General features: G+C 34.9%; 1 protein-coding gene across 2 annotated transcripts; it reads right to left on the bottom strand.

Annotated features, from left to right (window-relative positions):
- Positions 1 to 43547: 43547 nt before the first annotated feature.
- On the bottom strand, positions 43548 to 66151 carry LOC131040429 (uncharacterized). Of its 2 annotated transcripts, none has more exons than XM_057973331.2 (3): positions 65582 to 66151; positions 65319 to 65478; positions 43548 to 43951 (listed from the first exon to the last, which is right to left on the bottom strand). In XM_057973331.2, the coding sequence occupies exons 1-3, from the start codon at positions 65928 to 65930 to the stop codon at positions 43681 to 43683; spliced, it is 780 nt and encodes a 259-aa protein (XP_057829314.2). In that variant the 5' UTR covers positions 65931 to 66151; the 3' UTR covers positions 43548 to 43680. The 2 variants fall into 2 exon arrangements, with proteins under 2 accessions (XP_057829314.2, XP_057829313.2); XM_057973330.2 differs by having other exon boundaries at positions 43548 to 44044; positions 65582 to 66149.
- Positions 66152 to 72089: the final 5938 nt, after the last annotated feature.

Here is a 72089-nt window from a genome sequence, read left to right as displayed (position 1 = left end):
AGCATGACAACACAAGAGTATTGCCCAACCAAAGAGATGTTGTTAGAAGGTGAATTGGGTCTACAAATCATGAGCCACATCCCAAACACTATTTGGATATGACTCAAACTAAATTTTATGAAAGATTCCTTCAAAAGTTTCCTCAAATAAGAATTTCTCAAAGATTTTTTGAAATGGCAAAACCTTTTTATATTAAGATTAATCATGTACTCACCACGTGTTGTTGTAGGATGCATATTGAATTTTCCATGCATTAAGATATTTTTCATCATATTTGTTCTACTTTGCACACTAACGATGTTTTGTAGGAATGTAATATACAAGCACCTCCTAAATCGGTAAAAGAATTTATTTCAAGTGTGCTATGTAATAGACATGATGGTTGCATTTATTATAAGATGCCTTGTTTGGAAGGTTCTTGTGCTATATGTGGTGGTTTGCAACATTTACCAAGATGTGTACATTTGGAGAGCACATATGAAATTGGTGCAAAACTAGTTTCTTTCAGAAAATACAAGACAATCACATATGGAGTTAAAGATGGAAAAGATTTGAAGAGATGTGAGCTAGTGAAAAATGATATATGTGTAGCTCAATTTATGAAAATGTTTCAACAGAAATTAGTTTATGAGTACATAATGCATACACATAGAGCTCGATGGTTAGATGAACAATTCAAGTTATGTAAGGACACATTTCCTCTTGGCACCATTGTCTCTATAGTTGATTTCACTGAAAATTATATGCTACAACCTCAAAATGAAGTGCAATCCATGTATTATCACTCTACACAATTTTCTATTTTTGTACACATAGCATTCATGCATGCAGATGATAGCACAAAGGAGGATAGAAAGGTTGTAAGAGAGTATCACCTCTACATAAGTGATGATCGTACTCATTCATTAGAGTTTGTACAAGGATGCTTTAAATTTTTCTATGATAGTTTAAGGGAAAAGAACATACGATACAATCGACACTTAATATGGTCAGATAATTGCACTGCACAATTCAAGAATGCAAGGATGTTTTATTGGTTGAAAAGGATGTATATGACAAGTGGTGTACAACATTTTTGGAATTTCACTGAGCCTGGACATGGTAAGGGAGAGCACGATTGTGTAGGAGCATGTGTGAAAAGAGCCCTAGCTAGGGAAGAATTGAAGTATGAAGGTGGTGCTGAGTTGGTAGATGCAGAAACAATTGTACGATGGTGTAAGTCCACGATGGGTCCAAGTAATCTAGGTACGTCAATGGTTCGTAGATATTTTTGGTTGATCGCTGAATCTAACATTGAAAACTAACTAGATTGTTGTACAGTTGCAGGATCAAGTGACATGCACTCATTATGAGTTCAAATTCAAGTTCACTGGTAATTTATATGAGACAAATGGTATGTTTTTGCTCTTCATGCATGTATTGTTTGTGGGAAGAATGTGAATCACAAGAGTGGGTTAATAAATGGCCTTGTAGACCATTGGTTCCCATTGATTCATATCAAATTCCCAAAGCACTATAATTGAGCCAGATGGAGACATCAGTGGATTTTGACCATGTATCCGACCTAGTGGATTCAGGTGATTTTTTGAGTTAATTTTTTTGCAAGTATTCTTTTTGGTTCATTTTATTGTACATCATACTTTATTTTTGGTATTAATTAACACTTTATAAAATGCAGGTCACGTGTATGCAGTTGTTGCAGAAGAGAACAATGAAGAAGGAACATATTACTATTTGTGTCATTGTGTTGAGCCTAAAATAAAATTGGCAACCACAATCATTGATGGAGAGGGTATTGAGTACCCAATAGGGTCTATTGTCATGACAGGAACATGGCTTCGGAGATACCCTATCAAGAATTCTAATGTTTGGTTGTTCGAGGACTTTGAAACACATAGACATATTCTTCATTTCTCTAACCTTGTCGTTGCAACAAATATTCATTTGATGAAGTATCGTGGTAGACCTCATAACAAGATTTTATGGAAAGTTCGTGAATCTGACCATGAGGCAATACTTGACACAATACAAGTTAGAGTCGATCCTGAAGCCTCACTTGATTGATTCTACGGTTCAAAGTAGAATGATTTTGAGAATTTTGTATAAATCGTCGACGAATTGTTCTATATTCATTTTTTGTATATATAAATGCCCATGAGCTGATTTTTACAAGTTTAGGGGCATAATTTTGTATATTTAAATGGCAATGAGCTGATTTGTACATATGTACATGCCAAATTTTGTATATTAAAATGGTGATGAGTTGAATCGCACATATTGTAATGCCAAATTTTGTATAAAAGCCCATGAGATGATTTGTATTTTAAAATGGCGATGAGTTGAATCACACATATTGTAATGCCAAATTTTGTATAAAAGCCCATGAGATGATTTGTAAGACATTTTTTTGTAAAATCAAATAGCCAAGAGTTGATTTGACCATATTTAAAGGCAAATTTTTTAATAATATGTGACAATGTTTTGTGACTATTTTGTGTGTCAATGTTTTGTGACTATGTTTTGAGTATATGTGATGTGTCCCTGGTCAATCATAAGCATTCTTGATTCTTGTATAATCATGGAGAATTATTTGAGCCATTATCGGGTCATAGGGGTCATAGATTGAGACTAGATACAATTTGAGCAAAAATTGTCATTGTTGTCAAAAAAATTGTCAAAAAAGTTGTCAAGCAACATCTACATTGCCTCGGTAGGGTATGACACTCGACAGTGCTTTGGGACGCACGACAAGGGCATGCCTATTGTAAAAATGCTCCCCTGGACGCGCTCGTGACGTCGGTTTGTGCACACGACTAACCGAATCAATTCTAGCCAATCCTACAACTTTGCATCGCATGCAATTGACGACTTTTGCAACATGCGAAAAAATGCTACCAATCGAAAATGGCTCCAAGTCGTTAAAAACCAAGAGAGAAATTGTAGAGGAGTCTCACGCAACTCCACGGGTTCAAAAGGATCGACCATATGTGTCCTGGATTGGAAGAAACAGTCTGTCAAGTTTTGACATTTTTTTGGACTCAGGGCACTCGAGAGATCGCACCGGTACGGTATGACTCTCAATGTTTCGGTGCTTTGGGATGCATGACAAGGGAATTCCTAGTGTGAACTTGCCCACCCGGACATGCTCCCGATGTCAGTTTGTGCACACGACGAACCGAATCAATTCTAGCCAATCTTGCAACTTTTCATTGCATGCAACTGACGGTTTTTGGAGCAAGCAAAAAAATGCTAATAATTGAAAATGGCTCCAAGTCATCAAAAACCAAGATAGGCCATTGTAGAGGAGCCTCACGCGACCCCATGGGATCAAATGGATTGACCATATGTGTCCTAGATTTGAAGAAATAGTCTGTCAAATTTTGACAATTTTTTGGACTCAAGGCACTTGAGAGATCACATCGATACGGTATGACTCTCGACATTCTGATGCTTTGGGATGCATGACAGGGGCATGCCTAGTGTAAACCTACCCACCCGGACGGTCTCGCGATGTCGGTTTGTGTACACGATAAACCAAATCAATTCTAGCCAATCTTGCAACTTTGCATTGCATGCAACTGACGGTTTTTGCAGCAGGCGAAAAAATTCTACCAATTGAAAATAGCTCCGACTCGTCAAAAACTGAGACAGATCATTGTAGAGGAGCCTCACGTGACCCCATGGGTTCAAACGGACCGACCATATGTGTCCTGGATTTGAAGAAACAGTCCATCAAATTTTGGCAATTTTTTGGGCTCAACACACTTGAGAGATCGCACCGGTACGGTATGACTCTCGACATTCTGGCACTTTGGGATGCACAACAGGGGCATGCCTAGCGTAAAACTGTCCACCCAGATGCACTTGCGATGTTGGTTTGTGCACACGAAGAACCAAATCAATTCTAGCCAATCTTACAACTTTGCATTGCATGCAATTGACGGTTTTTGGAGCAAGCGAAAAAATGCTACCAATTGAAAATGGCTCCAACTCATCAAAAATCAAGACAGACCATTGTAGAGGAGCCTTAGGTGACCCCATGGGATCAAACAGATTGACCATATGTGTCCTGGATTTGAAGAAACAGTCCGTCAAATTTTGACAATTTTTTGGACTCAGGGCACTTGAGAGATCGCACCGGTACTATATGACTCTCGACATTCCGACGATGCATGACAAGGGAATTCCTAGCATAAACCTGCCCACCTAGACACGCTTGTGACATTGATTTGTGCACACAACGAACTGAATCGATTCTAGCCAATCTTGCAACTTTGCATTGCATGCAACTGATGGTTTTTGGAGCAGGCGAAAAAATGCTACCAATTGAAAATGGCTCTGACTCATAAAAAACTGAGATAGGAAATTGTAGAGGAGCCTCACGCAACCCCACAAAATCAAACAGATCGACCATATGTGTCCTGAATTTGAAGAAACAGTCCATCAAATTTTGACAATTTTTTGGACTCGCGGCACTTGAGAGATCGCACCAGTACGGTATGACTCTCGACGTTCCGACACTTTGGGATGAAAGATAGGGGCATGCCTAGTGTAAACCTGCCCACCCAGATGCTCTCGCAATGTTGGTTTGTGCACATGACAAACCGAATCAATTCTAGCTAATCTTGCAACTTTGCATTGCATGCAACTGACGGTTTTTGGGGCAAGCGAAAAAATGCTAATAATTGAAAATGACTTCGAGTTGTCAAAAACCGAGATAGGCCATTGTAGAGGAGCCTCACATAACCCCACGAGATCAAATGGATCGACCATATGTGTCCTAGATTTGAAGAAATAGTCCGTCAAATTTTGACAATTTTTTGGACTCAAGGCAATTGCGAGATCACACCGGTACAGTATGACTCTCGACGTTCTGGTGCTTTGGGATGAACGACAAGGGCATGCCTAGCATAAACCTGCCCACCTGGACACGCTCGCAATGTCAGTTTATGCACACGATGAACAAAATTTGACCATTGCGAGTGTGAGGGTGCTCTAGCACCAAACACATTGTTGTTTATATTCAAATTATTGATTACATATGCAAATATTCATTTAAATTTATAAAAGGGAAGCCACCAAATACAACGAATACACAATAATGAACTGAATACAAGGAGTTTTGTAGCGTTAATTCAACATTTTAGAAATTTTATCAAATCATATTCCACGATTGCAATGTTTTATATCATATATTTTTGTTGTTTATATTCATATTGTTGATTACATATGCAAATATTCATTTAAATTTATAAAAGGACAACCACAGAATACAATGAATACAAAATAATGAACTCATTACACATTTATTGGATCGAATATCGATATATATATATATATATATATATATATATATATATATATATATATATATATATATATATATATATATATATATATAAAGGCATGTCTGCCAAGTCAATACAAGTATTACAAAAATGTGGCATATGCCATGTCCAAATCGATATACAATAAAAATGTAGAATATATCTACATGTATTGGTCATTCTATGACCAAAACTAACACTATATGATCCTAAACTTGTGGTGGATCATCAAAATCAAGCCTCTTCGATGCAGTACACGGCTATGTAGATAGCTGCAAAACCACAATTCAAAAGCCAAGTTAGAATTCTTTTGTAGAAAATAGTTCATAATTAACAACATAACTATGCATTTAACTTTAATTCCTTTGCAATTGAAATGTATATTACCTCTTCGGCTGATCTTGGAGCTAATATCTTCGCTCTCCTCTCCTTGTCAGTCTTAGGAGTTTTCTTGAAGACATACTTAAATGGATCCACGTTATGGACGTACCGCGAAGGGGTCTATTGTAGATTAAATGTACAATTAATACAATGTACTAACATAAATATATCAAAAATACTTAAAAGCTATAATATAGAGAACAATGATGTACCTATGCCTAAGATGCTTCTCCAATGGATTGAGGATGGCTCACCATCGATGTAGAAACTGTCGCTATTACCTATACAAAAAATGTTCAAAGATTAAATACAATTAATATAATGATAAGTATTGAAGGTTAAAAATGATTAATTTTACATATCAAACAAAAGTGTACCGGATCCTGAGATGCTTCTCCAGTGCAAGGAGGAGGGTTTGCCATTGACGAAATAGGTATGGATATTTCCTGTATGAAAAAATTATAAGATTATAATATATCACAAGTTCACATGTACGCATCCATATAATCATGAAATCAAGAAAATAAAGTAGAGATACATACCTCCGCCCTCTCTTGATCTACGAGTGAATCAGGTGCATTCAACAAATCCACAAAGCTCAATGGTTGTTGTACATGTAAAATAGACAAAAAATACTAATCAATCTACAAACCCCAACTAATACTTGATTTCAACATTTTCAAACAATTGTACAACTAAAAATGTGTTCAATTACCTTCTTCCCACGTTTTGGCGTCTTCAAGTAATTCTTTTTCTTAGGATGAGCCCTAGACGCGGAGGGGGTACCCTAAAAAAACAAAATTAACATAAGATATAAGTACAGATAATAAATTAAACTTAATTTTAAAAATCTAAAATGAAATGACTTGCATATTCCATCAAAACAATACATAAAAAGAGTTGTACAAAATATGATACCGTATAGCCTTGTAGGCCAAAATCTATCATTGAGAGCGTGATGTCATCAATCTGGGACATTTCGTCCCCTGCCAACACCTACAAACCAGAAATTGGACCAAGCATTAAAGATAGTTAGTATATCTTGTATTTTTTTGAATTCAAAGTGCACTATTCTATTTTAACATGTTACAAAATTTATACCTCAGGCATCGAAGTTGCAGCTATAGTAACTGGGGGAGGTGTATGGGATACCGCTACTGCATCCTGAAATGCATATTATTTGTCTCAATTTAAATCGATGTATAAATGAAAATTCATTTATGTAATTACAAATTTAAAGTGACTAATAAATAAAATGTTATGAATTCAAATCAACACACCTGTGTCTGTGGCTCATGGGCAAACACCATGTCCATCAACTCATCTGTCAACGCAACATCCTCAACCGTGTGAGCCTGGCATCTACAACTACAAATCATGCACAAATGATATGAGGATCCATCTGCACCAGCTACATCATCTATCCTCGAGCAACTAACACACATATGTTGGATGGGCTCTTTGTCGCCCTCTAATGGCTCATCATCTAATACAATAGGGTGTGCTAATGACGTTCCATGCTAGATGATGGCACCAGTCAATGTTGTGGCCGCCTGAAGAGTTTGTAGCTCCATCGACTCTTTCAGCTCTAATGGGACAGCCTAATGCACCTTGGGTTTGGATGCTAGGGGGCGGCGACTCTCTCCGAGTAATCACCTATGGGCTTTAGGTCTATCTTGGGCAGAGCCACCACCTCTACCATGAAACTCTCTCATGTCAAAATAGTTTGGCTGCACATTGAGCACAAACTCACAATATATTTTTCTCAAAAAATATAATGGCACCTCATAATTATTACAAGGTGGATCATCAAAGACCATCCACCACCTCTGCCAAAAAAGATTCTTCATCTGCACATTGGTACACCAATGTATGGGAAACCTCTTTGCATTAAGAGGTAATGACTGACTAGTTTTGGGATCAACAAAAAGGGCACATATTTGTTGTTTAGTAATATTTTATTTTTTACTCTATCATATGATAGCCCATTGGCATAGAATTGATGACACCTATCCCTAAAGCTTCCCCATTTTGTAATTTCTATGGAAACAACTATGGCACCACTAGCTAATGTTTCTAGGCTAGTGGCGAGGGATTGATGATGGTCCAATTTCAGAAGTTTTCAATTTAACAATCAGTCTATTGATTTTAGACGTATTTTGTCCTAACTGATTAATTAATTCTTCATGTGTTTCAAGTGTGCGGTCAAAAGGAGGATTGGGGGTTGTTCTTGTGTGTTTTCAGGAGGTGCATTTGGTTGTTCTAGTGGGTTTTCAGGAGGTGCATTTGGTTGTTCTTGTTTTGGATTAGAAGAATCTGGTTTTTGAAACAAAAAATGAAAAAACCTAATCAAAATTAATGAAATTAAATTCAAAATGTAAAACAAATTGCATAAACCGGAAAGAAAGACAAAAACAAACAAAAATTAACCTTGATCCATAGCTTGGAGGACAAATCTAGCATCCCGTTTGCGGTTTAGGAGAGGAAATGGGGAAAAATGAAGTTTAAAACGTGCTATTTACGGGTAAATGAGACCTAATTTTTTTTAAAAAAACCTTTTTTACCAGGCACCGCATACACGGTTTTATTTGGATTATTAGCACGTATGTGCTCATTTTCCTATGAGCAGTGCGTACATGCTCATTTTCTTAATCATAGCACGTACGCGCTCATTTTTTTAAAAGCGGTGCGTACGCGCTATCTTCTCTAGGCTCGGGAAGAACAAACCTAAGCGCGTAAGCAGTAATTTCAAATTTTAAAACCACATACACGCTGCTTGTTTTTCCATTTTTTTTTTGGGTGGTGTCCACCTTTCTGACCACCATCTTTGTCCACACGCCCATCTGCAATAGATCTGAAATATGGAGCAAAACCAATCACTGAAACACTGAATCAACATGTTGATATCAATGTGACATCAATGACAACCATATTGAATCATACTAGAAACTTCACATTTGCAAAAATATCCACCTTTGTCATTGATGTCAACATTCCTCAATGACAAACAATTTCTCCAATATCAAACTCTCAAAAAACTCTTAAATCTCTCTCCCTTTGACATTAAAGACAAAGGTGAACAACAACATAGATCAGAAACCACACAGCTCAGAAACCACACAGCTCCCCCTAAGAGGAAGCCCCAAAATATTAGCCTAGACTATAAATATGCATGAAATTCTTGGACTAATGCATTCCCAAACGGACTTGGTTCAAACTAGGAAGGGGTATCACCTCCAACAACTATCAGAGATACTCAAAAGTATCCTTGTACAAAGCTTTCATAAAGATATCTGAAACATGCTCTTTGGTGGGAACATATTCAAGTTTTACTTCACCATCCAATACATTCTCCCTTAAGAAATTATACTGAATAGAGATATGCTTATTTTTGGAATACAAAAATGGATTTTTAAAAATATTGATTGCACTTGTATTATCACACATGATTGAGATACGTTCATCAAATATTACACCAATATCCTTCAATGTATGTTTCATCCAAAGCACTTGAGTATAACATGAAGCAGCTACAATATACTCAACTTTTGTTGTTGAGAAAGATACAAAATCTTGCTTCTTACTCATCCATGCAACTAACCAAGAGCCAAGGAAAAATTCTCCACCACTAGTACTCTTCTTGTCATCAACACTTCCTACCCAATCTGCATCAGTAAAATATTTCAAAGTAAAGTTTGATCCTCTAGGATTCCACAATTCCAAGTCTTATGTTCCTGTCAAATATCTAAATATCCTCTTTACCGTAACAACATGTGACTCTTTCAATTGTTGCTGAAATTTGGTCACAAGACAAACAACATACATGATATCTAGCCTTGTAGTAGTCAAATATAACAATCCTCCAATCAGGCCTGGAATTTGACGGTCACCCCTACCTGTCATATGAATTTTTGATGACGGTTTAGTCATTTCAATGCCTTTCATTTGACATTTTAAGAAAAATATTAACTGTCAAAAAATATAAAAGTAGAAGATTGAAGCAATGAAAATCGATGCACATCTTTCTTGGGAAGAAATGAAAATCATTATCTTAATGAGAAAATAAATGATACTAGTAATATATGCAAAAATCTTAAATTTACTAAATAAGTTTCTAAATTAATATACTAATATATATTATATATTAACATTAAATGATAATCAATTAATAATTACTAATTTAGTAATAATAAACATTTAAATTTTAAAATTATATATATTATGACAAGTTTCTATAACAATCTTATTAAATATATTTAAAAAATTTAAATTGACTAAGTTTCTAAATTCATATATTAAAAAATAGAATACATTATAAAAATTTATATTAAAATATTTTATCAATTATATTCTATCATTTCAATTATGATAAGTTTCTAAATTCATATGAAAAAATAGAACTATTCTAAAAAATCATATTAAAATATTATAAAATTAGAAACAACTACATCCTTCCATATTCTAAATCCTTCCATTTCAAAATATTCTAAATAAATTTGTATTTTTATAATAAACATTCTAAACTAATATATATATTACCTACTATATTTTTTTACGGTTTATTTATAATTTGAAGTGTCATCTATATGGTTTTAGAAAAAAATAGCATGTCAATGCATACGTTCTACTAATTTTTTAAGCTGTCAAATACGGTTCAAAAATGAAAAAACGGCCATTTTGCCTATCAAATTCCAGGCCTGCCTCCAATCATTGATATGTATTTGCTTGCATTAGCCTTAGGTGATTTGTCGTCATTAGTCAACTTTCATCCAGTAGTCATAGGAGTACATATCAGTTTGGAATTCTCCAATCCAAACTACTTTAATATTTCTCTAACACACTTAGACTAAGAAACGAAAATACCTTTACTATTCTAATTTACTTGCAAACCAAGAAAAAGATTCAGCTCACCAATCATAGACATCTTGAATTCCTTTTGCATTTCACTGGCAAACATTTTGCACATATCATTGTTACCTTCAGAAACTATGTCATCCACATACACAACAACAATTAAGATCTTATTTGATTCAACTTTGAATTAAATATTATTGTCAACAGACCCTTTTTGAAAACCTTTATCAAAAGATACTTGTCTAGCCTTCCATACCAATCTCTAGGAGCTTGCTTCAATCTATACAATGCCTTCTTCAATCTACAAACAACATCTGGATCATCTGATAACTTGAATCCTTTTGGTTGTTCTATGTAGACCTCTTCTTTCAATTCTCTATTAAGAAATGTTGACTTAACATTCATTTGATAGAATTTGAAGTTCTTATATGCTCCAAAAGCCAAAAACATTCTAATAGCCTCCATTCTAGCAACCTGATCATAAATTTCTTCAAAACCAATACCTTCAACTTATGTGTAACCTTTGCATACCAATCTTGCTTTGTTTCTTACAACCTAACCATCTTCATCTAGGTTATTCCGGAACACCCACTTTGTTCCAATACCATTCTTATCTGTTGGTCTAGGTACAAATTCCCAAGTCTGATTTTTCTCAATTTGATCCAATTCTTCCCTTATAGCCTTCATCCAATTCCAATCACTACAAGCTTCTTCAATTGTCTTTGGTTCAGTTTCAAAAAGTAAACATAGAAGAACTTTCTCTTCAACAACTTTGCTTCTTGTAATAACTCCTTAGTTTTTATCTTCAATAATTTAATTCTTGAAGTGATTTTTCTGCACATAGCTTGGTGTTTTTGATACAGTTGTCAGAATAACCTGAATTTCTTTCAGCTTGTCTTTGTCTCTGTTCTTTTCTTCTTCCTCATCAGTTTCATATCTTGCTTGAATACCGGTTTCTTTGGAAACGTCCTCTTCAAGCTTCACATTTGCGTTCAATAATTTTGTTCAACCTATTGTTATAACATCTGTAAGCCTTGATTTTTGTAGAGTAATCAAGAAATATACCTTCATCAGCTCTACTATCAAACTTTCCAAGATTCCCTTCATCTCTCCGGATATAGCACTAACTTTCAAAAACTTTAAATTACTTTACTGATGGAATCCTTTCATGCCATAACTCATATGATGTCTTTCCATACTTCTTCCTGAATAGAAATCTATTAAGGGTATACGCAATCATGTGTATAGCTTCTCTCTAGTAAATTCTAGTGGATTTGCTTCCTTGATCATAGATCTTGTTGCCTCTTGAATTGTCATGTTCATTCACTCAACTACGCCATTCTGTTGAGGTGTTCTAGGAGTTGATAAATATTTTCTAATTCCATATTTCTCATAGAAAGTATCAAAATCATCTTTTTTTAAACTCTTCTCCTATGTTAGATCTCAAACACTTAATCATTCTATCAACTTCATTTTCAATTGTAGCTTTGAATATCTTGATTTTTTCTAATGCTTCTAACTTTTCTCTTACAAATGTAACCCGTCATTCTAGAACGATCATCAATTAAGAGCATGAAATACCTTTCACCTTGTAAACTCCTTTCTCTGGTTGAATCAAATAGATTTGTGTGTACCAAATCCAATAATATAATAGAAGATTGTTCCTTCCATTTGAATGTTCCTTTAGCCTACTTTCCCACTTGACATTCTTTGCAAATACTCTTATTTGGTTTAGTTAACATTGGTAAGTCTCTCACAGCCCTTATCTTACTGATCTTCACCAAATTATCAAAATTGATACGACACATCCTCTGATGTTGTAGCCAAATCTCATTGATCTATGATAGTAGGAAATGTCCTATAATAGCCTCCAGTTGATACATGTTTCCACCTGTCTTTTTCCCCGCAGCAATAACAATTCTAGATCTCTTCTAGATCTCACCACCACCATCTTGAAGGATTAAAAGGAGTGCTTCGAGCAATTATAATATTGTCAGCACCATTTATTATAACACTCAATCAATCACTTCCCATGCTTTCTGGGTAAATTTGGTAGCTCCGAGAAACTTTCGGTCTAAAGTTCTCTGCAAGTTTCGACATTTTGCTCTAAATAGAAAAAATATGGGCGGAAACAGACGTCGATTCAAGCCTAGAAGCTGCAAGGAATGGAAGCAAAAGGAGGCGGTCTGGAACATACTGCAGAAGGGTGTTTTTTCTAAATTTATGGAGAGGCTTCATGGACGGGACGCCACAGTCACCAGTTTCTTTTATAAAAACTAGAGAAAGGGCATTTTGAAGATGGGAGACCAGTTTGTTGTCATAGATGAAGACCTTATTGCCCTCTGAAGAGAAGGAAGCAACTACTATAGAGATAGAAAAGTGAGCAAGGGGGCCATTGAAAGATATCTGAAAATTGAAAAGGAGAAAAAATGCCTGGTGAAGCTAAGTAAAACTTACTATCCCCCTAGGGCTTTTGTCAAACCATGGAGGGAGGTCCTTTTTGTTATTATGTGCTATATTACTTTAGATGTTAGATTCACTAAAGTATACAGCTACCATTTTGTTTTGTTGAATCATTTTAGGCATGACGAGAAGGTTAACATTCCATACTTTTTGTTATGTTCTATGAATGCCACCATAAAAGCCTATAAAGAAAACCCTATGGGGGACACTACCATGCATCAAGGTTTAATGGTTCTTATTTATGACCATCTCAAGGCTAACCAAATAGCCTGCTCGCAACCCTCTATTTCTGAGTTTGAGGAAGATGGCTCGGACTCTATTTTTTCCTTGGATGACGGTTCTGATAGTGATCCAACGAGTGAGTCTGAGGAGAGTATGGATGACTCAGAAGTCAAAGTAGGTAGGAAGAGGAAATATCTGAAAACCAGGCCTTCCTCCTCAAAGGGAAAGAAACCCAAAGGCAAAATTCTCTAGACTAGCTCCTCGAAGGAGGAGGAGGTCCCGAAAGATTCAGAGAAGGAGAAACCCCAAGGTTCTCAGAAAAAGAAAACTAAAGTCCATACACAAACCAAAAACAAACAAAATAGAAAGGATGATAATGTGAAGGAGATGGAGGATCATAAGCAGAAAAATATTCTGGAAGCTAACCAGAACTTGGAGGAGGTGACCACTGGAGAAATTCTTAGGGTTGATGACAAAGCTACTGTTGGTGACACCCCAAATAAGGAATAGGATAACTCCTGCAAGATTGATCTCTCCTCAAACCCATCTCCTTAGGGTATGAAAGGTTTTATGGACACCATTGAATGGTTAATCACCAGTTGCAAGAAAGTTGTGGATGACAACAAAAAGCTCAGCTACAAAATCTAGATTCTGGAAACTATTAACACTGGGGAAGGGAAGACTATGGCTAATTATATGGAGGATTTGACAAAAACTGTTGCTAAAGCTGAAAATATAAGAGACTCCTTCAACCCCTGATTCGAGCAAATCAAGAAAGACTTGTTGGAGAGGAAAGAAAAAGCTAATGCTATGGATCAAACTATGTCGAGAACTGTCAGTAAAGTCAGCAAAATTGAGGAATGTCTCAAAAGTATCGCAGAGCAAAGCTTGAACATTCTGAAGGTCTTTGCTGGCAATACTAAAACTCTCATCAGTAAATTGGATGAGGAGAAGGATACCCTAGACATTGACCTTGACACTGAAGGCACAAGAGATGTTCAAGGACCCAGAACCAGAACTAGAGGAAAAAAGAAAGAGAAGAAGCCTAATAAGGACCTAGATGAACTCAAACTGTTGTGGCCTCCTATGACCAGCTGGTGATTAAGGTGGAGGACCTTCTAAAGACTCTTTAATTGTGTAGTGTTTTCCCGGTTTTTGTTGTTTTGTTGTTCCTATGTTTTGTTCTCTTTTCTGTTTACTGTCTTGTTGCCAGTCGTTATGTATCCAATTTCTATGTTTTGGAACTCTATGATGACATTTCTTAATATCCTATGTTAAAGGTTTCGGGTCTTGAAAATCTTCTTTTCTAATTAATCAGAACACTCAGGAGATTATGATGTGATCCTTTCACATAATAAACATTATCAGTGTTATTCTTTCCATCAAAAGTAATAGAACCAATTCCAACTATCTGAGCAGTCTGATCATCACCAAACCTAACAAAACCACCATCATATTTTTCAAGCTTTACAAACTTGCTTTTGTCACTAGTCATATGATTTGAACAACCACTATCAATTAACCATTCATTTCTATCTCTCCGAACATGCAATGTTGAAGCAACGGTCTCAACAATCTTAGGATAACTAGCTTTGGATTCATCTTTTCTACCAGGAATAAACAATCACCATCCTCATAGTCTAACTCACCATTTGAGATACCAACATCATCTCTAACATAGTAGGTTTTCTTATTGAATTTTCCTTTTCTCTCCTTAAATTTATTTTTTGATCCTCTTTTTGGACATCTAGATGCATAATGACCAATCTTTCCACATTTAAAATATTTAAGGGGTAACATACCTTTATACTTGCCAATTCCTCTCTTCAACTTCCTAACAAAGTTTGGCTCCATTTTGTCTAATCTCTCATCATCATTTAAAACTTCATCTACTACTTTTGATGCTTTAAATGATGTTTCTAATGATACTTAACTTTTTCCAAACTTTATCATCTCAAATGCAACCAAGCTGCCAAAGAGTTGTTCTCTAGTGAACTTAGATGGATCATAGGTTTCCTCAATAGCTGATATCTTGTCATTATAGCACTCTGGTAAGGTTCTCATAATCTTTTGAATCACATCCTTCTCATCAATTTCACCACCAAGATCTCTGACTTCATTCACAACATTGTCAACCTTTTGAAAATAGTTTGCTACTCCTTCTCCTTCTTCCATTCTCAAATTCTCATAATTACCTTTTGATATCTACATCTTAGATAGCTTGACTCTTTCATTTCCTTCATGGATATTTCTAAATCTTTCCCAGACATCATGAGCAGTATCTAATGCAACAACCTTTGCCAATTTAGTTTTAGATAGAGCACTAAAGATAGCATACCTTGCTCACTCATTTTCTTCATAGGCTTCAATCTCATCTGGTGTATTAATTCCATTTGTTGATGGTACATACTTGTTTTCCACAGCTTTCCAAGTCTTGTAACTCAGAGAAATCAAATATCCTCACATCTTCACTTTCCATAAATTATAATTAGAACTGTCAAAGATAGGAATAGTCCATTTATGCGCCATCGGATCTCCTCGAGCGATTAGTCTCACTTTCTAGGAACCAAAGCTCCAATACCAATTGTTTGATATTTCAGACAATTGAGGGGGGTGAATCAGTTTTATAATATTTTACTTTAGAATCAAATCTGCTAAATAGAAATTCAGATAACTTATCCACAAACAAATATGAACAATAAAGAGCATACACAAGAGACACCAAATCTAGCATGGAAAACCCAAGAGGGGAAAGACCATAGAAAATGTTAGTTCTCACTATAAAAACACCTATTAGGGTGACACCAATTGAGGTGATTTTTACAAAGATGGCTCACTACAGGTGGGCTCATTGTGCAACTAAAACCGCCAGAAAATGAGGGCTCATTGTCTGGAGGAAGAAAGAAAGAATCCACCACAAAGGCACAAATGCCACACAATTGTAATGCTGAAAGAAACCTTAGGCTCACTACCACCAGTATCAAAACAACATTAGCATACAACCATACTGATCAACCACTTCGCATAGATCTTTCTTCAGCAATCAACTTCCTTCAACTTGTTCTTCTATATTTTATTTCATTACAATCATTCTTTATATATACCAATCTCCAAAAGAAGATTTTTCAAAGTCAGCCAAGGAGATAAAACATAATTAAAAAATAAGTCTTCACTACACATTCCCACAATGGAAAGGAATGAGAAGTGGACCACACCACAAAGCAACAACACGATATCCAAATGTCGCAAACACCAAACTAAAACATAGAGCATCTGGGGTTAACCAGACCAGGAAAGATCATGGCCCAAAACACATTTCTAGAGCAGAACAACACGTGCCAAGATAAATTAACATAGATACATGCATGAATAACAGAAGTCCAAAAATGCAACATAAGAACAGGAAATGTGGAGCAATGCAGACCTTTGCAAACTCTACCAGACAAACATCATTGTTATTGCATAGACTTCCAGAGCACATCTTTTGTAACACCAAAACATGAGAATAGAACCTTAAGGCAATGTCCAACATCATATTAACACATCATGACTATATGTGCAATAGATCTGAAATACAAAGCAAAACTAATCACTGAAACACAAAATCAACATGTTGACATCAATGTGACATCAATGACAACCATATTGAATCATACCGGAAACTTAACATTTGCAACAATATGTCCAAATGGGTGGGTTTATGCTATGGTCCTAATTCATTTCCCAAATTACTCAAACATTGTAAGTCACAATGTACCAACGCATTCTCTAGGCGCCTTCAGTCCAAAAAATTACCAAACCTTGATAAGATGTTTCTTAGAATTGGTGGAACTTAAGAAAGTTTTATCTGAACCTATAGGTTCATATGAGGTCCCTATACAATAACCTCTCTCAATTTTTGAATACTCCAATCCATTTGATCAAAGCAACAAGTTTTCAAATGTTTTTAAAAGTGTCAATTTTGTTTAATAAAAAGTTTTTATATTGCATAACTTTCATTATTTTCACTAGGGCATGAATAGTTAGCACCAACACATCTGAGTGGGTCGGGTTATACTTGACATTCTCCCTTTTTCGCTCAACATCTTGCGAGAACATTTAGAGCCATACCCTACCAACACTTTCTCTTGAGAACCCTAAGTGCAAAAAAATGCTAAACTTTGATGGTTGTTTCTCAAAATCCATGGAACCTAGGAAAGTTTTTTTTGAACCTACAGGGTCCCAAGAGGTCTCCCTACAATAAAATCTCTCGATTTTTGAAAACTCCAATCCAATTGATCACGACGACAATTTTTCAAATATTACCAAAAGTGTCATTTTTGTTTAATGAAAAGTTGCAATATTGCATAACTTTCATTCTTTTTATCATGGAGGCGAACCACCGGTTCCAACTCATTTGATTGGGAAATTTTATGCTAGACATGCTCATGTTTCACTCCCTGGCTCACATGAACATTTCGGGCCATACCCTGCAAGCTCTTTCTCTCAAGAGCCCAAGTGCAAAAAACTGTCAAAATTTGACTAGTTGTTTCTAGGAATCCACGACAAATAAAAATCCACCATCTGAACCTACAAGGTCACATGAGATCCTTCTACGATAACCTCTCATATTCTCAATAATCAAACCCATTTTTTCTGGGTAATATTTTTTTTGTTGATGCAAAAATCGTGAGATGCATGCAATGAAAAGTTGCAAGGTAGCCTGATTTTTGTTTTGTGTGTCATAATGCCAAAACATCAGTGCCAACATTTTCAAGTGGTCAAGTTTATGCTAAGCATGGTCATGTTTCACTCCCTAGATTTCCCAAACATTTCAGGCCAATATCCTACTGACGATTTCTATTAAGTGCCCTAAGTGCAAAAATAATCAAACTTTGATGAGCTATTTTATGAAATTCATGGCATATGAAAATGTATAGTATGAACCTATAGGATCATATGAGGACCATCTACAATAACCTTTCTCAAATTTTCAAGAATTGAACCCATTTTCTCGACACTGCAATTTTTATGTTGATACAAAAATCATTAGATGCATGTAATTAAAAGTAACAAGGTAGCCTAATTTTCATTTTGTGCATCATGGGGTCAAGCCATCAATGCCAAAATATCCAAATGGGCGGGTTTATGCTAGGCATGATCCTATTTAACTCCCCATCTCACCCAAACATGTTGAGCCATACCTTACTAACACTTTCTCATAAGTACCCTACATTCAAAAAATTGTTGAACTTTAATAGGTTGTTTCTCGAAATTTGTAGCTCATATAAATGTACCATTTGAACATATTATAAAAAATGTTTTCAAACATCCCTTTTACACAATACACCTAAAATAAAATATTTTAGGAGGGGCTTCTATACCACATTCTTGAAAAACATCATTAATATGCAAAGTAACACATATATGATGATAAATATTATAATGCATGGAAAATTATATATGCATCCCACAACAACATGTAGTGTATGCATCATTTATTTAAGTTAAAAAAGGTTTTGCCATTTCAAAAAACCTTTGACTAATTCTTATTTGGGCATAAGTTTGAACAAACTTTTCATAAAATTGTGTTTGAGTCATATCCAAAAAGTGTTTAGGATGTGGTTCACAATTTTGAGATCCTATTCTCCTTCTAACATCATCTATTTGATTGGGTGAAATTATTGCATTGTCATGCCAATTTTTTTCAACTAATGCTCTCAGTGCATCAACGACAACCTTGTATTTGTATGGAAGTATACCTAAGAGAAAAGGAGATTGTCCACAAAGGAAGAGGGGTAAGGGGGAGGGAGAGAGAAAACTGGAGAGTGAATAGATATGGAAGTGAGAGACTTAGAGGGGGAGAGAGAGGTGAGAGAGACATAGACATGGAGAGAGAGGTTAGAGAGATAGAGGGAGATAGAGAGAGGTGGGTAATGAAACATGGGTGGAGACTAGAGAGGGAGAGAAGGAGAAACTTAGAGAGGTGTGTGTGTGTGAGAGAGAGAGAGAGGGTGGGAGCTTGGGACAGAGCGAGGGAGAAAGGGGAGGTATAAACGACCATGAAGATTTTGTGCTCTTATAAACTGTCAATATTGCAGGAATGGCTAGATCGATATGCTAAGATCATTGAAATTTATATTTCAAGTTTTAGTAAGAAGCTAAGGCACCTAGAAGTAAGGAATTCATAATTAAAGTGGCTCATTTTTTCATTTTTTACTTTTCAATGGTTATATCAATCTAATCTGGATGCTCACTTTGTGCACTAAATTGTCTATAGTTAGTGATTTGGGATCTATATTAAGTAATTACAAAGCTAAACATGTGCCTACATCCAGAGGCAAGTGGCACAAGCTAATAGGATGTAATTCATATGATGCATAAGTGATTCTTGTACTATTGTTTGCTTACATGAAAGTAAATGCGAGTGGACTAAGAGGGGAAAGGGAAGATGAATTTGAGTTGTTTATGAGAAATGGTCTTGGGGTAGTGGACATTCCCAAGATAGAACCTCCTAATGCTTTATTTCCTATAGTTTCCTCTCCCATCAAAGAAGATCAAGTTGTTCTCCTTTTAAAGAGGATTCATATTTGGTTGTGGTATACAATGAGTCCCTATCCTAAAGATTCCAAGCTAGTGTCATGGAAGAAAAATGGATAAGAATTGACGAACGGTATGAATCTCTAAATTATCATTTTTTGTATAATATTGAATGGTCATTGAGTGATGTAAAGTTAAAGGACCTTCCTTTTATAGATTGTAGTTTCTAGTGTAAGAGGAACATGAATGAATTTGAGAATTTCCTCCAACAGATTGCGATGGTCATTGAATTTGGAAAAGGATGTGAAATAATTTCCAAAATAGTAAAAAAGAACACAAATTTCAAACTTATAACAAGGCTTTAGAAACATCTTCACCATTTCCGTTGGCGGCCTAGCGACTCGAACTCTCTTAATATTTCAATTCCACATGGTAATGAGCTTGCAGGTGAGTGGAAACTGGAAGGATTAAAAAATGTGTGTGGTCCATGATGAGAATGTTCTCTTTTATGGTAGGCTAAAAATCTTAGTATTTTTTTATGAAGAAACACTACTACCCTTTTCTTCTGGCAATCTTGGTGCGTCTCTACATCCGAAGATTGGGACTACTACAATTTGTGACTAGAGTGGATAAGGAGTAATTATGTAGTAGCTGAGAAGAAAAGTTGTACAGTTTGGTGGAAAATTATTAAGAATTGGAGTCAATCCCCTTCAACTATAAACATAAAGTTAGGAAAATAAAGTCTAAAGATCCCAACTTATAGAAGTGTTGGGCATATTCAATTATGTGCACCTAATGAAACCTTTATTCCTAACAACCTTAAATATTAAATGAGTTATTTATAAAATCTTCTATAAAGATCAAATTTGCATAGTATCCTAACCCTTCAAATTTGAAATACCATTGGACTCGTTGTTCTTAATGTACAATTCTCTTGGAGCTCAAAAAATATCTTTAGTAAAGAAAAAGGAGGCTTTTTTTTCAAGAGACATTTCTTTGTGTAGCCTTCAAGAAGGAAAGGGTTTGTTAGGAAAAGGTCTTTATATATCATTGGATCACTCTTAGAGTCATCAACTTATGAAGTCATTAGAACCTTTGCAATTATGTACATAGTGAAAATAATAATTAAAGATGTTAAAACATAGTAGATTAGAGTGGTTGCACACTCTTTAGTGCATTGGGAAAAGGATAACAAGAGGATCTTGATACATAAATTTGATCCACACAATACAAGCAAAAGGTGTCCTTAGCAAATAAATTTACTAAGGTAGTTTTTGTTAGAGCATTTAGCAACTAGTTATGCTTTTTTTTTTCGAGCTCACTTAATTGTGATTCTAGTTGCTTAAGTTCTCTTAGTTGTGCATTTGAAAATAGAAACTTTCCAAAAATGGAGAACAAAATTACACTTATTTTGCTCAAAAAGTTGACAAAAAAATTGCCTAGTTCCAAATCCACACAAGAAGGAAAACTTGGAGACCTTGTAATGCTTCTGATATTTCTGAAAAACGAAGTTTTTTTGCGCAATTTATGGCACCAAAAGTGCAAAAAATAGAGTTGACTTCAAAGGCTTGTTGCAATCACTAGGAAAAAATCAGATCGAACCACCTAGAGATTTGAATAGCTCTTTGAATCAGCTTTCCAATGATATGTGGAAGTCAAAAAATGGATGTTACATGAGCTATTTATGATCAAAAAACCAATTGCATGTCAAAATGGGCTTGGAGGCTTGAAAGGGTTTCCAAAAATAGAAAACTTTCTAAAAATAGAAACTTTCCAAAATAGATATTTTCTTAAAAAATATTTTTTTCAATAATAAAACCTTTCTTGAAATAGAAACTTTTTGAAAATAGAAAGTTGTCAAAAATTAAAAGTTACCAAAAATAGAAAGTTTCCAAAGATAAAAACTTTCCATTTTTAGAAAAAATTTTGACATTTGTTTTTCTCCAAAACCTGATAAAAATTTCCTACTTCCTAATCCACACAAGTAAGCAAACTTGGAGACCTTGTAACACTTCTAAAAATAGACTCTCAAAGGTCCAGAAGGGTTTTGTTGAATCCATGCTCTAATACCGTGTTGAATTAAAGATTGAGCTCAGATACCATGTTGAATTTTCCAACACAAGCCTATAAGATCAAACAACAAACTAAAACACCTTCCACAATTGAGAGTAACAAGAAAAATATGCACCATATTCCTCAAAAGCAAAGATTGTGGAATTAAATTGCAGTGTATAATGATGTGCTTATATAGAGAGCATAAGGATGCCCTAAACTAAATTTAGGAGAACTAAAGTGCAAGCATAAGGAGATAAAAAATATCAACTTTAGCTAAAATAGATGCCCAAAAGCTAAAATAGATCCACAACTAAAGCAACTAGAAGCACAAGTAAGTGAACTAAGCAACAAAACATAACTATTTGTTAAAATGCTATAACATCCCTTCTTAAGTGTAACTTAGGGTGAAGTAGAAAACCTTTAAATGCATGGATGCAAGATGGGTCCTGACAATTAAAGGCCTGATGAGGTACCCATGTACAAACCAATGCAAAGAAATGCAACTCTCACAACTGGAGAAAAGGAGAAAAACCCACTGAGAGAAAACTCCTCTCCAAAAGAGAGAAAAAGAGAATGAAGGACTAAGAAGCCTCCAAAAAAATGTCCCCAAAGAATAGGAACATGTAGAAGATCTTTGAAGCACAAAGAAGTTGAATAAAGAACCTCCTCTAAAACCAAGATGATGATCAAGATCAAGAAGACAAGAATATTTACTTCAACATGGTATTAGAGCTCGATATTTACTTCAACATGGAATCAAAGCATGGATTCAACAAACCCATTCTCAAGCTTTGAGAGTTTCTCAGAAGCATTATAGGGTCTCCAAGTTTGATTTTTTGTGTGGATTTGGAAGTGGACAGTTTTTTTCAGCTTTTGGAGCAAAATGAGCATTCAATTTTTTTTAAGTTTTTCTATTTTTGGAAAGTTTCTATTTTCAAAAAAAAAAAAATTCAAAAACTTTATATTTTCAAAAAGTTTCTATTTTCAAAACATTTTATTTTTGGAAAGTTGCTATTTTGGAAAGTTTCTATTTTCAAAAAATTTCTATTTTCATAGAGTTTCTATTTTCATAAACCCTTTCAAGCCTCCAAGCCCATTTTGACATGCTGTTGGTTTTTTTACCATAACTTGCTCATATTGCATCTATTTTTTTTAATTTTGCATATCGTTGAAAAGTTGTTTCAGAGGGCTATTCGAACCTGTAGGTGGTTTGATCTGATTTTTCTCTTGGTCACTACAACAAGTTGTTAAAGTCATCTTTCCTTTTTTAATTTCCGGAACCATAACTTGGGCAAACAAACTCCATGTTTTAACTTCCACATATCGTTAGCAAGCTCTCAGAGTTATTTATCTAAATATGTTGCTATTGTTTCCCTATTTTGCACCAAGTATTTTTTATTCAGTCTTTTGTTTTTTCACTTTATGGTTGTTTACTTGGTTACTTGGGTTCTTGGAAACTTTTTGTTTGCATTGGATGGTTTCTCTTGGGCTGTTCTACATGTATTTCCAACACATTTCCCTATTTGGGCATTCCGAGGATCCTTTTCATGCTCTTCTTTGTTTGTAGATGCACTAAGATAAAGTGCCACTTTTGTGTATAGTTTTGGGGGATTTAACACATTTTGTTGTGCCATATTTTGTACACGCAATATATTATAAAGTACCATGGGGGGTTTTGTAGTGTCTTTTATTTTTTCATTACACCTTTGTTTGGTGAGTGTCCCTCCATGATAATATTGAATCCTAAAGATTCATGTATCATGTGTGTGTGCATTCGTTGCATACCCTTTCTCAATTACAGGTACTTTCTTGTGCACATTCAGATGTTTATTCTCCTTCATGCACTTCATGGTGACACAGTTTCAGTGAACTTGTCATGCCTCTCCCTTGTCAACATTATCGGGGGGGGTGTTCCTACTATTAGTGTTAATGCTTCTTTGGTTTAGCTTTGGAGTGAGCTATGTATTCAATATTTGTTCATATGGACTAGCCGAATGTAGTGGTTGTATTTCGGTGAGATGGAACATTTAGCACATAAACACTCTTGCATTCCAACTTTATGGAGGTGACTTATCTTTTGTTAATCAGTGTTCTTTAGACTATTGGATCCTGTATTTATGACTAGCAATGTATTCTTGCATGATTGATTAGTTTCATTTGGGTCACTCGTGCAGATTCAGGTGCCATCTATATCTTCGATTGTGAGATATTTTTCCTTTGTTTTCCATTTGATAGTTTGAGTAGTTTCATTAGGGGCACTCATGTGGATTGTTTGTCTTCTCGATCATGATCATTATATTGGTTTTAGAGGAAGTTTTTCATTCAACACTATAGTAGTTATCATTTGGCAGTTGTCTACAGCTTCTTCATGCTTCAAATTATGTTCTTCATTTTCCTATTCATCAGGTACATTTTCTTTGAGGCTTCTTAGTCCTTAAATCTTTTTTTCTTTCTTTTCAAGAGGATTTTTCTCCTTTTCTTTATCTATGAGAGATTGCATTGCATTGGTTTGTACATGGGCACCTCATTAGGCCTTTTGTTGTGGGGACCCATTCTTGCATTCACGCATTTAGAGGTTATTTCCTTCACCCTAATTTTCACTTAAGGGGGGGGGGGGGGCCTCAGGGGTGAGGGGGTTGGGGCCAGGGGAGGTAGTGGCAAGGGCAAGGGCGAGGGAAAGGGGGTGTTAGAGAATTTTAACAACTCATTATGCTTATTTTTTGCTTAAGCTCACTTAGTTGTGCTTCTAGTTGCTTAAATTATCTGAGTTGTGCATCTAGTTTAACTAGAGTTGAGATTTTTTTATCTTCTCAAGATTTTACTTAAATTCTTCTAAATTTATCTTAGGGCATCTTTGTACTTTATTTATAAGCACCTCATTATACATTGTAATTAATTTTGTATTTTTTTCTTTTGAGCAATATGGCATATTTTTCTTGCTACTCTCGTTTGTGGAAGGTGTTCTAGTTTTTTGTTTGATCTTGTAGGCTTGTGTTGCAAACTTGTGTTGAAAAATTAAACATGGTATCAAAGCTTAACCTTTACTTCAACCATTTTGTGTGAGATGTTGAAGTTTGGGTGCATCCTATGATTTAATGATGATGTAGTCAATGATATGCTCCAAATTATAAACCTCAGAATCTTTAAAGAAGACAATAGTTATGTTTCAAATGTTTTTCCAATAGAAGACTCACTTGAGCTATATAATCAACCAATAAGGTATCGAGGATCTTCTAGTAGGGGAAGGAGGAAAACTTCTAGGACATTAGTTGGGCTAGCCAAGTCATAGTGACATCCCTAGTTTTATGAAGAAGCACATATATATATGTACATACTTATATACATAAATACATGCATAAATACACATATACACATATATAAAAACATACATATATAAAACACGTGCCTATTTTGGCTTGTACTGAGGCTTGGATAACAAGCCTTAGGCTTTGGAAGTTCAATTGCCTCCTTTTGATGTGACTTTTTTCCTATTTTCGTTTCTCAGCTTGCTCATCATCAAGCTTACATATCATAAATTAGATCTTTGTAAAATAACCACCATAATTTTACACGTCTTCTAAGTTTTCTAACCATATAATTTTTTTTAGATTTGAATAACGATAACATATTTATTTGTTTAATTTCTTTTACCAATGTTTCCATAGTTATCAGAGACATGTGTGTACTATTTTTTTTCTAACTTTTGACCTACTTATCCAAATTTGAAACAAATTATATAATATTGTTCTACACCGATCTTTACACTTTCAATTTTTTTGTGTTTGCATTTTTTATTATTTTTGACTAAATTATGTGACACACGTGCTCGATGATCCAAATTTAGGATACATCCACTTTGAGAAATCATTAAAAAATAAATATGCAATAAAAAATTACAAAAAAATATACAACTTCTAGTGCTGACTCTTAAATATTTTCAAAATTCTAAATGGAGTCAAGAAAAATTAGGGAGTGCACACGAAACACTTAAGACCTTTTTTATAACCATATTGGTGCACTTACCCATATGGCATATGATACGGACATTGGGAATGTTTTCCTCAATAACAAGTCAGGTTTTTTTATGTAGACATGTCAAATTCTATTAGAGAGATATGAATAAGGTTAATATTCCTACCATAGCCTCTCTCTCTCTCTCTCTCTCTCTCTCTCTCTCTCTCTCTCTCTCTCTCTCTCTCTCTCTCTCTCTCTCACACACACACACACACACACACACACACACACACACACACACCATTTCAGCAATAAAATACTTTTTTTATACTCATTGTAAAGGGGTTATATCGTTTCTCTAGTAGATGCATGCATTTTGCATTCTTTGCAACTATAAATAAGAGCTTCTATATCAATAAAATTACTATTTTTATCTCCTCTCTCCTCTTGCATTTGTGTGAATCTTAGTACCTCTGTGGTTGAATGAAAATTCAACATTTATTTTATATTTTTTTTGAATCTATTTTGTAGGTTTGATTGTGGATTAATTCTTCCCTTTTAGTGCCTATCAAATCCTAACCTCCATAGACTATACCAAGAGCTCTTATAACAAAGAGTTGCATGATATCCCTAGTAATCCTTATTGATTCTTTGTGTTGTTCTAGGTAGGAAGAAATGCATTATGATCTTGGTGCATCACCACACTTTTAATTTCCTATATTTCTCTCTCCCCTTTTCCTTTTTATAAGCTTATAGAATGGAGTTAGTTTTACATTTATTCAATGTTAGGTTAGACCAACATTGTTGCATCTAGATCAGAGAGGAAGTTGACTTTCTTCAAAGTTTTGATCTCATTTAATAGGTCACATACATTGAGATCATTCCCATTATGTCATTGATATCTTGAAACAACTAGTTTCAACACGATGCAATTTCAAGTGACAACAAATACTATGTTGTGAGGACTATTCATTAAGTTGAAAGACCTTGCATTTATATTGTTGTTATGCATAATTACTATCATATTGACTAGGATCCTATGATTGCATGCAAGTACTGAATAGAGCCACTAGAGATGAACGAGAGCATGCTCAATCTGAGTGAAACAAGTATTACAAAGTAATGGACGCTTAGAATGCAAATAATGAGATTAATTAATAACTTTTGAAAGAAGTAAACATATAAAAAATAGATTAGTCATCTAGAATCTCAACTACTATCTAGAATATATGGGTGTACTCCATGCAAGCAAGAAGACATAGGAGAGCCTATCCATAGAAGATTATCCACTAGCAAGCTTATGTAGAAGGAATATTCTAGGTCAAATAGTCTACACTAATATACCCCTTAAGCATAGCTAGATGGATTTAAAGAGATTTTGGTCTTGGAAACAAGGTTTGATTAGGTAGCCAATCACAAACACATGGGATAGTAGAAAAACCATTGAGATTAAAACTCCTAATCAATTACTTCCAAACTCAAAAATCAGAAATTGTAACTGTCAATGAATCTTTTACAGCAACTTGATTAAAATCAAAGACAAAGAAACCACATCACAAGTATCTCTAGGATAATCTTAAATTCTCAAAATTATAGTTTGATACATAGTTTACATTGTTCAACTCGACAGGCTTGAAAATACAGATACCTAATCTTTGGATGTAGAATCTAACCACCTAATTATAAATTTTATTTTATTTTTTTTAAAACAAAAATGTGCTTTGAAGTGAACAACTGTTAAAGATCCATGAGGGCAAATCAAAGAAAAATGTGCTTTGAAGTGAACAAAAGTTTTTTGTTTTTTTTTTTAACAAAAATGGTACGAAGCTCAAAGTCTTATATTTTTTTTCCCTAAGTTTTCTTATTAAAAGAAGACCCCTTAATGGAACTTTATTGAAGTCCATTCATTAGAATACCCCGAAATTGTTCTTGATTTGGAACTTTATCACCCAATGCTCGATTAGCACTAATTTTAAAAAGACCATAAAAAATGTAAATAAAAAAGAAAAAACATTAACAAAATAGTCAATGAGAAAATGCAAACACAAAGCATGCATTAAAAAAATTGCAAAGATGGATATTAACATCTTGCTCCATGGAAACTGCCTGTTATTTGATGCAGTATGAGACCTGCAACAAGAAGATTTGCGGGTACAAAATGTCAAAAAGAAGAAGATTAAAAGACCAATCGCACCCTTAAGATTGCAAAACAGACCTTGTACATGCAAATCACCCTTCACTTGTGCTTATGAAAGATTCAAATCGGTTTGAACAAAGGAAAAAACCTTTGTGCCTTGTCATTGATGGATCTGCAACTTCTCTATTTCGCACAACACCACTTTAAATGCCCTTTCTATGCTCAAAACACCTTATGAAATTAGTAGAAATACTAATCACATATAATCTTGGCATTTTTTTTTCAGCAGATTGCCACAAAAACCTTGCCTAGCACCATTGTTGATGCAAGAGCATCATCCATAATGGAGTGAATATTTGGAATTGACAGTTTGTGGGATATCAGATGGACACTGGTTCAAACCATGGATAGATATTTAACTTGTTTTCAGAGGTGTTTCAATCTATTTTTGGTAAAAAAAGGAGAGGGTTATAGATATAAAAAGACGATGTTGTGAAATTTTTGGAAGAAGATTAGACTCTAGAATCAAAGTTTTGGTGTTCGAGAAGGAGTCTTTGACATTGTAAGAAGATATAGTTTTGTATTAGTTTTAGTTGTCAGTTCCTTGGAAGATAATTTGAGAAGGAGTCTTTGACATTGTAAGAAGATATAGTTTTGTATTAGTTTTAGTTGTCAGTTCCTTGGAAGATATTAAAATTATTAGTAAATCTTGTAACAAATTTTGTTTTGTTTTAAATAAATGAATTTTTCAGGTCATGTATCTGAAATGTATCAAGATTTTAAGGTGTAAATGCATTTTTGTTTAAATCCTATCTTTGGCTATCTTTCATTGGGTACCTGGACCTTGCCTGCATCAATGGCTCATATCAATTACATTGGGTGCCTGGACCTTGCCATTGGGTTTTCAAATAAATCAGCAACCCTTAAATTCACCTTCAAAAGAAACTCATGGCTTGCGCCTCTCATGCAGCCATCACTGATGGCTTTACCAGGAGAATAATTACATCCATGACTTGGAGAAATTCAATGGCTGACTGATTGAGTGATGGCTTCTACAGACACCCACGAGCATTCAAAGATCCCAAAACGTAGAATAATTTCAATTTCTCACAAGATATTTGGACAAACATTTCGACAAACTTGTAGCTTTGATACTATATTAGATTGACTATGAATCTATGAGTGAATATGATTACCGAATAGCACGCTAAATCTCATGAAACACGTATTGCAAAACAATGGACACTTTAAAAATGCAAATAGTGGGAATAATTATTATTTTATGAAAGTAGTACATATATAGCAAGTAGATACTTGATGATGGTGGATTATTAAAAATGTAGCAAGGAGATAAGCCATCTAGAATAGCATCTCTTATCTAGAATATAGACATGCAACTCTATGCAAGCAAGCACACATAAGCAAGTCTATCCTAGAAGATTATTGGCTAGTAAGCTTATTTAGGACGAGTATTTTAGGTAGAATATTATACACTAACAATTACAAGGTATGTATTTAATTGTAATAACTTAACCTTATATGAAACTATTGTCTAAGGTGTGTCATTTAGGGTGGGTGATATTTTAATGCCTAGCTAAGTATAAAATGATAGATAATTGGGATGGTTATAGGTAAAGGTAGTTCAAGAACCTTGTTCTTAGTAATGTTTGATCTTGACATATTGAACTATTTCATTTAGGTAAAATTATATATCTAGTTGAGTTTTGTATTGTCTTTGTGATCTCCCTTGGTTAAGGTAGGTGTATCCTCTTTAGGGAAACTATCTAACATGAATAGGATTCCATGATGCCTTATGTGACAAAAAAGGTTGTCTTGTGTATTTGTATAAATTATCTTAACATAGGCAAGAACAATTCTCATCATAATAGTTTAAATCTTAGGAAAATTGCATAGGATTTTGATCTCATTTGGAAAGGGAATGCAGGTAGTCCTTGGGAAAAACATCCCCTGTGACCAAAGCCCATAAGGGAGGGTTTAGAGGATGTCTCCAAGGGTTGGGGTTGTTCTAAATTTGATTATCTCTCCCTCTCTAGTATACTTCAACTTGAGGTTGAATTTATAAATTAAATCACCATGATTTCGCCTTCTAATTAAGAGTTCCCCAATACAAAAGAATGAGCTACTAAAAGGTAATCCATCATCATTAATCTTACCTTCTTTGAGGTTTGTGATGTTTGGCTTTCCAAAATCTGCATCAATCTTAGAGGAACTTTTAGAGTCTTATGTTATGGTTTGTCTTGATATGATTGTGTGAGAATACCTCTAGACTTTTCAAAATAAAATTGTCAATTTTTGTGTATATATAATTGTGTGTTAGCTTAATGGTAAGTATAGATGGTATGGGTTAGCCTCAAGGATATACTTGGGCCTATTCTTCCAAGAATAAAGACATGATAAAGTTTTTAATGAATTGGCTATAAAGAGTTTTGTAAACCTACTAACTTCTATCTTTTAATGATGTTGAATGAAGCCATTATGATGTGAATGTATAAACAAATCTTATAAGGTATTTATGGTAAAAATATGCACTTAGATATATTTTGTTGAGTTTAGTATTGAGTTCCTTAGGATGGACTTTTCTAGCTATGTGCAATTAATGGTGCTAGTTATAAAAAATATGGTATGGTGTTTAGCCATTAAATATGTTTTGTGGATAATTGTGGGCTAAGATTTATAGTTAGAAATTTATAAAAATGCTATGAACTCAAAAGTATGAGATAGTTCAATATTTTATTGTGGGTTTAATTTATTTCTAACAAATAAGGTGTTTTTGAGAATGAAGTATTGTTTCAATTACTTTATTAGCTTGTATCAATTGGTTTATGTATATGGGTTTAGATAGAGGCCAATTCATGTGGGTTCAATTTGTTGCATGTTGAATTTTGATTAGAAGGCCTATAGGAGCATCATATAGTGTAATAGATCTTTGTAGGGTAATATAACCAAATTAACTAGACTAGGGTGCGAGTCCTTAGGACCACATGTGTTAGATCATTGTTAAATATCACAATGCTAAACCAAGATCGATACAAGAGATGACTTCTTGGCATCACAACTAGGGTTGTGAAAAGGACTCTATGAGAGCATAAGTAGAGGATATTTTTTCTCTTAGCATAGATTTTCCCACTCATCTTATGGCAATCGCCAAAAAATGTAAATCTTAGGACCTACTTACAAATTATCTTATTTTTAATCTAGCATGGTAGAAGTCACAAAGAGTTCTTTTCCAAAATAAATATTTGACTGTATCATAGGGTTAGTTGACTTTCACTAGTAGCATGTCGGTGAAAGATGCCATGAACTAATTGATTTTATACCTTGTTAGATAGGATTTCACTAGAGGATTTAGGGTGATGGATGCTAGGATCTACCCATTTCAAGAGTTCAATATTTGCATTAGTGTATCAAAAGAAATGTGTGTTCTTCAAGTGTGGTGTTTGCATGAGATATGGTTCTCTAGGTTCTAATTTTTAAATTAGTTTGATTCATTGATAGCATAGGCATTAGTCTTAGGTGAAGTAAAATCATATAACATCTTGATTATGTTTATTTAATTATAAGATTGATTTTATGCTTGGTGGTATATGAAAATCCTATTAATGGCCTTATTGATCTATGTTGTTATATTTGTGACCTTTTAAGTGATGACAAATAGTATGGGATTCTTATCATGTTATATTTTGATTTTAGGAAAGGATGGGACCCATGGTACAATATGGGATCCATACACATTCCCTTTCTAGTTATGTTGTACTTAAGGGTTTGTATGTGAATAAACCAAGCAAAGAGGAAAATGCTTGCAATAAGGTTGCAACAACTTCCCTTTTCACTAGTTGGTTGTTATCTATATGTGACGAGTCGTTGAGTTAGTCTCATTGTCCATGTCTAATGTATTCATGAGTTAATTGCATCATGTACATGTGTTTGCATGAGCTAATCACTTTGTGTAAATGTGATGTATGTATGAGCTATTTACCATATGGGTTGGTGTGTGCTTGTACAAAAATTTTAATGTGGAACTAATATTTGACTAGAAAGTATTTGCTACCATACAATTATATGTGGATTAAATTAGGAGCGTGAGCCTAATCAATGAATGGGGCCAAAGATCTCACACCAATGGTGTAGATAAAGTCTCTCAATTTTGACTTGTGGACTACACTATCTCTAATTCCTAGAAAGAGATATTTAGGGAAGGCCATCTTGAATGAACCCTCAAGGATTAGGTCTAGGTGTAGGGATTTTTCTTGATATGCGATTTCATCTTATTTAATATAAAATTGCACATTTGTGGTGTAGAGCTACTACCCTTGTTGTTTGGTAAGGTTTAAAAAATGGAAGTAAAGAAGGGTGGTCATTACACTCCAAATATCTTCTCATACAAGTTTACAAATTTACCATACAATTATTGTTTTTTTTACCTTGGGGTGTTCATGCGACCCATCCACACCATACCTCGAGCTTATTATTAAACCTTAATGTAAATTTAGCTTCCTTCTGACCATAACAAGATTAAAATCATTTGGTAGCTATAGAATGCTATAGATTTTGAATACTTATAACATATAAGTGTGGATTGCATGATATAAATTAATATAAAATTGTATATAATCATTTTTCTCACATTAACCTGAAAAAATGAAATGACCTTATTTATAAGTTATCACAATCTTATAGCTTGGCATACCATGATAATCAAGATTTTAAGTTCTTATAGAACTATTAATATGCTAAGATAGTTCCAAATGATGCATCCACGAGTAATTGGAAAAAAGGACCATGTAGAATCTACATGTTCCCTTGAACCATGTAAATTTCATACTAAAGAGATAGTTTCATACAAGTGTCTTTCCTCCAACCACAAAGTCATGAGATACCCTATTAACCTTCTCAATTGGGAGGTGTCCCTTCTATTCACTAAAGGTTTTAACAAGAAGAATCAAAGAGAGATCAAGGAGATGATGATGATGATGGGATGATTATGTCTTGAATACAAATATCCTATAAAGTTATATGATGCATTGAATAGAACTAAATCACATGAATATGATTTAAAAAAATTGGTCAAAGAATTGCAGTAGCATGCTTTGCATAAAAAAATGTCATGTATTTTTTTTAACAACAGAGAAATAATGGAACAATTATAATTGCATCATATGGTCCATTTTATGAAACTTGAGATGTCTAACAAACTTGAGATCAAACAGTGTACAATGTGTTTTTTACAAATCTAGATAATTGCATTAAAAAAATTAATATTTTGTTCTATGTAATGTTTCATCACATTAGTTGCATTAGAATAAAAAATATTCATTAAAAATAAATTAATTTGACTATTATTTCAAAATGCATAAATATGATGTGCCACTAATGATGATATTAGAGACTGGCTCAATGAAAATTAACTCAAAAACTACATATGTAATTGAATCTTAATAAAACATCACATAACTTAACACACGACAAAAGATGTCACCTTAAACATGATTATAATATAATTAATAAAATATTTGTAAATTTAAAAAATCGATTGAGTAGAAAATTTAATTCTAGATTAATTTAGTTTAAATTAAAAAATCATATTTATAATATATAAAACAAGATTTAAAAATAAATTGAAACTAAAAAATAAAATTCGATCTATTATATTTAATATGACATAAAAAATAATAGTTTGTCTCTAATATATGGATATATTTTGATACTGAAAAATATGGTTTCATATGATCATGACCTAAATAGATGCCTAAATTCACCATAGAAGCCCTTGTTAATTAATTAGTTTCAACACTTGTCTCTTCTCTTTGCCAATGTCTTTGTACAAGATTTTGTTTATTCCAATGTTTTTTCGAATTTTGAAGATGAGGGTACAAGGACATCATTTCAACAACAACAAAAAAAGAATCCTAAATTTTGGGGATGATAAGAGAACAAAAAAGAATAGATATTACAATAGCATTTTCAACTTTAGGTGTAAAGTATGTGTCAATAGGAAATCCTAGGGAATGCCATCATCAACTTCTCCTTGTACCCAACCATTGTTATCCTTATCCTTTATTCTTTTGAATTGACTTGTTAATGTATCAAACACAAGACTTCAAAAAATATTGAATAAATTAGTTAAGTTCTAGCAAAACATTCTATCCAACCTACCGATCAAGATCTACTAAAAAAAAATGAGTTGCATCATATGGTCCCATGGAGAGTACATACAAAAAGTCTATGAAAAGAGCAAGGTCATATAAATTGTATAAAGAGTGTAAATGAAGTTAGTAATATGAAATTCTAGGCATCAAGCAATTTGATGTAATTCTCTCTTCTTGCTACTCTTCCTTACAATGGTTGAAGTTTAAAGATTCATTGTTATGAATATCCCACCATTTCTGAGCCAATAATTTTATATCTTCCTTAGATACATGTTGGACTTCTTCCATGTGTACCTCCATGCCTTAGATCCTTGAATTTATCACAAAACAAAAATAATCAAGAACTTTGATAGCAACAAAAACCCTAATTGTGATGGTGAACTCCTCCAATGATGGCAACTCTTGTGAAGATGGTGTTCGTGCTATGACGGTGGAGGTAACCTAAAGACACAAAAAAGGAGGATGTTTGGGGACATGAATGGGTCAAAGAGGAGGAGTTGCTCCTTAACACTTTGGTGGAGACTTTCTTGGTTGAGCAAGGGTGTGGAGACGAAGGGAAGAGTGTCTGCTAATGCATTGTACAAACAAGTGGAGTGGTATGAGGAGGAATCCCTAATGGCACTATGGCAAGAGGCTTAGTAGGTATTGCTAGAGGAATTGGCCTCTACATTACACATACTAATCCAAATTTATCTGGGTCTAGGTCGAATGGCCTAGCTCTTTCTCTTCAGAAGGGTTGTGTACTCTCTCCTAGGTTCCTTGAGGTGCAAAGTGATGTGACCTTTTTTGCACCTAGTTTGTACATGGCTATTGGGAATGTTGGTGAGGAGGTATGCCCTAGGGTTTTTCCTCATATTAACAAGTGGGAGTCTAGTGCTTTTGTAGTGATGGCACCTCACTCTTCCATTTCAAGTGAGGAGATTCTCATTAATGGGGTTTTAGATACTACTATCTAGGCAAAGGTGGAAAAACTAAAACTTGTTAGATCCTTGATTTTCTTACTAGCAAGTCAACTGCTTGGTTTAAGAAATCACTTGCTGGGAGATTCTATGGCAATCATCCCAACATTGATGCTATTAGAATATAAGTGATTAGAAAATTAAATCTAAGAGGTAAGGTTGAGATTGCTACTATTCTGAATTTTTATTTCTTATTCTCCTTTTCCATTTTGGATGATTGTTCATGGACCCTCTTAGATGGTCCTTGGCTTTTAGGGAAAAATGGCCTTCGCCTTAAAAATTGGGCTTCGAGTTTTAATCCTACGAGTGATGATATCACAAGTTCCTTGTGTGGGTTAGACTACCAGGGTTGCCTTTGGAAGATTGGGATGAGGGAGTCTTTAAGCTTATAGCTAGCATTTTTGGGCAATGTTTTTAGAGTTGATTCAGTAATAAAATTTTAAAAACGTTTAATCTTTTCTTGTTATTGTGCTTGTGGAGAAAAACAAGAAGCTCCCATCTTAGGTTACCCTTTCTTCCAAACATGATGTTTGGGCGGGGTGTTTTGTGGCACTCTCCAACATAGAAGAAAATATACTTAAGTATTTTATCCTCTCTTGAACAATGAAACCTCAAATGTTAAAGATATGATCAAATAAGGCTACCCCAAGGTTCCTACCATCCAGATTTGACGATGTGAGGGATAAACTCAATGAAATGATGTTATTTTCTATTTACACAAAGAGACTTACACTTCTACAAGATGAAACTTTAAACATCTATTACAACGATCTAATTGATGGTTTCCTCCTAAACTAATTCAAACTCTTCAAAAAAAAGGACAAAAGTATAAGGGTTAGATAAACTAAGCTAAGAACCTAAGGATAATGATGATAATGGATAGTGTTTTAGATAGACATGAAATTCCTTATGGATCTACTTTCTACTTAACCAGAGATAGATCACAACGCCATAGAAAAAGTGCAATCTTCAAATATAGTAAAATGTTTTCATATTGTAAATGTCTATCCAAATACCCAATGTTGGCACAATCCAAATGAACATCCACAATCGAACTATTGCCACAATAAGGTTTAGACTAACCATGCAAAATAATTTACAATCAATAAACTACAAATGGTATGAACCAAGGAATTTATCAAATATTTTTGCATTTCACCATTAAAATCAATGAAATTTAACTAAATATTGAGAAGTAGAAACCATGCAAAATGTTAAAAATTCATATAAATGTTCACCATTTCTTCAATGAAAATTATGTATTTATTCCAATGTAGTCTTGGCAACAATTCCTAATCTCCTCCCTACAAATGAAATGAGAAAGCCATATATAGACCTCTCAATTACAAACCAAGAACCAAGATTGCTTCTAAATCAATGGCCAAAATTAAATGATAAAACCCTAAGTTGGTGTCAGTTATAACTAACACCTCATACATTTATTACCAACCAATGAGAAAATTGGAAGTCTTTGAATACATATCCTTTTTACAGAAATGACTAATAAGAAAAAAGGTTTTAATATATTATTTAATGTCTCCAATACATCCATCTCATCTTCTTTGGATGAGTCAGGTTTGATGAATCTGGACATGTTGACCTTGGATCATTCAATTGGTGGAGGTGAGTAAGCACCACCTCAACCTGCAAGTTTTACAAAGTTTCTCATTTCTTCACCTAGCTCTTCATTTCAACTCCATCTCTATATCATCATAAAGAACTCTCTGCATCTCCAACAATATATCTTAATACTCAATAGATGGTTTTTTGACTAATCATGATGGTTCATATAAAATCATTCTTTATATCTCCATTGGATGAGTTTCTAACTTTGATTAACTCTTCTGAAACTTTAAAATGATTTTTTTAGGCTTCATTGCACACATCCATCTTCATCTTCACCATCCTCCTTCTTGGATATCCTTGACCTTGACCTCCTTGCATTATTGAGTTCTTCTCCTTTATTCGTGCCCATTTCATGCATTCATTCCTTGCATCACATGAAAGAGAAAAATACCTTGAATCATAATTGTGAGTGGATCCTAAGTCAAATCTTTTTTTTTAAAGTGAAATGCAAGAAGATTGTGATAAGTAAATGAAAGTTCATATTCTTGAATTCCTAATTCAATTGAAGAACTTAAAAGAAATTTCATTATAATCATTGTTCAAAGAGAAATTGTGAAACAAATTGTATCTTAAAGGAACAAACTCATTTGGATTTCTACAATATCATCAAGATTGCTTCACAAACCCTTGTTTTCACCTCTTTCATTAAATTTTTCAGAAGAAAAATGAACCTTGATGCATTTTGATTTTACCTCTAACAGTTTGGAAATAACTTGGAAATTCTTTGCAAATGGTGTTCCAAATCTAGGAAAATATTCAAAAATGGTTAAGGAAATTGCTCTGCATATGAATAACTTGTTTTTCCTTCACAAATGATCCCCTTCCTAATGTTGAATTCGCTCCTTATCTTGGTTCTTTAAAACACCAAGCACTTCTCTTTTTTCCTTCAATACTTGACTTGAAATCTTGATTTTCCTTTGTAGAAAATTGCACTTATCTGCTAGAGAATTCACTCTTTCTCTATTGTGGACTAATTTGAATTGCATTACAAGAATGACTCTTATGATTTCATCTTTTATAGGCACTCCATGTAGCAACTTATCCTTCGCAAAGGGGGTCGACCAAGTTTGCACTTTTTGTTTGTTTTTTCAATGTTCACGTTGCAAATTACTCCCCCCTCATGCAAAGTCGATGTTCCATTGTATTCCCTTATTTCATCTAATTTTGTCAATACATTTCCTCTTTTCTATGGCAGAAATTTGACCTAGGCATGGATTCTCCAGTGGGACTCAAGGGTGTGCAAGGATTCCTTGGTGAGATTCCAAAATGTCCATGGAGTTCCAAGCACGAAAACCCATGATGTACATGGATTATTGAACAAAATTCTGAGGCAAACAAGGATCGCTAGACATGATTTCACCTTGCACAAGGGTTTCCAAGTGTAGATTCAAAGGTAGACAAGTACTTTTTCCAAGCAGAAATTAGCCTTAGTCTTGGATTTCCAAGCAAGGAAATCCTTTATGGATGTGGTTTTTTCCTTGACTTAGTGTTGTATTCCTTGGATTTTCCTTGTTTTGATCTTGAATTTTCATTATCTCAACCTTGGAATTTTTCTGAGAAAACTTTTCCTATAACAACTTTCAAACTCCATGTTTTGTCAAGCGAATTTAGTAAATTGATTACTATTTTCTTGTTCTGGCTCTAATTTCCTCAAATATTGGTTTGCAAATCATTCTCTTTAAATCTTGAATCTACCATGCCTTATCTTTGGATTGCCTAGGTTTGATTGGAGGTCATTCGTTCATTTCATTCCTAGACCTTGATTTCTAATCATTTCTATGGACAATTTGCACATTCTTAATCTTAAACAAGGAATTTTCCTAAGTTGGGTGGTGGATAGAACATTCACTCCATATCTTAGACTTTGATTTTCTAACTGAACCTACCCATACTTGACTTGATCATACCTTTTTCTAGGACGAACCTTTGAACTCTTACTTATGTCATAAATTAATCAATGTTTCCTTCCAGATTGACAAGACATTGCGACCTTCTCCCAACATCTAGGAGACCAAAACTACTACGAAGCTAAGCAAAACTAAGCGAAACAACCAAGCTTACAAGCAAGAAGAGGGGGTTTGCATCTACAATGAGGCGTGTGTGTTTACAACACAAGGCATAGGAAATTGAAATAGAAGACCCCTTAGTTGTTTGCCATTGTTGTGGTAAAGCAGGTCATATCATTGCTAGTTGCGCTAGCAACAAGAGAAACTATTTTGTTTGAAGGAAAACGTAATGTCCCCTACTTGGTTTAAGCCTGTTTTGACCATAATTAATCTATTTCCATATACTTATAACTTCAACTAAATTGGTTATGAGTCAAATCTATCCTAACAAGAATCAAATCGATGATATTCTATAGTTCAATCAATTAATTTATTAATAAGTAAATTGTTCATCTATCACATATCCATAATAAGTTTACAAATCCAAGCCCTTGCCTATCTTGGGACCATGCCCTTCAAGTTTATGGGTCGTTGATCCCTACTTGTCTTGGATTTAATCATATTAATTGGATTTAGACCACCCCTCTTTGGAACATCTCAATTCTCAACCTTGTGAATACTAACAGCAGAAGTGAGGATTATACCCAAACATATTCTTCTTACAGTTTATTATCTTATGAATTCTTTCTGATTTGAACATAAAAACAAATAAATACATTATATTATATTATAAATCATTTACATATTTATTAGTTATGTATTTATGAATTACCAATTCATTAATTACCCTTTTTGTATAAATCACTAATACCACATAAATTGTTAGTACTTAGCATATTGGTGGCTGTAAAGGCAGACAGATCTGACGCTGTGTCAGATCTGATCTGTCACTATATATTTAATATGACTGTCATACTTATTGCAGTCTAAATTAATATTACCATTAAATTATATATAAGCATTACCAATCTTCATATAGTAAGCATTCTTATTAAAGACATCCCCATGCATACCACTAAGGACGAGGATGTTATTGCCTGTAACTTAATAACAATTCTGATCTAATATGTCCGATGGCTGTAGATAATATACATACCTTTTTTGTCCCCTTGATCCCTCTTATTGACTTCGGCGATTCCTTCTCTTTCCTGTTATTGCCTGTAACTTAATAACAATTCTGATCTAATATGTTCGATGGCTGTAGATAATATACATACCTTTTTTGTCCCCTTGATCCCTCTTATTGACTTCGGCGATTCCTTCTCTTTCCTGTTATTGCCTGTAACTTAATAACAATTCTGATCTAATATGTTCGATGGCTGTAGATAATATACATACCTTTTTTGTCCCCTTGATCCCTCTTATTGACTTCGGCGATTCCTTCTCTTTCCTTTATCTGACCGTAACCTTCTTTTTATTTGTCGTGGCTTTTTCCTTTATTTTACCTCCCCTCTCTCCGTCCCCCCCTCTCCTTAGGGAAGATCGGGTCCCTTTATCCCTATGGAAGAGGCACATTCTTTCTTTGGAGGGTGGCACCGATTTGCCCACAGGCGGCGTGCCTTTTCTTCACACCCCACCAAGACCAAGAGTCACGTGGGTTGCAGCCCAATGCTTACCAACAATAAGGCCACATGGATAGAATAACATTTGATTATAAATAAGCCTATGAATTATATAATAAATATATGATCACTACCAATTGGGATTCGTAAATAACATTTTTGTAATAACATATGAATTTATGGAATGATGAAAATAATTAAAAATAATTAAACATTTAGATTATAATTATGAATAAACATTATATAAGGAGCTATATCTATACTTCAGAATTCGAACCATTGTATTTGCAATCAAGAATATGTAAATTGTGTTTATAATATAATATTAATTTATTTTATTTAAATATTTAAAAAATATTATTAGTAATAAATTTTGATTAAATAATAATATTTAATTAATAAATTAATTAATAAATAATCATTCATTAAAAGATATTACATTAATTAATAATAATAATTGCTTCATTTAGGTTATGTATAACGATCAAGGAGGGGACATGACAAAAAAATAAACAAACTTCAGTTGTTGAATTTAGTAATGTTGATGATGCAGTTGTTGAGTGTAGTAATGTTGATGATGAAGTTGTAAACAATAGTTAGTAAAGGGCAAGCCCATGTTGACTATAATGAGATGGACACCTCTATTCATGGATGATGATCCTCCTTGTGCCAAAAAAGAATCTTAGAGCAAGAAGACTCATTCACTATGAAGTAAAAATCATTGGAGCAATTTGATTTCAAACCACCTTGACTTTGGGTTGGCTGCTTGTTAAGGATTTGTGTCTTTTTGTTGAACTTTCAATGTTTCACTTTGTTATTTTTAGTTCTATAATGCTTGTTGCTTAATCTTTCTTTTTGTACAAGGGTTTGTGCCCTTCAAAATCCATTCCTCTGTAATAAAAAACAAATTGTCTAATTCTGAAAAAAGGGGATGTTCCCTCCGGATCTCTCATGATACTATGGACATTAAAGATGTCATCAACATGACCCATTGAACACTGCTTTACTCGATTTCATCCCAATTTATCAAAATCGTTTTGCCCTTTGATTAAAGACATCTGGCATATATTATCCTCCATTAATTAATTTCTTGCCTTCCACAAATTATGAACTGATTTTTTTTTTCACCTCCCTAATATTCCATACCAAAACTAGCAAGTTCTATTTCATATTGTAACTTCTAAAACTTGGAACACATGCTCGATACCCTCCGCTTCCACTTCGAACATTAAGGAGCGATTTCATGGATTCCTCCGAATCAACCTAAATATCTAAATCGGTGTAAAAAAAATAACACTAATACATCCCCATACATCATCCAGACTACCATCTTCAAGTGTCCTTTCAAACTTGTCTTTCTTTTCTAGCATCTTGGTGTATACAGTGACCAGAAGAATCCAATATGAAAACTTTGATTAGAAGGATGTCAATTTTCCTTCCTTCCTGCTTGACCAGATTCTCAGCTTCTTGCCACCAAACCAAGATACAATTGAGCAAGAGCCAGCCCCATCGCTTGCCACACTTATCGCACACTAAGCTACATTCAGAATATTAAACAAATCTTTGACATAATTCTCTCCACAACATCTCTTTTCTGTAAGAACCTGCAATTCCTCCTTTAGAACGCTCTCCCTAGCCTTAAAAAGCTTCTACGACTGAATAGCCCGAGTAACTTCTGCAGAAACTTGACCTACACAGTAATATTGTTCTTCTGCGGGTCAATGAACTGTTGTTTGATCCTACTACAATAGACAAAATGAAATATGAGGTCCATAACACGAAAATCAATTATAGAAAGGAAATCCTTTCATAATCCGCTTCCGCTAAGACACCCAACTACCAATTTATAGTCTCTTAAACTTGTGACCGTCACATCCATTTCAACACAAAACTTAGCCATCTCCCTAGTCCGACTTTTTAAATCACGAGGCAACGAATCCAATGCTGTGTCCAAATTTGACTTAAAGGCAATACAAATAAGTTAATAACTTCCCCACTAACCCATCAGGAAAAGGGAATTTAATCTAAGTACCTACAGAAGAATTTAATCAAACACCACCGACAGCATAATATTGGAAGTCCATCCATGCAAAGACAAATAACTAGTTCTGAAAAGTCACTATAATTTCACCAAAATCTCCCGCTTCTTTCTTCAAACCAAATATTTAAAACTCTTGCACTTTTGACTGAAACTGAAATCTATGCCCCACGGAACTTTTCCATGTTGCTAAAGGTCATTTGTGCATTGCCCAGGTGCCAGTACAATAGTTTTAAATTGTCCAAATAATATTTGAACATATATTCTCAAACAAATTACCACCAACTACTCATGGCAGAAGAAAACATGGAGGACAATATGTGGATCCTTCATGCATAATCAATTGGTCCTACGATGGTATTTCATTTACTTGTACAGATTTTGAAGGTGAAGAAGTCTCCCATGGTTTTTGTGCTAGGAAAAATTGCAAAATGGTAAGAAATCCTACATTTCTCCAACATATACAACTGTCAGCCCCATAGAAAATAATAACTCAACTTGCCTTTTGTAAAGATGTTCCCTGATATTTCCTTGAGGTCAAACCTTCAAGAAAAGATTCAAATTAACTCCCTGGTTTCTGATCAAGTACCCTTCCTGGTGGCCCAACTTGCAGCCCATCATATCCGCAAACTAGCATGCGATATTTATCAATTCTTGAAGCTATTCATTCAACTCAGTACCATGTAAATGAATTTCTTTGACATTTGCTAATCAAAACCATCATTGACACAGTAATGAAAGATCAAAATGCTACAAATATCTGTGGATAACTCAAAATTTCAAATATTTACATCTCGATGATGCTCAATCCATTGCTTCCTTTAAAGAGCCTTGTTTCCCACAAAACAAATTGTTTCCTGTATAGTTACCTAACATATTATTACTACAAAGACAATATTTCTTTGAAAATCACAATTACTACCTACAATATGTATTTGTCAAAGAAATGAAATTGACAATTGTTATCTGCATAGAAATTTGCAGGAAGAAACAATTCTCAAATCGCAGCAACAAACACATCAGTAGTCAGAAAATACAGCCTATGTTTCTTAAATCTAATTTGATGATAAATATCCTTAAGAAGCAAAATAATTTAAATATGTTTTAGCTAAAGCATACAAGCATGATCCCTGCACATGATATACTTAACAAGAAATCCCCTCAAAAATAAAAAATTGTTTGTATAAACTATTTTAAGGGCTGTTTTCTATGTAACAATAAAAATGCAACCTATATAATCTACGTAATTATTCCTGGTCCATGAAAATAAGCACCCTATGCAACCTAAATTCAGTATCAAGAAGATTTAGGAAAAAGAAAAGTTAAGCAAGTAAAAATGGAAATTAAAATTAAGCTCAGCATCATCATTAAATAATTATGAGAATAACAATGAAACTTAGTGTTACTATGCTACTGTTTCATTTTATCAAGTCATACCAGAAACACAAGCAAAGACTTGTACAGTCCACACTACTTCTCCTTGTCATTTTCAATAGCTGATAGTTTAAATAGCCTCCTCGCTATTACATCTCTTAGCCATATCGGAAAATAATACATGATGGCTGCTAAAGTGGAAAACTGACCATATGAAAACCAAGGAGGGGGCTTCCTTCTCAAAGCAGCGTCCACGGTTTTATTTGCAAAAGCATCTGTTGGAGTACAGCCAGGCTTTTGAGAAAATTCAACCCTTTCACGAATTGCCCTTTCAAAAGGCTTGTAGAGCCTCCATTCTGGAAGATTCCTGTATATAGCTGAGGAATTAGACCCCAAATTTGATTTGATTGCCCCAGGAGCCACTGTGATTACATCTATGCCAAAAGGATTTAATTCTACCCTGAAAAAAGACTCATGATATATCAGATACATAAATGATTACATCTACCCCAAAAGGCTTTTAGTCTATCCTGCGAAAAAAATCCTGATATATCAGAAACGTAGGGCATAGTAATACCATGAAGTTTGCATCTCAATTAAAAATGTAATTCAAGGCATTTGATGAAGACTTGCTAGACAGAATAAGCATACAAAAGAAACCTTGAAAATCACATATTCAGTAGGCTGTAGTTCCCATGAAGTGAAAAAAGATAAAAACATATATTCATCCTTCCACAATATATAATAGAAAGAAAGTTCAGCAAAAACGAGCATTTAGTAGTCCTTCAAGCTTTAATAAAGATATATATAGAGATGTATATTTAATGCTAGAAGCTTAGATTTCAGAATACTTTCTTCCCTTTATTTTCATTTTATTCCTCGTTTCCCATATGTTTTGCCTACAAAAATCTTTATGAACAAAACAACAACAGATGTCTCTGATTACCTTAAAAACTTTCAATCTTTTATATGATATGTCGTAAATTTGACTGAATGAGCTCTATTTACAACCCAGCTGCAACTCCCAAATCTTAAAATTACTCATAAATAAAGAGAAACTGTCATTTAGGTAGTAGATTATAATTAACAATGACTAGATTGGAATAATTTTTTCTAATCCTTCAATATTAAAATTTTAATTATCAATTGCGGTCCATTCTATATGTTCTGAGATTATGTTCAGTGTCTATCATGGACCTTATGTTCATAGATCAAACCATCTAATCAAGAAAAAATATTATATGCTAAATCTTTGGTCTGGGCTCGGCTACAGCAGTAGGCAAAAAAATTGAGGTTTAGTACATTTTGGGTATTAAAAAAAACATATAAAATCATAAATATATACATATTTAATCCTAAAAACATGAATTAGTTCAACTAACACATAGCAGGCATATAATAAACAAAACAATCATAAAAAATTATAAGATCTTATGTACATCCCAATATTAAAAGCTGTAATCCCCTTTCTGTGGACCCCTTTGAGAGCTCCATTTCATATGTTGCTCTCAGGTAGGAGTGCCTAAGATAACATGTAGTAAACTGCCAAAAAAGGGAAAAAAATTACACCCACACAACACACACAGTGAATACTTAATGGCACTAAGAAGTAAAGCATTTGTTATTTTTAATATCATGAAGCCAGTGATTATTGCTTTTCACAACGATATGCAGCAGGTAGTACTCCAAGACTTACCATCAAAAGAAGTCATAAAACCCCCCAACAGCCGTATAAATCTCCAAAATTAACCAAAAAAGAACAAAGTGAATGAGCAGCCTATGAAGTTAAAACAGCAACAGCACCGACAATAATAGTACCAACCCCAAAACACTATTATGTTTATGCACACATACTCATTGGCCATAATTAGATGAAGTTGTTACTCATAATCTACTTGTATGCTAAAGATCAATGGCTAATCACCTGGACTAAATACACACTGGCATATCTCTATTTCTCACCCAAAGCACACTGAGTCCTCAACCCTGTATGTGCTAAAGGTTAAGTAAAATTCCAATGCTAAACTATGCACAAAGTTACCAAGGTAGCATGAACATAGTTGTATTGATAAGAATCTATGTACACACTCTACATATATTAAGGCACTCTCCTTTTGTTTGTCTCTGCCTCTTCCCTTAAAACTATAGAGGTATGGCACCCATCCCCTAGCACCACCGAAACTATACGCAGATCCATGCATAATTGATGAATAAAGCAATCTTGCTTTAAAGCTAACTATAATTTGCATATACATTGCATCCTAAATGCATCTTATACATGACTATCTATAATTAATCATATGCATGCTAACAAATTCATGAATCTGTATCTCTAGCCAAGCGCTAAAAATGGTGCAAATACAAGTTGTTACATTATGGCCCCAACATTCTCTCAACGCAATTCTATTTCTATCTTTAAAACATAAAAATAAAAGATTAGACCATCGTACAAAAATAAGAACTCATTCCCCTGGATTGGTCACTTGTTGTAATGCTTGATTGCATATATGTGCAAGCTCTAGTGCGTCCCTGAAAATTTGGGGCAAAAACTCATTTTACCAATTTTGCAAGGCCAGATGTCATGCATTCCTTTCATGACAACATGGTCATGTTGATATTTTAGACTGTCATTACTAGGCATTGTCAATTGTTTGAGCTTCTCCTTCAACAGTTTCATTGCTTATTTATGTCATATAAATGCTTTTGAAATCTATTGAAGTTGGGCATACAACTTTGAACGTACTCGAGTGAGCACATCAATGTCTACTGCTCGAGCAAATGCCACACACTTCAGCAAAACTGAATTGAATGATTGAGGAAATTGTGCATCAAATATGTCTTCTCAAATCAGAAAACCCTTAAGCGTATTATATTCTAGTCATTGGCACTAGTCAAACAATTAACAAGTCAAGCAAGTCAATAAATGTCATAGCATTCTCAAAGGAAAAAAAGCCATAGCTAAATTATGTGCGGCCTTATCTACTTTTCCAGTACTAGCTATTTTATGCTGTTGATGGCTATTGTGACTACTAGAATTCATGCATCTTATTTGGTCTTAATCAATTTTGCCTTTCTTTGTCAGCATAGCAATTCTTCTTGCTTTAATCACTCTTAGCAATTCTTCTTGCTTTAATCACTCTTTCTTCCTCGATTGCTTTTCTTCGCTTCTCTTCTTCCCATGTCCACTACTTTTCCTCTTTCTTTCTCTTTTTCTCTTCTACTTGCTCTTCCTAGGCCTTTGTTGTGATGTATTCACACATTGCCCCATTGCAAATGGGGACCCCTTCTTTTTTGCCTTCTAGGGTTTGTTTTCTAGGTCTTTTAAGGTTTTGTCTGTTAGCCTTTGCAGGATGAGTGCTGTCAAGGGGATTATTGAATAGCAGGCTTTGCTTAAATCAGGGTGAATCCACCATGCTCCAGGATTAGGGTTTCTTTGAGAGTCTCCCTTGATGCTTAGTTTCTGCTCTTGTCATTTATAATGTCGGGAGGTCATTGAATCTTGATGAGGGAATTTTGTCTTTTGAGGGTTTGAGTTGGGCAAATTTGGCTAGGACATGGAAGGGAATGAATCAAAGATCAAGACTAAGGTAGAGTCAAGTGGAAAAGGAAGTGAATTAAGCCCAAAATGAGGATTTCGCTCCTAACCCTTCCAAAGGGTCAAGGGCGAATTTCTCCACAAGACACTCCACCTCCACTCAGGCTCCGAGCTAACCCTTTCCTAGGTTTGAATAAAGGAAAAATCACTTGTTTGAATGAAGAAATGTGAAAATGGAGTCGGTGATCAAGCCTAAATCATGAATTTCGCTCCTGACCCTTCCAAAGGGTCCAGAGCGAAATTCCAAAGCACATCCATTCTTCACTTTGTTTGCACCAAGAGTCTTGTTCCTTAGACTCGTGGCGAAGGTTTTGATATGTTCTTGCCTAAGAGGTGTTTGAAAGCATTTAAGGATGAAGATTATGACCTAAGGCATGGATTTCGCTCCTGACCCTTCCAAAGGATCCAGAGCGAAATTCATATTTCCTCTATTTTGCTTCTTAGCTTGACCAAGTTTGGAGCTTCTAAGGCATGGTTTGGTAGGTTTTGATGCATATTTGCCTTGAAGAGGAGTTTTTAGACTTTAAGATAATGAAAATCAACCTAGGAGGAGAATTTCGCTCCTGACCCTTCCAAAGGGTCCAGAGCGAAATCCTCCATTTAGCCTTCTTTTGGCCTAGAAAAACTAGTTTGACTTTGCCTGGGGCCAGTTGAGTGATGGGTTGCCTTGATTAGGGTGGAAGGAAGTTGGTTTGATCAAGCTTGGGGGAGGATTGGATGAATAAAGTGCTAAATCAGCTTGGAAACATGATTTTCGCTCCTGACCCTTCCAAAGGGTCCAGAGCGAAAATCCTTATAACCCTTGTTTTCTTCCTTATTTTGGCTAGGCGTTGGCTTGATGGAGGATGAATTGGTATGTTCTTGCCTTGAGATGGAGTTAGATGATTTTGAAGATCAAGATTTTAGCCTGAAAGAGAATTTCGCTCCTGACCCTTCCAAAGGGTCCAAAGCGAAATTCACTATAAACCTCTTTTGCTACTTTGTTCGGGATCCAATCCTTGTTCCTTACGTGGAAAATGATCTAAGTTTGCTTCTTGAGGTGGTTTGAAGTTGGAAAAGTGAGTGATCAAGCCTAAACTAAGATTTTCGCTCCTGACCCTTCCAAAGGGTCCAGAGCGAATATCCTCCTAAGGCTCATTTCCTTCCTTGTTCGACCAAATTTTGATTTGCAAGGCATCTTGAAAGGAAGAATGGACATGTTTGGCCTTTGGAAATGTTTGAAAGCATTGAAAAATGAAGGATTCTAGCCAAGAAGGTGAATATTGCTCCTGACCCTTCCAAAGGGTCCAAAGCGAAATTCCTTACAAGCCTACTTTTTTGACATTGCTTAGGCTCAAAACCTTGTTCCTAGGGCGAAGAGATATGAGATTTTACCTTGCAATGAAGATTGGGATTGAAAGAATGATGATTTTGGTCTAGAAAGGGAAATTTGCCCTTGACCCTTCCAAAGGGTCCAAGGCGAAATTGTACAAAACCTATCTTTTCCCTTAAATTTATGCCAAATCTAGTGAGGATCAAGATCAAAGAAGGCCTTAAGAATTACTCCAAATTGCCAATGATTATCAAGTTTGAGAGAATTGAGCCAAATGATGAAAATCGCTCCTAACCCTTCCGGAGGGTCCAGGGCGAAAATTCTTCAATCACCTATTTTTTCTTGCAAAATCAAGACAAACTTGGGTTTTTATAGCTTGGGTGAGTGAGGAGAAGTGTTTTCTTGCCTTTTGAGGTGGATTCAAGTTGAAATGATGGAGGAATAGACTAAAAACAAGAAATTCGCTCCTGACCCTTCCAAAGGGTCCAGAGCGAAATTCTTCAAAATCACTATTTCCCCTTTGTGTCAAGACAAGATTTTGATTCCTAAGGCATGAAAAGACTGGAGGGAGATTATTTAAGCCTTGCAAGATAAATTGAAAGTGAAGAAGATGGAGGAATAAGCCTAAAACAAGAATTTCACTCCTGACCCTTCCAGAGGGTCCAGAGCGAAATTCCCAATTTCACTCAAATTGCTCATGATAGAGGTCAAGGCGTGGATCCCTGGGCTCTGGAGGAAGGAAAACTATCATATGTTTGCCTTGGGAGGAGTTTTGGAGTAAACAAGTGATAGAATTATCCTGGAATACAAAATTTGCTCCTGACCCTTCCAGAGGGTCCAAGGCAAAATTCTTATAGGGCCTGTCTCTGGGGAGAATCTTGAGCAAGCTTCATTTTAATATCTTTTGTTGATGATTTAAGGTGTAAAATACTATCTTGAAATGAATTTATTATGTGTCCTTAATCATCTTTTGGTTTGTTTTGCAGATGAAAGAAGATCAGGCCAGGACAGGGACGACCTTCTCCAGTCCAGCATTATCAGGGACGACCTTTTCCAGTCCAACATCATCAAGGACGACCTCTTCCAGTCCAGCATTTCAAGGAAAGGTACATCATCCATCCTGCACATCAAAGACAAAGGAGGTTAAAGCAAGGGTTCGTTGAAGAAGCAGATAGTTTCAGAAGAGTTTATTAATGTTAGCTTCTCAGCATCATCAAATTGAATATCTACCAAGTTGCAAGTGTCAGACAAGGTGGCATCCCAGTCATCACCCCTCCAGTCAGATTGGTCCACCTCAGCGTGTCCAAGTTAAATGTACCTGACTCATCAAAGATGACACTAACTTTGATGTACCTACCCCGGTTATCCATTGTTCGAATATTCCAAAGAAGACATGTGTCCAAATAATGCAATTATTTCATTGGCCAGAATTGAGTTTGTTGTAACAAACCCTAATTAGGGTTTTCATTGTAAAATCTCGGCCATTGATCTCAAATTGATCTAAGCCATTGAATTGTATTGAGAGCGCTATATAAGCCTTGGCTTCTCATTTGTAAAGGCTAATAGTTAGTCAAGAATAGCTAGAAGGTTAATAGTTAGCTGATAGAGGTTAGAATAGCTAGTGATTAATAGTGAATAGAATAGAAATTAGAGTAAAGTAGGAAGAGAAGGCAAGAAATTGTTGCCTTGATTGTAAATGAACCCCTTTTTTATTGAAGATATGGTGAAAAATGTCGTTTCTTTACAATACGCATGGTCTCTTGTTGAATCTTCATTGTAGATGGTAAATGATTAAATTGAATGAAGAAAATTGTTGAATGCACCTGTGTGGAATCCGTCTAGTCCATACCACTAGCCTCTTACTGATTGTAATTGCGCCCTGCGTGGTCAACTGGCATAAAATGAGCTGAATCTTAAGTCGTTACACATCTATTGTTCATGCATTATCTTGAATGGTGATCATTGTCAGATGGTGTACGATTTGAACATATTGGAAGCACCCCTTAGAAGATCACACTGAGTTGGTGTCGGATTGTTCAAGCCTGACAGTGAGACCCAGCCCAGTAGCACTCCACATAGTCATTCATCCATCTTCTCGCATTCTAGGTAGTAGAGTAGACTTCCTGAACCCTGCATCTTTTGCCATTTGTTTGTCTTCCAATTAGTAAATAGGACTTGTGATTCCAGCAAATCAGGCGTTCAAGTCATCGAGTGTAAGTCCCCTTGTGATTCCAGCAAAATCACATCATACCACGAAGAGCTTATCCACGAGTAGAGAACCTGCATAACGGAACCTTGAAGCTTCTCCGATTGATCCTTTTGCGATATCTTCAACATTCGGGAGCTTTATTCAAGAGAGGATAAGGTACCTTTAGGTATTTTATTATGTGTTTGCATGTGCATAAAAAACACATCAACAGCCTTTTCAATGCTTCTTCTACTATGCATCTTTCCTCCTCTTTTGCCAAGTGGTGATTCTCATGATCCAACTTTTCCAAACATTGGTCTAAATCTTTACACTTGCGGAACCAACAAGAAATCAATCGATGTGTGGCCCTCTCAACTTTCACCTAACCCAATAATTTGCTTGTCTATCATTGCATCTTGCAATGCATATGAGCATACCATGATGACTTTATCCTACAGCTGATGTAAAAATTAGTTGGCTTGAAGTATGCATTGAGTAATTTCTTCCTTGACCCATATTAATGTTTTAATTGTGTGCAATTGGGCATTTGAATGTCTAGTGCTTCTCAATATTTTCCTGTTGAGTGCATCTGCCTAACCTACAGCACTTTGGCCAACTCTTCCTTCAAATGGCTTATCTCTTCTACTTTCTACTTAGGCTATATAGCACCAGTATCAACTTGTGTGCACGACTTATGAATTTTCTTCATCAAGCCTAACAAAACATGCACATTGAATCTCCATCAGAAAGCTTCTTGTGCACTACTGTACCATCGCTTCAATTGATACTCCTAGACTTTGCACAGCAATATTGAGGGCATCATAAATGTTCAATACATTGGCTAGGAATTCCTTGTGAATCCTATCAACATTTGAGACCTATGTTATGTCAAGCTGATTCCTTTCAGTCTCTACTTGGGTCACTTCTACACGTGAATTCTCTTGTACCTCAATATCCTTGATAGGTACATCAAGTGGTAATTGTGTTGGTGTTGGTCTATGGGTTGGCTCTTGATTCTACCATTGCAACTTTGGAGTCTTTTAAGGAGTTGGTGGGAGGCATCGTGGAGATTGAGCTGCTACTATCGTTAAGGCCATTACCTTGGAGGTTGTGCAAGTGGAGGCGTATGAGTGTGTGCATGTGTCAAAATCTTTCTGGAGACAAGTGAAGGCATTTGCTAGAAAGGGGCTCGCGATTGCTCTTGGCTCTGTGATTTCAATACCCTTAACTCTAATCTCTTCTTCTACTTAAGAGGAGAACAAATATCTTTCACTTGCATTTGTCAACTATGGACTTTGTTAGTTGTCCATAGTCATCCTCCTCTTTGTCATCTAAGATGGTCAATCGCTTCACACATTGGAAACATCACCATTAGTGCACATGTAACAAGAATATACACTATTGATAGAAAATATTTTTGTTTAACCTCTACACCTTATTTTGTGATGATATAAGGCAAAGTATTTGCCCCAAGTTTGGACTAGATGTCGACAAAGTGGCATGGGTGAAGTGTTAAAAGAACTCGAATTTAGTGTTGGGGTATTGTTGTGAAACTTCCAACCAATATCTCCACTATTCCAAACATTGTATTTTAGGGGACATTCGTATCTTGCAATGCTTTTGCATGTGCAACAACTTCAAAAGTGTCAAGTAAGCATAAGAACCTTGCCCTAGTGGGGATCAAATCAGCCCTCCACATGCTCTCTCCTATAATTGAGCCGTGGTAATGTAAGACATAAAGAATAAGAAAGGACATGAAATAAAAATCTGCATCTTCATCCTAGGATGTCTGATTCTCCACTATTTCATTTGCTAGGTATGTGTAGGAATCATACTTGGCATGGCAGCTTGGGATTTGGCAGCCCCCATAAATTGGAGCTTTAGGAATCCAGTCTACTCATGCCTTGTGAATAATTTCAGTTCTATGCATGCACAAAATGGCTCTTACCTTAAGGTTTGGCACAGCATTGACCACTAACCGTCTTGAATCACTATGGCTATCTACCAAATAGTGGACCTTATTCCCTTTGGCCAGATTATCATGGCTTCCCTCTAATCCTCATAGGGCTCCAACTTATGATCCTACATCTCATTGTAATTGAGACCTAATAGCTCAAAAATGGTTTTGGGGTTCACAACTACTTGTGTATCTACTTGTAAATCTAAAATGCAATAGTGGAACCAGTTGACCAAAAACTATACCAATGCTTATGTGTTGTCAAAGAAAGGCAACATCCTTAATTGAAAAACTATGGTTTTCATCAAGGAGTCTCCCTACATGTTCCACTCGGAGCATTTCAGTGGCATCTTGCTCATCAACCTCATAGATCAACCCTCCTATGTGTTGGTGTTGGAAATAAGCCACACCCGGACCGACGATGGATTGGTCCAAGAGGGGCCAGTAGCTCAGTGGTAAAGCACTCCAGCAGCGTATGGAAGGTCCTAGATTCGAGTCCTAGCTGGTCCAAAATCAACATGGTATCAGAGCCAGATCCAGGCTAGGAGCCCCAAGCACACAAGAGGTGTGGCTTAAGGGGGGTTGTTGGTGTTGGAAATAAGCCACACCCAGACCGACGATGGACAGGTCCAAGAGGGGCCAGTAGCTCAGTGGTAGAGCACTCCAGCAGCATATGGAAGGTCCTAGGTTCGAGTCCTAGCTGGTCCATGTCTCAACACTATGGTGCATTGGTCAACATGCCTAGAGAAATGGTTTTGTTCTCCAATTTTGAGTGTAGCCAAGTGCCCTAAGTTCTTCCATTTGCATTGGTTGGGCTAGGGGCATGGCACTTGCATGATTGCATTGTTTTCAAGTCAATGGTTGCAGTCACTACTCCTCTTGGATTATCTGCCCTGCTAACATTCTCTTGTGCCATTTCAACAGCTCTACAACTACTAATTGAACCTATCAGGGGCCTGGTCCCAATGCACAAACATTCTATCATCGAGGTGCTATTATCATTCTCTACAACTACTTTACAATTCCTCGCCATTTATATGCTTAAATTTTAATAATGCACTAAGAAATTTCAATGCATGGATTCTCTTCTGCATAAAGCTTGATCATTTGGTGGATTTAGTACAGAAAATTGAACTAAGAGATTTTTCCAGCAACTTGCAATATTAAATCCACATTCCCAACTTTGATGACAAAATCTTTGCATCACCTCAAGCATATCTCTCAATAGCAATCACATCCCTTCGAAATGTTTTTTGATTCCCAAAATGGTTGTGTCACTTTTTGTCCCTTCTATCCTGGTTGCACTCTCATGTGCATCTTGCCATCACTAAGTAATCATTTCATTTTGAAATTATGTTGATCTTTCAAGTCGTGAGTGTTCCCATGTGTCGATATAGCTTCAAACATGGCTCTTTCCCTACCACTTTCATTACTCTTTTCTTAGGGAACTTGAACAAATTCTTTTGAGCCTTAGAAATGCCGTTCATCTCCATTTGTTGCATACCTTTCCACTTCTAACAAAATGGATTGAGCACAAGCCCTTGTGCTCTAAGCTTAGTTGCTAATGCATGTACAATGTTTACTCTATAATGTGCAATATATATCTGCATATCTACAATAGACTGTCATAAAGTGTGGTGTTTCACCATAAACAAATGATCTACTTCTCTGATTGAACTTTCAATGGTGTAGTGTACATCTCTCCCAATTGCTCCCAATCAACTACACAAAACAGGCAAACTCATCCATTATAACACTACATCTTCATCTATACCAACCTATAGTGTGAGCCCTAGTAGGGTTGTCGCATGCACACCAATATTTTTGCATAAACCCATAGGCCCTTGTAGTATAACCAAAATACCTATTTTTTGTTAGCAACATATCTTAGGCAAAACTATTTCTGTACATAGATTAATGTAACTTGCATTCTCATGCCCATAGAGTATGCCAAGGATTCTTGTATAAAGATTACAATAGAATATGTCCAACAAATCATAAATGGAAATTACACAAAAATAAAGGCCTAACACAATTTTCTGGCCAAATCAACCTAATTATCAGAAAAAGAAAAGACCTTAGCAAATGGTCAGCCAAGTTTAGCACAACACAAGCCACCTACCTCAGATCACCCCTACCAAACTTCATAGAGCAAGTGATTCCATATGGTTTTGTGCACAAACTACACTTTCATGATAGTCCAAAGTAGCTTCTAATGCCATTTTGACCATTTAAACTTTCCAATGCTGCACAACAATGTCTTAAAAGATGGAGTCTGGCAGACTAGCATTTGAACTACATGACAAATTGTGTGAACTATCACACAGTTAATAAGTAGGAAAATTGCAAATGTTGTTGTTGAGAAGATTAGAATTACCAAAATCCTTGCCAAGTCAATGTGCATGCCATATAAATTTTATAGGAGAGATACATAAAAATTCCATACATATAGCACAGTATTCTGTTTGTCCCCAATCTGTCCTACACACTTCGACATCTCATATTGTATGTGACTTAGTCAACTGCATATGGGCTGATTGATACTTATCTATCACAACTTCTCGTAGGCAAACGCATAAAATACAAATGAGGTGAAGGTGTGCCCCTAGCATGTGCTTCCTTGGCTCTCGGGAGCAGATAAATAAAAAGTAAATGCCATACCAAGCATGAAACATTGGTAGCTCATGATCAAATAACCAATTATTTATGTTAGGCTTATCTATTTTGTGTTTAGACATTTGACATAACAACTCGGTTGCTCCCTTGCAAAATTGTGACATTTGCAAATCTGGAAACATCTACACTCACTAGTAGGCTTTATTAAGGACCCATTTTTTTACAATCCTATTAACTTTTAACTAACTATGTAGGTGTATGCTTAATTTCTGCCTTAGCACAAACTTTGTGCACTCATCTAGAAATTTTTCCAAAAGGTTATGATGTCGTTCTCTAGTGGACACGGATTAGAATGAGGCAGACACTAACTTCATTGCACCTCCAAATTGATCTATCTCTTGAGAAGGTAATCATAATTAGTAGATGTCATTCCCATGTATTCTTGGATGTTGATGAGTCATCTAGATTATTGGAAAAAAGTTTCTCTAGGAACTATTTCAATTGGGGCAATAGTCCAACCTATTGTAAGAGATGCAAAATGGCAATCTCAACATCCATATCTACTCTTTTGAGTACATGTTCCTCTATTATCTAATGTTCAAAATATTGTGACGCTTGGCTCTTTGGGATCAACTCTTGGTTTGCTTTCTTTGGCTAGGAATCCCTTTCATCCTAAAGGCATTTCTTTCACATGCACCCCATGTCTTTAGAGTGATTAATTTGCAGCATATGCTCTACTATTTCCCTTTGACATATTGTTAACCGGTTGATTGTGTAGTATGCTTCCTTTTGTTCATCCCTATCCAAATCAATCATGCGGCATTCTTGTATTATTCAAATGATTGAATAAGCATTTGACAATCCTTTGTTTTGTAAGATATGCTAAAAAATTCAAAGTGGGAAATTTTCCACATTTGTATGTTGTATGGCCATTCTCTCAATACTTAAAGCATGTGAATTTGTGGCCCCATCTGCTACCTCTTATCTCCTCCACGACCTAAATGGCCTCCATGCCATCCTCGCCATCTTGGTGCATTCTATTGTTGAGGACCATATTGTAGCTAAGGTGACTATTGTTGTTGAGGTGTGTATTGATTATATGGTGCATATTGCACTTGAGCATACTATTTTTGAGGCACATGATATGTTAGGTAAGTGTGGGGGTGTTACAATATCATTGAAAACCTCATTTCCTCTAGCTTCATTCAAATCTTGAATGACCTAGCGAGAAGTGATGTCATGAGTTGATATCTCACAAACTTCATGCCAATAGTTCCATGTAACTACCTTGTATTTTATGTAGCAAGGTGCAAGAAGAGATGTCATGATGCTCATGACAAACTGCATATTGTAGAATGCATAAAAGGTTTTGAGCAGCACCGATTGCTGGAACTCTCCCCACTAGGCAGTCACCTATTGTCAACATAGTCCAGGTCGTTTCATATATTCAAGTCATGAAAGAAAAATAGCCAAAGATATCTGTAGTCCTTACTACTTTTCTTTGGCATTTTCAATAGTCAATATTTCTATGTTGATGTGTGTTTTATGCACTATCGAACACAGAATAAGGTATTGAATATTATATCCTCTCTTGAACAAAGACTTCTCAAATGCTGATTGCTAGGATCACTTGAGACGACTCCAAGATTAACAATGTCAGGTCTTGATGTGTGGATAGCTTCAATGGTGGATGTGTTTGCTGCTCCTCCAAGGGCACTTCTGTGATTGTTCTTGAAGATGGAGTTCTTGTTCACAAGGAATGCTCTTCTTCCGAATGACTTTGCAATGAATTTCTTTCCTACAACTACTGATTGCTTTGATAAAAATTGTTAAAAAAAGTGAGGGTTTAGGAATGCTAGACTAACACTAAGAATGTAAGATTGATGAACAATTTCAAGTGAAAGCTCAATTAAACTTTGCTTCGACATGTGATGAACAACTCCACAAAGTTAAGTGCAATCTTCTAAGGATAGCTAATGATTTTTCAAATCACTACCATAAGCATAGACACCATCAAGATGATGCATATCAATGAAGAAGTAGTAACTCAAGTTAAGCTTGGCTAAAATGGGTTCAGTTGACTATGCAAGATATTCCACAATCAATGAAATACTAATAGTATTAACATAGGAGATATTCCACAAGGAGATTTTTATTTTTACACCCTTTCACCCTAATGCAAAACTCAGGTCAGATTGAAGAAATGAGCGATTTGGAGGCTCTTGAAATTTTGGCGAATTAAGGTTGTTTTGCGCGAATTCCGACCTTTTCATTATTTTGGCTAAATGAGGTCCTTTGAAGATTTCGGCTTATATGGTGATATCGCGCAACATGAATCTATTGATCATTTTCGGCTTAGAAAGACTCCATGATGCGATTTTGTTCTTTTTTTATTTTCAGCCTAGAAAGCCGTTTTGCAAGCTTTTGAACTTCCTTCTTTTTCGGCCATTTTGAGGTTTAATAGTGCCAATTTGAGCTTTTCATGTTTTTTCGACTTAAAGAAGCCGATTGCATGACCTTGAACTCTTCATTTTCGGCTTGCTGAGGTTAGAATGCGCGACTTTGTTTGCTCAATTTTCGGCCTATGGGCTCCTTTTGCACGAATTTGTGAGAACTTTGAATCACATTTCATCTTCCTTTTCCGTGACTTCAGGCTTGCAAATGAGAATGCAGGACTTAGGGTTTACTTAGCTCGGCGATTGGAGAGTATTGTGGAGGATACGAGTGACTTCACTCCCTTTGTTGCCTTCATAAGTTTCGGGATTTACTTTTAGCTTTGAAAGCCAATGGCTGGAGCTCCTTAGAGTGCCACAGCCCAACCTGCAACCTTGGCGTGAAAGGTGACACTGAGTAGTCATCAGGCTCTATAGAGTTCAAAATGCTCGCTTGGACTCCTCTCTACCACTTAGGCAGACTGCAACCACGGGGGTGTGCAAAGGACAACAAAACCATACCCCTTCTCCCATGATTTTGTTCATATCTTCCCATTTGAGTATCGAACTTGGCAATTGGTGATAGCGCTACACTTGGGAGAGGACAGCGATCATTCTTAGGGGTTTAAAGAAGATCTTCGTGCTGATAATTAATTATTATCAGACCTTAATACCTGCAGCAGGGGTGATTTGTAGAACCAGTCGATTGGCATTAGGAGAGCTCCAAAATAAGGGATTTTGCTTGCTTCTTCAACCACAAGCCTTGGCAATTATAATCAGGTTCATTTGGCATCATTAGTTCTTATTAGTTTTCAGTTGAAAGCAGACTCCAATGGCTGCCATGTGTCTTCAGATTTTCTGAGTATTCAATGCTAGGTTGCTAGGTCATTGGGCACATATTTGATCATTGTAATGAATCTATTATCTCATTAATAAATGGAGTAATAAGGTTGCATCTCATTTGTATATTGTCTCAAGGCTTCATGCCAACTGTTTGTCTAAATTACAGTCAGCTGTAGGTGTACTATTCTTGCACTTAAATTCATCTTATTGTATTGGAAAACACAAAAACTATTTCATATCCATTCTAGGAGGTCATTTAGAAGTTGTTTGCAAGCATTAATATCATTGCCATTTGAAGTTAGCAAATCTGAAGTTATACATCAGTCATATGCAAAGTGTTTGACATAATTCTTCAAGGGTCAAGAAGTCTGAAAACTTATATCAGTAGTGGCAAGGGATATTACATCTTAGATTTTTAGGGAATTTGCTTGATAAAGGAGGTGTAATCTTCCTTGATTTTTGAGAAAGATTTCTCAATTAATTCGTTCAAACTTAACTTCTCAAAATCGCTCTTCCTTGATTTTTGGGAGATTGGGAAAGATTTCTCATTTAATTCGTTCAAACTTAACTTCTCAAAATCACTCTTCCTTGATTTTTGAGAAAGATTTCTCAATCAATTCGTTCAAACTTAACTTCTCAAAATCGCTCCTCAAATTGCTAAGAACCAAGTGTACAAGATAGGGAAGGATGGAATTTCCTTGTTTTTTTGAGGAAGTTTGTCAAATTCTTTGCTCAAAATTGCCAAGACTAGGAGCCCACAAAACGATAAAGGCTCAAATTTCACCCCAAAAAATCATTCAAGGCATGCTAAATTTTCCTTGTTTTACAAGGTAATTCTGTTAGGAAAATTAATGTTTACATTATATTTGTGGTGTTAGTAATTATGTGATTACTGTTGTAATAGTGATGTTGTTAATAAACAACTCACTAATATTGGTTTGGATGATTAGTTGTATATATTGTTGAAAATTTGAAATAATAATATATCACAATAGTTAGTGTGTTATACCCGTGAATGGTATTCTGGGATATTTGTTATAACACCTCCCTATTAAATAGGAGGTTGTTTAGCTATGTAAGTGGCTATATATTAGCCATGTATTGAGTGTTCAATAAAATAGAAGCACTGCTATTCCGTGCATAAACTATTTGGCTTTTCTGAGTTTCTACATAATTTCCTTTATGGTATCAGAGCTGAGGATCTGCTTTGAGAGCACCTTTGAGAAATGCTGTGTGACTTTCCCATGGCACCCACTGTGGGGCAGGATAAAAGTTTTATTTGCCATAGCATATCCTAAGAGACGAGGGGTTGTTGCCCTGCATTGCTTCTGTGCAGGCCATGAACATGTGTACGAGCTTTATCCCTGAATTGTATTCTTCCACCACTGGATTCGAACCCGCGATTTGCTACTGCTGAATAAGAGGCTGATTGTACTATTCTAATCGCAAGTCAAATTGGCAGCCTGAAGCTGTCCATTGGTTGTCTTTTCACATAGCTGCGATCGTTCATTTGTTTGTTGGTCTAGATAGAATCATTATCATTGTGATATAATTTTTATTTAATGGTCGGCATTTTATCTGTTCGAGCTCTGTCTAGAAGTTTCATTTATTATCTTCCAGCAATATTGGCATGGTCATGTGACTCTCAAATCAAGTCTCTATTTTGTGAATCAACACTTGAGTTCATATTGGTAGGAGTGATCGATTCTTAACTCTTGATAATTCTTGTTTGATTGAGCTACTCTCTGTGATCAAGTTTTTTTTCTCATACATAATCCTCTTCTTGGATCAGCTCCATTCTTCAGGCCATCGATCTGTTTGCAGTGTGTTGACCTCTATTTATGATGTTTGGCGAGACTTGTGTTTTGTGTATAAGGCCGAGGTTTATGTCTTGAAGAGCTCGATATTGCGGTCTGGTTATTTTGACAGACACAATTTTTTGCAGCAGGGTAACAAATTTCAAGAAGCACGTATTATTTTGCTCTTCATTATTTGCCTTCTCTATCTCTACCCATATATCTTTTAGTGGGATTGTTGTAAGAAAATCAATTGTCCTTGTGTCGAAGTGTTATAGTCAAGGTGCATTATCGGTTGAGCCCAACACCTTTGATTAGAAGAATAATCATGGATAAATTAACTTTTATTGAGAAATTTGATGGAAGAGATTTTCATACTTGGCAGATACAGATGCAGTTACATTTGATTGAAAAAGATTTGTGGGATGTCGTCAAACCGAACTCAGTAACACCAACTGATGCAGGTGAACTTGCTAAGTGGAATGTAAAAAATCAGAAAGCTTTGGGAACTATTGGTCTTGGCTTATCAAAAGCATATTTACACCATGTGGATTTTGTGAAGTCAGCAAAAGAGATTTGGGATTCGTTAAACAAACTTTTTGAATCTGAAGCAGAGAGTGCCAAGACAACATTGAAGCAGAGATTGTCTGGACTAAAGAAGGAAAAAGGTACAAAAATGGTAGATCATATCAGTAAGTTTCACTCTCTTCTAAATCAGCTAGTTGGGATTAATGAAAAAGTAAAAGATGATGATGCTAAAGCAATACTTCTGAATGGTTTGCCTAAACATATGTCTGCAACGGTGTTCACATTAAGCAAGGTTACCATTAGTCTTGAAGGAGTCATATCTACTCTACTTGACCATGATGAAGACTCGGAATCTGAAGAAGCCTTAATTGTACGAAATAAAGCAAGAAAAGGAAAGTACAAATCTCAGATTATTCCTCAAAAGGAAAAATAAAATGTTTCTATCATAATCAAATGGGACATGTAATTTTGAATTGCAAGAAGAGGGCACAAGATCTATTAGATGATAAACTGGGTCATCATGCTTCCTTAGCTGAAGAAACCGATTGGGAAAACCATGCGAAAGATGAAGAGCTATCATGTCCTAGTGATAAAGAATATGTGCTTTAGATAACTTCAAAATTGGAGGTTGGAGGCACCGGAGGCTGGAGGAATTTTGGCGACCTCTCGTCAATCACCAACAACGAGGCCGCTTATCAGCTTTGGTGGCACTTTATTTTCTAATATGTAGCATGATATATTTTGTTTTCCAGTGTTTTGGTTGAGTGAATAAGTGCAATTTCACATTGTGGGGGGAATATGACCAATGTTCCATTCCCATCTATGATATGTATGGTGATTTCTATGTAACTTCCCTAATATGCAAGCATAGTGGCGAACAAAAGCACCAGAGTAAGTCAGTTCGTGGATCTTGAAAGGGCTTGTGGGAGGATCCAAAAAACCACACGAGGTGAACAGATGAGTGGAGGTTCTTGTTCATGTCAAGGTTTGTGGTAAACCTGTTGAAAACCATGGGAGGAGAGAGCCTTTCTTTTGGAACAAGGTCACGAGTCACATAGTTGGACATGCCACAAGGGTGAGCATACTGTAGAAGAGTGTGTGAATGTTTTTCTACCATGTAAACATTAAGGGGGGGAATGTTAGGAAAATTAATGTTTACATTATATTTGTGGTGTTAGTAATTATGTGAATATTGTTGTAATAGTGATGTTGTTAATAAACAACTCACTAATATTGGTTTGGATGGTTAGTTGTATATATTGTTGAAATAACAATATATCACAATAGTTAGTGTGTTATACCCGTGACTGGTATTCCGGGATATTTGTTATAACACCTCCCTATTAAATAGGAGGTTGTTTAGCTATGTAAGTGGCTATATATTAGCCATGCATTGAGTGTTCGATAAAATAGAAGCATTGCTATTCCGTGCATAAACTATTTGGCTTTTTTGAGTTTCTACATAATTTCCTTTAAATTCGTTCAATTCTATTGCCTTAAAATTTCACTCTCAAAGATGAAAATTAAATTGCACAAGGGAGATTTTATTTCCTTAACTTACAGGGAAGATTTCTAATTCCTCCAAAATTGACCCTTTAAAGTTTGCTCAAGAGTGGAAAGTTGATCTCCATAAGGAAATCTCAAAATTTGTCTCACTTATCATTTATTCTCCAAGGGTGATAATTTGAACCCCAAAAGGAAATTCCAACTTTCGCTCACTATGACTTCTTCTTGACAATCTTGCAACATAACAAAACTTGACAACTTGATAACCTCTGCAATTTTGCAAACCTCAACCTTTCTTCCTTTTATGATAACATTTGACAATTTTACTTCTTTAAATAACAATTTGCATCTTGACAACTTTGCCTCAACCTACACACCTCTTCCTCACTAGCAAAGGTTAACAACCAGGAACTTCTGCCAAGCTAAAACCATAACACCTAAATAAAGCACCTAATCTAAGCAAAAAGTGGGGGTCCCCATTTGTAATGGGGCAGTGTGTGAAAACATCACAAACAAAATGAATACATAATACTAAAATGTTTTGAAACCTAAACACTGTCATCAAAGTTGATATTGTTACTCTTACACATGCAACTCCTCATCTAGTAGGCTAAACAGTGTAAGAATGCAATTATTATATCTGACTCTGCCCCTTTAAGGATGAAGTAGCACTATGGGCACTTGGCAGTATTGCATGTTGTGAGTTCACTTAGTGGTTTGGTTTGCAGTGGGTTTGAACCTAAAAAAGGCCTGATTGAGACTTTAAAAAGTTGGGTTCACTGTTCGATGTTGCATAGTGTTTGCAAGTACCATGGACCATAAAACATGTGTTAGCATTACCACAAGCATTATCAATAATGTTGTTTTTGGAGAATCATCCCACTATATCTAAAAATGAATCTCCATACATAGGTTATTTGAGACAACATCCCTGAAATCCAAAAATCAAACTGTTATACATTTTGGAAAAGCAAAAGTGGCACACGTTTTCATCAGACTTAGTCTAAATCAACTCACCTCAATTTGTTACCAAAATCTTGTGATATTGCCATTAAGGGTATTATAAGTAAACCTAACCTTCACTATCACATTCAATGTTAAATGGCTCAAAGCAAAAGGAAAAAATGGAAATAAAATTAAGAGCAAATTATAAAGAAATACGGAGTGACTTGAATAGCTAAAATGCTATTATCCTAGTGACCAAAAAGGCTATAACTAATTTCCACACTTCGTGTCAATGCTTAAGCACGTAGCCCCTGGGAAACTCAAGTTCAAAAACAGAGACCCCTTCCCTGTACTCACATGCACATCTCTTGTGTGTGTGTGTGCAAAAATTAAAAAAACAAATAAACAGATATGAATGCAAATTTAGGGAAAGAAAAAGTGGCTAAAGCTTTATTAAAACTTAGTCTTAATAAACTTGACAAGATTCCTTAACAAAAAGGAAAAATCTTGTGACTTTAATTTGAAGTTAAAGGCATAGACTGAATCTTAATTTTTGCATTCCATGGGAAACGGCCCCAAATTGAAAGGAGAATCTTAATTTCTAATCCTGGTAGAGTAGGTAGGGTTAGGTAGGGTTATAGTGTTAATTGGAGACTACAAAACAGTATCTGTATTGGATTGAATAGAATTTTACTGGGTGTGATTTTTTTTAATAAAATTTTAGTTATAATGATAATTGGAAAGTACATAACAGTTTCTGAATCAACATAAATTTATTCGAAGTGACTTCATTTTCAATAAAAATTTATTGCATGTGAATTTTTTTGTGTATGTAAAGGAAACTTGATCTTGCAACCAGCTGTAACAAATTCCCCTCCTTTACTGCTGGCTATGCATACAAGCTGATGTAATGTTAAAAGAATAATAATTTCACAACAAACATCGTTTTAATAAAGCAAAATCGTGAGATGAAATACATATTCAACCAAAAAATCAGACTTAGAAATTAAGAACCAACCTTATTTCCTTTATGTTTAAAAATCTCTTCTATAAATGCCCTAAATCAAACAGCCCAACTTCCACATAATTAAAATCCATGAATTCAAAATTTAAATTTTGAACATATTGGTAGTCCGTTTTAAGTTTAGCACATATTTCTAATCTTAAAAAATTGGTCAAAGAAGTATTAAAGAGGAGCTTCTGAAAGAAATCCGCGGATCTAGTGTAAATTAACAATTTCCGATTACGTAAAACAAATAATGATGCAGGAGCATCCTGCCTGCCTGTGCCAGAATGGGAGCATCAAAACGGAGTATGCACACCTGTCAAAGGATGAAGGAGGAGGATTATGTATGGAATTAAAGGCACAACCGTTACCACGGAAAAGGTCAGAGATTTTGGAATTGAAAAGTCGGTGGCAGGGAGTTAGTTACGGCAGAGTGTGAGGATGGAAAATCGATGGTAGAGGAATGGTGGCAGAAGAATTAAAAGGGGGACAGAATATGCATCGAGGGAAATAGAAAAGGTGGGTCCAAGTAGAGGGAAAGAGCGGCCAAGATGGAGCAACGTGAACGAAGGCATCGGCCCAAAAAAAACTGCTGATTTATTTAATAAGAGAAGAATGTGGAGTAAGGCGTGGGAGTATGGTGAAGAAATACGGAGGCAAAAAGAAGAGCATTCATTGCAGACAGTAACCGCAAAATTTCAATTAAAAGCATGGCGCAAAGACAAAGGGGTGCAGAATAGAAGGCCAATAGAAGGCTCATGTTGTCAATTTGTGTTTTCAGAATTAATGAAAATAAATCTCTATTTTATGTCGTGTGTTCTCGAGTCTCAGAGTTGTAGAGCTGAGGAAGTTTTTCTGTATTGCATTAAATAATAATAAGATTGCAAATATAGTCTCCTTTAAAATGCCACGAGACGCCATGGGAGATAGGTACACCTTAAAAAGAAAAGGGGAAAGGAAAATTAATGGTAATTTAAAAATAAAATAAAAAAAATAAAGATTGTAATGACCTCAAACTCTCAGATAAGCAATGAATTGCTGCTTTGGAGGAGGAGTATGCACCAGTCCACGGACTCGGCACCAGCGCCGAAACGCTTCCAACATTCACTATTTTACCCTTCCTTCGCGATGCCATATGCGGGACCACAGCCTTTATCACACGCATCGTACCTTGCAGACAATGAAAATTCAAAATTAGAAAGATCCTTTCAAAGGCAAATCCTTCTCCTCAACAAATTAATGATTCAAAGGCGTAGTGAAATAACTAGCATACCGAAAACATTAGTGTCGAAAGTTGATTGCCAGAGGGCCATGGGCAGCTCGGCAAGAGGGCCAACGCAGTGCACGCCCGCATTGTTGACGAGTATGTCGATGCGCCCGAACATGTCCACAACGCTACGCACTGCCTCCTCTACGCTACGCTCAGACAATACGTCGAGCTCCAGAGTGTGGAGTGTTACCAGAGAATTGGTGCGTAGGGCTTCCAGGGAGGAAAGGGATCGAGCGGTGGCCACTACCCGGCATTTCCTGCGGGCAAATTCAACGGCCAAGGCATGCCCGATTCCGCCAGGCGTACACCCTGTCACAAATACTACTTCCTCTCCTTCCTCTGCCTCTGTCATTTTTGCCTGTAACCTTCTGTTTTGCAGGCTATCCAATTGTGCAAAATTTATACTTGCAAAGTTCAGCCCTTTCAGTGTCGCCTGTATCTTTCACGAAACAACAAACTTGTGCCATTATTTCAAACTTCTGGCGATTTCAAACATGTTTTGCTATCTAGCCGAAGAAACCCAACAAGTGGGTCGCCTGCAAAACTGAATGTGACCCGCAAACTCTTCCATATTTGAGGGACTGTTTCATTATAAAAATTATTATTTTATAAAAAAATATTATTTTTTGTTAAATTAATAGGCATACTTTATGTGCACCTTCACGTGGAATATGTAGTCTCGAAATATTGTTACAATTTTGTCTTACCATGTTGTTTTCTTATTAGTAAATACCGTATTTCGTCTTACAATGTTGTATTGTTACTACTGTAGTCACAAAGGAATTATCGCAATGCCAATAGCTTAACTGCGAGATTAATATCTGTATTTATCAACAAACAAAAAGTGAGATTTTTCCAAGGTTAAAAAAAAAAAATTGAATCTTCGTTGTATTCGATATAAACAAATATTTTATAAATAATAAATATTAATTTAAATATATTATGTACCAATAAGTACTATATGTACTTATCAGCAAACAAAAATATTAGATATTTTCAAGGTTAAAAAAATATTTTTGGGTCTTGTTTTGTTTGATATCAAAATATATTTTTCAATTAATAAAATTTTGATTTAAATGTATTATGTATTTATAAATACATTTCAATTTGATGCATGTTAGAATGGATGGCGAAAAGCACACACAGGGTCAAAAAACGTTAGTATATTAGTATCAATCAAAGACGAAACAAAGTATATTAATATCAATCAAAGATGAAACACAAATGAACCTATGATCATAAACATGCATACCAAGAAAGATATAAAGCAGATAATGAAAAACATACAAAAACGAAGGAAGGAAATAAAACCTCCCAAGATGCTCTCCAACATGTTCATAGTTGCTCCTCCCTTCTTCCTCTCCTCTCCAAGTTCCACATGAGTGTAGCCCTCAACTTTTTGCACTATTTATAGATGTCTTATGGAGATTCAAGATTATGAAAATGAAAATAACTACTTATGCAAGTGTAAACAAGCTAATATGAAAAAGCACCTTAATTATTCTATGTTAATTTTAGCCAAAATAACAAAGAAAAATGCTTCTAAATGCTCTCTCAAAATTACTATAAGTTTGAGGCATAAAGATTTCTAGATTTCTGGATCTTTTGAAGAAGGAATGGGCTCTATTTATAGGAAAAATAGAGAAATAGATGGTCAAGATTGAGTAATCTCAACAAGGGTCAGGATTGAAAGTTAATCAATCAATGTGATAGCTTTCAACCCAATCCCAGGATGAGAAATGTCAACATGAGATGGCTTGAGAGGAGAAGGAAGAAGCATTAAATGATTGAGGTGACATGAAGATTACCCTAGGAGGGTTTGGTTAAGCTTGAGTTAGTGAATAAAGTCTTTATCCAATGGACAAACTCTTGTGCAAGAGTTAGTGGGGATAGCCATGGTCAAAGCAATAAATGTTTGAAGAGCCACATGAGTTAGATGGGGGTTAAGTTAGAGGGAAAGTCTCTAACCATGTGGGTGAGTTGAGTTAACCATTAATGGTTATGTAAGAGTCATAAATGGTTATGTAAGAACCATTAATGGTTTGGAAGATTTGAGGGGTTAACTTGTTGAAGACATAAAGACTTCAGAGGCTTTGAGAAGTGACTTCAAGTTGCTTAGGAATGTGACAATAACTAGGAGATGGGATTAGGCTAATTAGGAATAGTTAGAAGAGTCTAGAAGGGGATTAGAAGAGCAAGTGGGTCTGGTGGGTGAGAGAAAATAGGATTTTAATTAAAATAAAATTACTTTATTTCAACAAAATAGGTGCAACTTGCATTTGTAGGAAAATGCAAGTGGAGGGGTAGTTTAGGGGTTTTAAATAAATATTTATTTATTTATTTAAATATTTAAATATTTATTTATTTATTTATTTAAATATTTATTTATTTATTTAAATGTTTATTTATTTATTTATTTAAATATTTATTTATTTATTTATTTAAATATTTATTTATTTATTTAAAGGAGGAAAGGAGTTAAATTAATAAATATATTTTATTCATTTAATTCATTGTTAGGGTGTGGTTTAATGGATTAATTTAAATAGATTGAATAATTTATTTAGTTAATAGAAGAAGAGGTTGAGGATGAATTCATTAAATATTAATTGATTATTGATGGTTAATTAATTAAATAAATATTAAATATTCATTTAATTAAGTGGACAAATTTATGTGTCTATACAACTAATATTAAAATATTGGATGTTTAAATCTGTTATGCATCATATGTAATAGGAACTTAAAAAAATTATTAAGTATATTTAATAAATATATTTAAATACATATAATTAGACATTAATAAATAAAAAGATGAATTTTTCAAGACTAAATAAATATTTATGTTTTTCAAATTGTTAATATTTTTAATATGTAATTTTTTTAACAAAAATATTTATAAACTAATTGTAAATTAAAAATATTAATACTCTATCTTGTTTATAAATTATATATTTATTATATTATTTTTCAATAATATAAATTATTTATTTATGTTTTTTAAATTTTATTTAATATTATTATATTATATAATAATAAATATAAATAATAATATATATGTCAATGGGGTGATACTCTAATGGCAAGGTCATAAGCTTCTTAAGATCAAGATCCATGTTCGAACCCCTAAAGTGACATCTAGTGTTGGAATTTCAAGTGGGGAGTTCGATTTTGTAGAGGGAAATTAATGGATATGGAGCCAACAATAATGATTCTAGGTATGGAGCCAATAGTAGTGGTGCATACAATAAAGTGAGTGCATCATCGCAAGTAAACATGTCTTATTTCTCAAAATGATTTTAGGTATGGAGCCAACAATAGTGGTGAAAGCCATACCAGAACAATGTAAAATCTTTTTATGTTAATATAAAGAGAAAACATCATGTTTCTAACCAAGTGAGTTCTTATTGTTGTCACTGTTTGGCCTGCCCTATATTCACATTGTAGCATATCCATCATTATCTTGTTATCTATTGATTAATTAATAAAGGGGGTTTTAGAAGCGATTATGACAGATGAGTCAACACTTTTCATAAGAAGGTCAATTGTTTCAGGTCGAATGTGTCATGGAAGCCATCAAGGTATTACTTTTTCCCTTCGCTAATCTAATATTTTTTCATCTATTTCTTGGTCGCATTTTTTCACTCATGATGGTGAATGATTAAACATGATTTAGGGTTGTAAGGTACCATTTTTTAGTAAAATTAAATCTTAACAAAACAACTTTCATTTCATGGAAGAAATTAGTGAAGGATTTGTTAAAATCCATCCAAAATCTTCCTTTCAGGTCTCTCACTAGACCTCACCTTGCATTGCAACCTCAAATTGCTCCAAAATTAAGTGTCTTTTATTTTATTTTTAATTTTATTAAGAACTATGTAAAATTCTATTAGGGTTTATGAATTTGTTTTGAATTATGATCGCAAGTGAATTTGTAGATAGAGAGCTTGTTTGTCTCCTTGTGCTATGCAATAAATGTCTTGGATTTTTGTAAATGTGAATTTAAATTGCAACTTTTATCAATATATGAGTGTGTGATGTTTATTTTGTGCCACATGCATGGAATTTGTTTAAAACTTTGTGTTTTCAACATTTTTCCATGATGCATTGATGTTTCTTAGGGGAGGAATTTCATAAATCTTGATTTTGTTATCACCATTTTTTTGTTCTTTTCATGTTTATTGGTCCTAATGACTAGTTTTTTCCCCTTTAACATGTGTAGAGTAAGCTTGGAGAACATTATGAGATTTATAAATATCAAATGTATCCCAGAGCTAACATTCTTTATCATAACCTTACCAATTGTCTGTTGGAGCATTAAGCCATCTTGTAAGAGTGATTCCATCAAAAATCCTAGGGCACTAGATGGTTATTATTATATTTTTTATGTGTATTTTTTTGGGCTTAATATGAGTTATCTTATTATTATGTGGTCTCTTGCCACATTCTTAGCAAAAATGTTGCTCATGGTTTGTATAGTATTCACATTGTAAGTTGCAGCACAAACTAATCCTTTCTAGTCTTCCTATGTAGTCGAATTTTGTTCTTAGTTGAAGACTACTTCTCGAATTAGATTGATTTACTTTTTCTATATTGTATTGTTTGGCATTAGTTCTAGTCAAAGAGTAAGCAAGAGAAGCGAATCCTACAAGTACTTTGATGATCATTTGTTTGAGAATGAATTCTAGTCTTAGTAGTATTTCTCATATGGATTCCTTTTCTATAATTCTTTGTGAAACTTTAGATTCAATTCCATGCACAATTATCAATCATGAAAGTATAACACCTTAACAATGGACAAAACATCAATGGCTTTGAAACACGTGCTTTATAGCTAAATTATAGAGCCACATCAAAGTTTTGAAGATCTATTATGTGTTTCCTTTCTTAATTGACTATTGAAAGGAGTATTGACACTTTCTTCATTCACATGAGATACTCTAGGAGATGTGCAAGTGTTAGCTTTAACAATGTCATCTCTAGGATTATCATTGCCTATAAAAGCTTTTATGTGATCTACATATGTAATAGATTTTCTTAAAAAACATCATCATAAAGAAACATGCAATATGGATAAAAGCTTTGAGAAATGATTGGCTAGTAGGAAATATCTTTAAAATTATAAATGTATGCAATAAGCAAAAGTACTATGAATGAAAAGAAGCAATGTAAAGTGAAAGAAGCCATTATCCAACACATGATTTTGGTAAATGTAAGTAAAAAGCAATGTAATCATATTTGAATGACAAACAAATCAAATTTAGTAAATGTCATGAATACCTAAGATCGGATATAAAAATACAAATTACAAATTATGCAACCAACAAACCAAATTTAGCAAAATAAATTAGGATTTTTTATGAATTTCGCCTCTAAATTTATGTTTTAAATTGAAAATATAATCTATGAGTGCAACTTTGAAAATTAAAATGCATACAAACCAAATCTGAGAACACAAATAAAAAATAAGCATGAAAGGAGTTAGGTCCACCAAAATGTAAAGGTTGAAAAATTAGAATTAGGGTTTCAATTAAGATGATCAAATCACTGATAAGCCTAAATTAACCATTCAAAAAGAGGGGTGAACCTAATAGATCTAGCCTCAATCCAAATTTAGAAAGGGTTGTCATTTCTGTTAGATTCACCTGGTTGTGATAGTTTGATCCCCTCTTTTAGTTGAATGTTTGGAAGTGAGTTGTGAAATTAGAGAATAATAGGTGATAATTGAATCAAACTATCGCAAACATTTGTCTTCAAACATGGACCACAAAGCAAAAGAAGATGTCTAGAACATGTTCTCAAAAGTTCAGCCTAATTTTTCAAGATTAGGTAGTACATATTCGCCCTGGTCCTTTGAATTTTTCGTTGTCGAAAACTAAACCAGTTTGTCACTATCAACTCTGTCAAAAATCTCAAGTGTAGCTTCACACCTGTTTCCTGCACACAGAAAGAAAAGGGAAAGATGTTGGGAATAGGGGTTTACCTAAGTCAAAATCCAGTTTGAAATCAACCTTGAATGAAATAATGTAAATACTAAAATAAATGTTAAGGGGATATACCTTAGATCTATAATGATTGATATTGATGATGCAATGCTCTTTGAATATAATCAAAAATATTGAATTTAATGGCATGAAAAACACATGAACATGAAAAACTCTAATCATACACACATGCTTGCATGAAGATTGATGTAACTTTTCTCCACAATTCTTGAAGGATGAAATGTAACCTTGAATCTCTGAAAATGCTTGATGATGAATGCTTCATGAATGCACGAATGATGGGGTATGAAAGTGATGTCAAAATTTATTGATAGGATGTCTTTATATAGGGTTCCCTAGGTAAATTATTGATTAGGCTGACCTCCAATGGTCATGTGTAGCCACGAGGATCAAAAACCATCAAGGAGATATAGAGCTTGCCCATTTCAAATCGGGGCATGCTTAAGGGGGACCAGGGAACCCAAAGCGCCCTGGTCCAAATTAGGGAAATCCACACCCCGGTCCTC

The sequence above is a fragment of the Cryptomeria japonica genome, chromosome 10 (genome assembly GCF_030272615.1).
Source record: "Cryptomeria japonica chromosome 10, Sugi_1.0, whole genome shotgun sequence".
NCBI classification, from domain to species: Eukaryota; Viridiplantae; Streptophyta; class Pinopsida; order Cupressales; family Cupressaceae; genus Cryptomeria; species Cryptomeria japonica.
Note: the sequence above shows the minus strand (reverse complement) of the source record. Positions and strands in the feature narration are given on the sequence as shown.

Bases quoted from the DNA above. Each gene is read 5' to 3' on its own strand.
- LOC131040429 (XM_057973330.2), bottom strand. From the start codon at position 65,930: ATGACAGAGGCAGAGGAAGGAGAGGAAGTAGTATTTGTGACAGGGTGT. The intron at 65,479-65,581 runs GTATGCTAGTTA...ATTGTCTGCAAG, and splicing joins TTTCGACACTAATGTTTTCG to GTACGATGCGTGTGATAAAG. The intron at 44,045-65,318 runs GTCATTACAATC...GTCTTTTTTCAG, and splicing joins TGCTTATCTGAGAGTTTGAG to GGTAGAATTAAATCCTTTTG.